The 72,089-nt window shown below is 35.5% G+C and overlaps 4 protein-coding genes and 1 pseudogene across 4 annotated transcripts; 2 read left to right on the top strand and 3 right to left on the bottom strand.

Annotated features, from left to right (window-relative positions):
- Positions 1-104: 104 nt before the first annotated feature.
- LOC143619745 (protein MIZU-KUSSEI 1 pseudogene) lies at positions 105-961 on the bottom strand (annotated as a pseudogene).
- A 19,655-nt stretch (positions 962-20,616) lies between these two features.
- On the bottom strand, positions 20,617-22,244 carry LOC143619746 (protein OCTOPUS-like). Its single transcript, XM_077091603.1, has one exon. The coding sequence runs from the start codon at positions 22,242-22,244 to the stop codon at positions 20,817-20,819; it is 1,428 nt and encodes a 475-aa protein (XP_076947718.1). The 3' UTR covers positions 20,617-20,816.
- A 12,732-nt stretch (positions 22,245-34,976) lies between these two features.
- On the top strand, positions 34,977-35,552 carry LOC143619799 (uncharacterized). The gene has a single exon (XM_077091645.1). The coding sequence runs from the start codon at positions 34,977-34,979 to the stop codon at positions 35,550-35,552; it is 576 nt and encodes a 191-aa protein (XP_076947760.1).
- A 3,285-nt stretch (positions 35,553-38,837) lies between these two features.
- LOC143619822 (tubulin beta-2 chain-like) lies at positions 38,838-41,128 on the top strand. Its single transcript, XM_077091662.1, has 3 exons — positions 38,838-39,263; positions 39,889-40,158; positions 40,241-41,128. Exons 1-3 carry the CDS (start codon positions 38,870-38,872, stop codon positions 40,915-40,917), a joined length of 1,341 nt encoding a protein of 446 aa, XP_076947777.1. The 5' UTR covers positions 38,838-38,869; the 3' UTR covers positions 40,918-41,128.
- A 1,894-nt stretch (positions 41,129-43,022) lies between these two features.
- On the bottom strand, positions 43,023-44,905 carry LOC143619770 (uncharacterized). Its single transcript, XM_077091622.1, has 2 exons — positions 43,439-44,905; positions 43,023-43,359 (listed from the first exon to the last, which is right to left on the bottom strand). The coding sequence occupies exons 1-2, from the start codon at positions 44,903-44,905 to the stop codon at positions 43,114-43,116; spliced, it is 1,713 nt and encodes a 570-aa protein (XP_076947737.1). The 3' UTR covers positions 43,023-43,113.
- Positions 44,906-72,089: the final 27,184 nt, after the last annotated feature.

Here is a 72,089-nt window from a genome sequence, read left to right on the forward strand (position 1 = left end):
AAAAACAAGAATGTTATCAAAGTGTAAAAACTTAACACAATTCCTATTCAAAACATAATACCTTAATTACATTAAAAAGTAACAAAACAAAAACCAAAACCAATTCAAACTCGGACAAAGAATATACTTAATTCCGGACCACTATTCCAATCCGGATTCATCATGTAATAAGTCTCGGAATCCTTCGATCCAATGACTCGCTCAAAATGCGCCCGCATGTATGTTAACTCTTCATCCATACCCATACCAGGACCCGCATTAACATCAACCACATCGTCACTATTACTAGTATTATTATTATTATTACTACTAGTATCACCACCGGCGTTTGGAAGCACTCCAGCCCCCATAGATATCGCATGCAACGTTTGCATAACATACAAATCATCATCCGTAGGCTCTCGTTTCACACCGTACCCCATTTTCTTACCGTTACAATACATCGTCCATATCGGCTCGTCGACGAGCTTCGTCTTCCCGCCTCGTTTCTCGCACTCCATCGCGATTCGAACGAGCCCCAACCCCATTTCTTGTAATAGTTTTCCCGTTGGAATGGATAGTTCTAGTAAAAGAACGGGTAAACACCTCGGGTTTTCTTGGATAGCGAGGTTGATTCGGGTTTTTCGGTAGCCGAAGAGGGTGCCGGTCATGCGGGTCCCACCGTGGATGTGGTGGTTGTCGTGTTGGGTGTGGAGGGACCCCGGGAACTTGCATGCCGCGGGGGTTATGATGGGGAACGAGCGGAAGACGGAGCGGACGCGGCGGAGGATTTTGGTGGATTTTGAGGGGTTTTTACGCGGGGAGGAGGGTTGGAGGGAGACTGCGGGTGATCGGGAGGGTGAAAGTGGTGGTGGCGACGACAACGGTGGCGGGGACTTTTTGGGGCCCGCCATGAAGTTAATTATAAGTGTTTGATAATATAATGTGAAATGGTGGTGTGGATGGAGTGTATATAGAGAGGGGATATTGAGGGTGTGGGATGCACGTTTTCTCAAGTTTGGTTTTTGTTTGGGCGTGTGGGAATTCGTTGTCTTGCTTGAAATAAATTTGATTTGCTTAGTTTACATTCTTTTTTTTTTTTAATTAAATTATAAGTCATAATCTTTTCTAATATATCCTTTTTAACTAACAGTCTAACAGACTTACACCACCAACCTACAGTGGTTTGCATGTCTCAGAAATTCATATAAAAAAAAATTGCCCTAGTTAATTTTGTTTAGGAAATTGGATTTAATAATCTAATTATTTATTGACCGATATTAATTTATACTCACAAGCCACAACGTAAACAATGAAATTTATAACTTTTATTTTTTGTTATTTTACTTATAGTTTCACTCTAATGGAAAAGCTACTATGGTTTCACTAACTTATTTATACAATATTCTAATTGGAATAAGAATAAATCAACAGTTCATTACGGGTAAACAAATGATATAATTATACGAGTAGAAGGTGTTAGTATTACGTAAATACCGTTTCGATAACAAAATAGTATATTGATAAATCATATAATTAGATTATTAGAGTTTCTTGATCGTAAGAAAAAAAATTCATTTGAACTACTCTTGTATACTTTGTCATGTTGAACATATGATTGTAAGATATAGTACAAGTTCGATTCTAATCAAATATTAGATTGTTGTTTATTATATATATTCAGATTCAGATTCTAGTTATACCTAAATTTTAATTTTTGAAATATTCTTCGATTTTTATTATAAAATTTTTAGCATGGATTTTATTACTTAATTTGCTAAAGTCAAAGCATATTTTTTTCTTAAGTAAAAAAGATTCCTTAAACTTTATGTTTAACCATTTTTAATATTCTCGTATATAATATAGAAAAACAACATATTTTACTGTAATTGTTTTAAGTGCTTATTATATTCCCAAAATGTCGGCAAAGAAGTTGAAATCATACTTTAATATTTTTTCAATATAAAAAACTAATCCGTTTGATATACGGATGATTAAAAAGAAAATAACAAAAAAATAATAATTAAGTTTACATTTGATATATGGATGGTTAAAAAGAAAATAGCAAAAAAAAAATGATTAAGTTTACATTCAAATCCTAGCATTAGCATCATAAACAAATTTGAGATTCAGAAGTTAAATCGTGGATCTAATCAAAATTTGAAACAATGAATTGAATCAAAAATTTAAACTTACATTGAATTGTGTAGAACACTCATCATTCTCAAACACTAGATATTCCAAAGGTCTAATTCCCTATAAGCAATAGTGATTGCAATAATTAACCAATTTCAGATTAACTTTTAATCTAAAATCATCGGATTAGGAAGTTACATTATCAATTGAAGGTTTCACTCATCGAATTAGAAGATGAATTTGTGACAATCGAAAATACCAGTTATGAAGAAGGAAATAACGACAATTGTTGATTTTTCGATGGAGGGAATAGAAATTAAAAAGGGCGGAGATAGTGTTTTTGTGAAAATTAAAGTTTGGCCTGAAATTTGTGTGAAATATATGTGGAATCAATCGAACTGATGAGTGTGATTATTTTAATTTAATTTTGATTTATTATATTAACGAGAATTCTAGAATTTGAATGTAATTTAATTTAATTTTGAATTATTTTATTAGCAAAAAATTATGATAATACATGAAAATAATTATTTAATTTAATTTTGAAATATTATATTGGTATAAAGTTATGAGAATAAATGTTAGTTATGGAGAGAAATGTTGTTTTAATATGTATATATGTAGAGTTTTTTTTCCAAAACTAGTGTTGATAAAAAAAATATTTACTAAATAGGTGTTTTTTAGAAAGTATTTCCCAATATAGTGTTTTGACAAACTTTTTGTTTCTCCCTCCTAAATCCTAATCCCATTAAAAAAAGTGTTACTTTGATTTTAACAAATGTTCTTTAGTTTAAACATTTTGTAGAGATCATTTTAAATGATTTTTAAAATTCTTTTACATTCCATAATTTTTATTTTCAAAACAAAGAGCAACAATTGAAAGGAATTGATTCAATAGTGTTTCTATCTAATAAAAGTTTTAAATATTTTTTTAATTAAAGAAAAAGATATTTTCTTTTAAAAGTACGTTTTAAAAGTTTTTCTATTAAGAAAACATTTTATGAATAAAATGTTTCTGTTAAATTTTGTTCTCAATTGGAACCGTTTTTACCATTAAAAATATTTAATAGTTTTCTTTTGTGTATTTAAAAAACCTTTAGCTGGTTAAAGAATAGTTCCAAAATGTTTAAATATAAGACAAATGTTTTTTTTTCTTAAAAGAGAAAATCATTTATTTTTTCGTTTTTGAAGAACACAATTTTTTGAAATAAAATGACTTTTTATTAGAAAAACTGTTTTAATAGCATATTTTCAATAAAAAAAAAACTTCAAATAAATTTTTTTTTAAACAAAAAATCGGTTTCAAATTGAATTTTTTGAGAAACGCTTTTCAGAAAAAAAAAAAAAAAACTCTTGTTTTTACTTAGGTTTCAGAATATAAAAGAATTAAAAACACTTAATACATTCTTAAGTTTTTCTTATATATCTGAACACAAATACATTGTTAAATTTTTAGATGACTTTTAAAAAACATGCAAATTCAAGCTTTTGTATGAACTTATAAATATGTCATTTGGAGTAGTCGTGTTCAAGGTTGAATACGAAAAAACAATTTTAATTAATAAGGCTCTAAATATTATATAACAGGTCATTATTTTTCATAATTATTTGTTGACAAAAACATTCAATTAGTGTATTCATCGCACCTTTTTAATAATATATTTTCATAAAAATACACAATTGTATAAAAAAATTAATTATTTTAGTGTTTAAGTAGCATTATTGTTTTAAAATAAAAAGATAAGAAAGAAATGTTATGGCCCATCTTGGCTTTATCCAATAAAATTATGAGTGAGAAACAAAAAAACTTGTCAAAACACTATATTGGTAAATACTTTATAGATAACACATATTTGGTAAATATTTTTTCCACTAACACTAGTTTGGGAAAAAAACTCTATATATAGATATAGATAATGTAACATTCGTCGAATTTCAAACCCGAAACCCTACTTATTTTATTTTTCTTTTGTTTCACTTTTTAAATGAACATTCGTTATTAAAAAATTCAATAAATTATTATTTTATGTGGTCATTTATTGTTTATTTCGTTGCGTGTCACTTTAATTTAGTTCTGTCCGTTTAACAAATTATTAGGACTATTGAGCATGCATAAAATCCACCCCTTATGTAAGTTCGTTCTTAACATGACAAACCGATCTAACACTAGGGGTTTAAAGTGTAAATTTATTTTGAAAAACAAATTTTTTTTCTTCCCTCCAACGATTGTCTTAACCAACCCCCCTGGCTTCATGATCCATGTATTAAGGCGTAAATAACAAAATTTGGTCATATCCGCACGTATGTCGTTCAATTACGTGTTCATCATGGTTTAATTATGTTCTATTACAACCTATTGACACTGATTTATCTTCATCAAGAACCGTGGCTTGTTTGATCATGAATCACTATAAAAATCCGTCCATAATGCAATTAAATCATCGCAAATCAAAGCCCTAACCAAAGTATCACTCAGAAGCTCGCGAAATTCTAAATTCGCGGTTTACAGAATCCGAAACCCTAAGCTCTTCTTACACATTCAATTCGAACTCAATTTAGGTAATTATTGCATGTTCCTTGTTTGGTTCCATTCACTAATCTAAAGCCCTTTGTTAATTTTGATTAACAGAAGGATTTACTGTTGAATTTGGGATTTAATCAAACCTGGGTTTATGAGGAGTTCGGCCGCAATACCATCTAGGGTTTATAAATAATTGAAACAAGAATTTTAACATGTTAGACACTGGACCAAGTGGCCAATGCACATTGCTTAAACCTTTCCAACTTCTCCAGGCACAGGTTCAAGTCCCTGCTACCGCTACCTTTTGTTCTCTTTGTAAACCCAGCTCAATTACTTACCATAATTATTAAACTGAATCAGCTTTGAACACAAGTGAGCCACTAGTCTAATGGCTAGTGTATGTTTTTGTTAAAACCATATCATGGACCCGGGTTCGAGACTCTTAAAACCCGGTTTTTTAATATATATATATATATATTTGTTTTGTTTTCATTATAACTAATATATCATTATTTAAACTATAATATGTATTGAAAACTAATGCTATTTTTAATTGGTTAACAAACCAAACAACATTAACTCTCAAAATAAATCATTTGTTTAAACTTTTGCGAATATATCTATATGTAAGTTAATATATATATATATATAAGTTTATTTATTGTCACACATCGATCTAGGGCCTAGAGGTGTGACCAATAGTTGGTACCTATTTTGTAAATATATCAGAGTAACGGGTTCATTTTAGCGAAAGTCTTTAAATATTGTAAATATTAATTTACATTATCAAAACTACTCGGGAATTAAACACCCGAGTTGCAGTTTTACAAGCAATGATATTATTAATAAACAACTAGTCTATTACAAGAGTAAAATCAGTTCAGACAGTAAAAGGTTAACGTATTCACCTTGTAATATCAGTCGGAATATCAAAATCCTTAGCTTCAGTATGCTATTAACCTATATTCATAATAGGTATGCATAAGTACCTAGTTGGTATTATTCAGCAGACTTTTTAAGTCTGTTTCAGTTCAACAGACTCGAGGTCTGATCAGCAGACTCTTAGGTCTGACCTAACCTTAGTATAGTTATAGTCGTTTTATGAAAATACTTTGGATTTACATATGACGTTTGGAATAGCACGCTTTGGCATAATAAAGGATATCACGTTGGCGAACTTCTCCAGGTAAGCAAACGGGTCCCGCGGTTGATTGGGATGTATACGAATTGCTTTCCTTAGGCAAGAAGAGTCTACTAATGATACCCCGTTCCAGTTACTACGTGTCCGTCAAAATAATAGTTTTGGTAACATTACTTCACGTGGAAGCAATCGTTTTTGCTTTATAAAACATTACTTGGAAAATATTAACAGTTTAACGACTATACCCTTAACTAAGTTATATCAATGTACTTAAAGTAACTAGTAAAGTAACTTAACCTTAATCCTACCTTAATAGGCTAGACGGAACTTAAGAACTTAAAAAATCAGCAGCACTTCGGCTTGTGCTTCGTGTACAAGATCAACAGCTCGTTTAACAGCGTAACGACTCCTCGTTTCTTTGCAAAAACAGCCCTTGGCACCTCGGAACGTCCTTGGCACGATCCCTAGGTTAAGTGTGTGAAAATGAGTGTGAAAATGGGATGAATGGGCTGAGTTCGTAGGTGCCCTATTTATAAGCGATTTTGTGCATCTTCACGATACGTGAAGATGCAGCCTATGGCGGTTCGCGATACGCGAAGATGTATGACGGCGCAGCAAAATCAACCCCGTGCTGACACGTGTCACCACGTCATTGGATAACGTTGAAATGTGTGCCAGCAACTTCGCGATACTCGAAGATGTTCTGCTTTGCATCTTCGTGATACGCGAAGATGCATAAGTTTCAGAATTTCTATGTTTAGTCCCTCTACTTCCAGATTTTGCATTTTTAGCCCTTTAACTTCTAAAATTTACATTTTTGGCTCAACACTAGATGGGGTATTTTCACGGTGTTACATCCTCCCCACCTTTAGAAAAATCTCGTCCTCGAGATTTATGTAAACATATGTGGATATTTTAGCTTCATCTCAGATTCAAGTTCCCAAGTGAATTCCGGACCTCTCCGCGAATTCCATCTAACTTTTACCAATTTCAATCTTTTACGTTTCAGGAACTTGGTTTAACTATCTTCAATCCGTATCGGCTCCTCTACAAACTTGAGTTTCTCATTCACTTGTACGTCTTTTAGAGGCATAACAGGTGTCTCATCAGCTAAACATTTCCGTAGATTCGATACGTGGAATACGTCATGGATTCCTTGCACTTCTTCGGGTAACTCAAGGCGATAAGTCACAGGACCTATTCTTTCAACAATCTTGAATGCTCCAACAAAACGAGGACTTAACTTCCCTTTCTTTCCAAAACGAACCACACCTTTCCAAGGTGATACTTTAAGCAACACTTTGTATCCTTCTTTGAATTCTAACGGTTTTCGTCTTACGTCAGCATAACTCTTCTGTCTGTCACGTGCTGCTTTCAATCTTTCTCGGATTTGTATCACTTGGTCAGTTGTTCTTTGAACAATCTCGGGACCTGATAACTGATTATCACCAATTTCAGACCAACATACAGGTGTTCTACATTTTCGTCCGTACAGTACTTCGTATGGAGCCATTTGTATGCTTGTGTGATATATGTTATTATACGAAAATTCCATCAGAGATAAGTGAGTATCCCAAATACCACCTAAATCTATAACACAAGCGCGAAGCATATCTTCTAATGTCTGAATTGTTCTTTCACTTTGTCCATCGGTCTGTGGATGATAAGCAGTACTTAAATTTAAACACGTACCTATTGCCTTTTGAAAACTTCTCCAGAAGTTGGAGGTAAAACGACTGTCTCTATCGGATATAATTGATAATGGCACGCTGTGTAATGCTACAATGTTTCCACATATAGTTATGTCAATTTATCCATGCTATATCTTTCTTGAATCGGAATGAAATGGGCTGATTTGGTCAGTCTACCAACAATGACCCAGATAGCATCATTTTGTCGTGACGTCTTAGGTAATTTCATAATAAAATCCATGGTAATCATGTCCCATTTCCAGATTGGGATTTCTGGTTGTGTCAATAAACCTAATGGCTTTTGATGCTTGGACTTGACCTTTGAACATGTTAAACACTTACCTACATACAAGGCAATTTCTTTCTTCATTCCAATCCACCAATAATCGTCCTTAAGATTATGATACATCTTATCACTACCCTGATGCATCATATACTTGGATTTGTGAGCTTCTTCTAAGATTTTCTTCCGCAAACTTCCAACCATCGGCACCCAGATTCTTTTCCCTAATCTGAGTATCTCATCATCGCCTTTTACCAACTGATCTATTGTACCATTCTCTTTTTCGGCCTTTATATTTTCTTGTTCTAGTGCCAACTTCTGAGCTTCCTTAATCTCAGTTAATAGATCAATTTTGAGTTCTAACCTCAAAGCTCGTACTCTTTTTGGCTTTTCATGTTCTTTTCTACTTAAAGTGTCAGCCACCACGTTAGCTTTGCCCTCATGATACACAATTTCACAATCATAGTCATTAAGTGTTTCCATCCATCTCCTCTGTCTCATGTTCAATTCTTTCAGATCAAATATATGCTTCAAACTTATGTGATCAGTTATAGACAGTGAACTTTACACCATATAAATAATGTTGCCATAATTTCAACGCAAAAATTATAGCTCCAAGTTCAAGATCATGTATGGTGTAATTCTTTTCATGAACTTTTAATTGTCGTGAAGCATAAGCAATTACCTTTTTTCCTTGCATTAAAACGCATCCCATTCCTGTATGCGAAGCATCACAATATACCATGAAATTATCTTGCCCCTCAGGCAAGGCTAAGACAAGTGCATTTGTTAATTTCTGTTTAAGAGTTTCGAATGCCTCTTCTTGTTTCGGTCCCCATTCAAATTTAACAGATTTTTGGGTCAATGATGTCAAAGGAACCACTATTCTTGAAAAATTCTGAATAAATCTCCGATAGTAGCCAGCCAACCCCAAAAAACTTCGAACTTGCGTCGGGGTCTTGGGTTTCTCCCATTTCAAAATAGCTTCTATCTTGGCTGGATCTACTTACATTCCTTTCTCGTTAACAATATGTCCGAGGAATTGCACTTCGGACAGCCAGAACTCACACTTAGAAAATTTCACGTAAAGCTTTTCTTTCCTTAACATTTCTAGTATAGTTTTCAAATAAGCTTGATAATCTTCTTTCATCTTGGAATATATTAGAATGTCATCAATGAACACAATAACAAATTTGTCCAAATATGGCTTACAAATTCGGTTCATCATATCCATAAAAGCTGCGGAGCATTAGTGAGTCCAAAAGACATAACGGTGAACTCATAATATCCGTATCGGGTTCTAAATGTGGTATTGGATATATCTTCTTTTTGAACCTTCAATTGATGATACCCGGATCTTAAATCAATCTTGGAAAAACAACTTGCCCCTTGTAACTGGTCGAAGAGATCATCTATTCTTGGGAGTGGGTATCGATTTTTGATCGTCACTTTATTCAATTCTCGGTAGTCGATACACATTCTCATTGATCCGTCTTTCTTCTTGACGAGCAGAATCGGAGCTCCCCAAGGTGAAGAACCTGGTCGAATAAATCCCTTCTCCAATAATTCATCCAATTGCTTCTTTAATTCTTTCATTTCAGTTGGTGCTAATCTATAAGGAGATTTAGCAATTGGAGCCGTTCCCGGAACTAAATCTATTTTGAACTCAACTTCTCGATCCGGTGGAATTTCAGGCAACTCATCAGGAAATACATTCTTGAATTCAGAGACAATTGGAACCTCTTCTACTTTCTTAGACTCAGGTTCCTTGGTCACATAAGCCATAAATGCTAAGCAACCTTTACCCAAACAGTGACTTGCTTTTATTTTTGAAATAATTCCAATTCTACCAGAATCCTTATCGCCAGCTATTCGAATAATTTTCCTATTTGGAGTTAAGATTTCAATAGCTTTTTCATCACATAATATTCGGGCTTGGTTGGCGGCTAACCAATCCATTCCTAGGATAACATCAAAGCCGGCTAACTCCATAGGTAACAATTGAACTGGCATATCATGTCCAGCTAAGGAAATATAACTACTTAATACTTCAGATATTTTAATCAAGGATCCATTAGCCGTTTCCACTTCATATTGATTATTTAACTTAGCTAGAGGTTCATTCAATAGATCACAGAATTTATAATCTATAAAACTTTGATTTGAGCCTGAATCAAACAATACTCTAGCATAAACGATATTGATAAGTAATGTACCAGTGATTACATCTGGTAATTCTCCCGCCTTTTGAGTGTTAAGCATGAAAGCGCGGGCATTTCCTTTTCTCCCCTCGTTCCTGGCACCACTACCACTTGCGCCTGCAGCTACCTGTTTCTTCTTTGTGCATTCCGCACTGAAATGACCCTTTTCACCACACTCAAAACAAACAATCAACTTTTTCCTACAATCCTTCTCCTTGTGTCCTGGCCTCTTACAAAAATTGCAAGTCGAGAACAGATCAAACTTGCGTACATCAGTCTTAGGTGTAGGTTTCAAACATCTGCCCTCATGCTTTTTACCACAATTTTTACACATTGGCCGATTAAACACATTCGACCTTTACTTCACTCTCTCAAACCTTCTCTTCTCATCATTCTCCCTTTTCTTCTCCAATACACCCATCTTCTCTTCGTCCTTATTCCTGATCATACTTTCCATTAAATACCCTGCTAATTCAATTGCAGACTCGATGGTAGCAGGCATGTGTGATCTTACATGATCACAAATTTCTTTTGGTAACCCATAAGTATACCGCGTCACCTAATTATGTTCTGGTGTAACAAAGTGCGGTACAAGTCGGCAATACTCAAGGAATTTAGTGTTGTATTCCTTGATATTTGTACCAATGACTTTATGATTCCAAAGCTTAGTTTGGATTTGATCCACCTCATGAATGTGACAGAACCTTTGCTTGATTAACTCTTTAAAAGTCTTCCATTCCAAGTTATACATGTTACTCGTTCCCTTGATTTCAATTAACGTATTCCACCACTCCAGCGCCTCTCCTTTGAACATCTGAGAATAGTACTGGATACTTTCCTCCTCGGTGCATTTACTTATAATCACTATAGATTCCATCTCCTCAATCCAACGGAGCGTTGTTATTGCCCCTTTATCCCCATAGAATTCCTTTGGTTTATACACTTGAAAATCTTTGAAGGTACATCCCGTGCTAACTTTTGCTCTTTTTGTTTTGCTCGGGACGTGTTCAGCAGTGGAACTTTCATAGCCTTCTTGTTTCTTTTCCTTTTCATTTTTTGTCTTTTCAGTCTCTTTTCTTTTTGAATGTACGGAGATGCTATGGCTTGGCTGCGTTTGTTTTACTGATTTTGATTTGGCTAAACTTTTAGAATTAACCGTGTGGTCTTGCACAATCTTTATCAATGGAGTTACAACTTCTTTGATTAACGGGGAAACCGTTTCTTTTTATCATATCACGTATGTCTCCAATATATTCTTCCGGAATTGAATTATTATTATTTTCTGGGGTCTTCGCTTTGTTAGGTTGACTCCCTCGACTTACTCGGGTTTCTTGTTGTTCAGACATTCTGTGAATCACATAAATACATGGATTTAAAACACAAAACACAGGCTTTTATTCATAACAGTACAGAAGGATAGAAAGATACAACATGTTTAAACAACAACATTTATATAATCCTAATCCTTGGCCCATTTTTTAACTAGGCTCTTCATTTTGTCACACTTCTTGATGATCTTGTTGCTTATCTTTTTTCTTTTTAACCCTCTCGTTTCTTAATTCGTCCATTACTGAGTTAGGAGGGTTGAGATATCCTACGGGTGCAGATGCAGAAGGGAAAAGATAAGCGGTTTCACTTGGATACAGGTGAGGATTTGCTACATACATCTGCATTTCCTTATCGGGAAGGTTGTTCGCATAAAATTCCTCGATGAGACGGCCCTCCTCCCGTATCTCGTGTTCTTGTTCAGCCTCAGTCGGTATAGGACCTTGGTATGGTGAAAAACCAGGAACCTCAGAATAGTGGATTGGTCCTTGGGTTGGTCTTGCTAAAAATAGGGCACCTGGTGGCGGTGATCCAAAATGCCACAGACTCTGGTTAGAGTGACAACATCCAGCTAGAAGATTCAGTACTTATTTCCTGTTTTACTCTACTCTGAACTTCCATATCATATGGATAGTAGTTCGGGGTACAAGTCAGCAAAACACTTTCTGAAGTGTCACTTGATATTTCAATTGGCATCTCGGGGCTTCCCAGGGCATATATTGGTTGGCTTCCGTAAGCCAAGTAGGGATCGATTTGGTCAACAGGATACCGGTTCATCTGATTCATCGGATTTGGATTCATCGGGTTATTACAGTTATTCAGATCAGCAGGGTTTGTGTACACCGGTTTAGTCGGGTTCACTGTTATAGTTGGCCACTTAGGACCAAAATTTGTACTGGATCTATCAAACGGCTCGGCATCGGGGACAGGTTTGACCTCCTTCCAACCCGACGTCTTTGTCCGTACTAATTTGTATACGACATCTGCATATATATAAACTTAGGGATAGGTAGACTACCAATCATAACTTATCCCTACTTATCGGATAAATGGTTAAAGCTTAGGTACTGATTTTTTTTATTAATACCTAATTCGCTAAAACCGATGGCTCTGATACCAATGTTTCACACCCCGATCTAGGGCCTAGAGGTGTAACCAACAGTTGGTACCTATTTTGTAAATATATCAGAGTAGCGGGTTCATTTTAGCGGAAGTGTTTAAATATTTAAAATATTAATTTACATTATCAAAATTACTCGGGAATTAAACACCCGAGTTGCAGTTTTACAAGCAGTGATATTATTAATACAAGGATTTATAATATTCAAAAACGAGCCATCTCGAGCGATCTTCTATGACTCCAATCCTTGTATACCATCTATTGTCATCTAATTACCTGCAAGGGTAGGAAAAACACGTCAGCTATGTGCTGGTGAAACGTTGACTCGATAAAACATTTATAACAGTCGTTAAATACAAACATAGTTTTCTGTTTCACAAACTCAGCAGGAATGCCTGTCCATTCCCGGGATTTGTACCACTGCCCTACACACACAATTCAAAGGTTCCCCGAGTACATAGCCCTTGTTCGGAGACAACTTTCCCCTAGACTATGTAACCCTTATGGAGAACTGGTTATGACTGACTTGATTTTGTATGCCAATTATCAGTTATGTTTAGATCCAGACACATGTGTAGTCGGTCTGAGTTGCTTTTTATTATCTATTTTGTATTATAACGATTTTAGAGATTTTATGTCATGCAAGCATTTATCAGACTCTTTGTAATAAACAACTAGTCTATTACAAGAGTAAAATCAGTTCAGACAGTAAAAGGTTAACGTATTCACCTTGTAAGATCAGTCGGAATATCCAAATCCATAGCTTTAGTATGCTATTAACCTATATTCATAATAGGTATGCATAAGTACCTAGTTGGTATTATTCAGCAGACTTTTAAGTCTATTTCAGTTCAGCAGACTCGAGGTCTGATCAGCAGACTTGAAGTCTGATTTAGTTCAGCAGACTCTTAGGTCTGACCTAACCTTAGTATAGTTATAGTCGTTTTATGAAAATACTTTGGATTTACATATGACGTTTGGAATAGCACGCTTTGGCCTAATAAAGGATATTACGTTGGCAAACTTCTCCAGGTAAACAAACGGGTCCCACGGTTGATTGGGATGTATACGAATTGCTTTCCTTAGGCAAGAAGAGTCTATTAATGATACCCTCATTCCAGTTACTTGTAACATCTCAAATTTCATGAGGTATTTAAAAGAATTGAGTTTAAATGAATTATGGAAGATAAATGAAATTATCTAAAGTACAAGGGGTTTAGTGTCATTAGATGAAAAGATAAACATGAAACCCTACCCCTTCCTATATATATAGCCAACATCCCATCTTATAACAATCTTCACCCTAGCCTCCCTCTTTACCAATTCCCATTTTTGAGAGAGCAACCCTCAAAGATTCGGCGATTCCCGGAGATCTAGCCATCGGATCGTTCTCAAATTTTAAATGAGTGTGCATAAGATTTAAAAAAAGATTTCCACTGGGCAGATCTTTGATCAGAGGTACGGAAGCACGGTTTTTATCTGTAAACCCGTAACAGTGGGTAATGAAGTTTTCTAGCAACTGTTTGGGTTTTCCGGCGACAGTGACGGCGGATTCCGGCGGCGGAAGTAAACGGCACTGAAAGAGCTCGGCGACCCGGTCGTGTGGCCGCTTGAATCACTCAATTCCGAGTTCGTTTGATATGGTTTTAGTCTATTCGAGTGATTTCGAACATACACCTCAAAGATGCGTTTTTATTAAAAATGTTTACTTTTCGTGAACGGATTTGCATGAAACTTGGTAGGATGATCGATTGGGCCACGAAAAGAGATAAAGTAATGAACTTTTAGTAAATGGTTTGGTTGGTTGGTTCGGTTCCGGTAAAACGAGTAGCTTTCGGTTCGTTAAAAGAATGGGTAAACGAAGTCGGTTTTGCACGAAAATTGAGGGGAAAGTAAACCGGGTTTTAAGGAAGGACCTCGGAAGGCTTTAAAAAGGTAAAAATGAAGAAAAATAGATTCTGATCGCACGATACAGAATCGCATCGCATAGTCATGAGATGCGAATTGTTTTCCGTTTATCGCATCGCATGGTCATGCGATGCGAAATGTTTTCATGCGATGCAAAATGGTTTCATGCGAAGCGAAATGGTTTCATGCGAAGCGAAAAAGTCATGCGAAACGAAATAACCATGCGAAGCGAAACGCTCCCATGCGAAGCAAAATTCCTTCCATGCGAAATTAATCATGCGAAATTTAGATGTGAGAAGTAGGATTTCTAGATAATTGATCCTCGTGCCTTGTTACACAGTTAACCGTGCACAGTTAAGGAAGGGCATTACCATTAACGGCGAGAGAAACCGACTTCAGGTGAGTTCTAGCCCCTATATCTGTTATGTTTTCGGGGCTGTGTGCATACTCCTATATAGTAGATAATACACTTACTTGATTGGTAAGTGTATGATACGTGTATGATTGTGTATTGAATGTATTGTTATATAATGATTGTATGAATGAGTACGTATATGTATTTATAACTAGAAGATATGTAAAGTATGCACGCATGATAAAGGTATAGTTATTCGAGACAGAAGGAACCAGACCCTCATAATATCTGAGATGATAGGGACCAGACCCTCATAATATCTGTGATGTTAGGGACCAGACCCTTATACTATCTGTGATGATAGGGACCAGACCCTCATAATATCTGTGATGATAGGGACCAAACCCTTATAATATCTGTGATGTTTAAGATAGAATAGCTTATGGTATACCATAGGGTTTCATGAAAGAAAGTATGTAAGTACGTATGCATGTATATAAAGTATGTATGAAAGAAGTATTAGCAAGTAAGGAATGAATACGTATCTTCGGACACGTATGAGTAAGAATATGAATGTAATGTATGTTAATTGATTAACTAGAACTCACTCAGCGTAGCTGACTTTTAGTATGCACGCAGGTAAATAGGTTAAAGGAGCTGGCTTGAGGATGGTACATGGTAGGAACCGGAAGACTGGTATCTCGGGGAAGAAATGTTATGAAATATGATGTTATGTTAAGACAAGATTTTGTTGTTTTGTAATATGATGGTTGATGTTTTAGTATTCCGCGAAAGTTTTTAATTAACTCTGATATTTAGAACTGTGTTTATGAGTAAATCCAACACCAAAGTAGGGCTTCCGGGAACGGGGCCTTACATTACTACGTGCCCGTCAAAATAATAGTTTTGGTAACATTACTTCACGTGAAAGCAATCGTTTTTGCTTTATAAAACATTACTTGGAAAATATTAACAGTTTAACGACTATACCCTTAACTAAGTTATATCTATGTATTTAAAGTAACTAGTAAAGTAACTTAACCTTAATCCCACCTTAATCGGCTAGGCGGAACTTAAGAACTTAAGAGATCAGCAGCACTTCGGCTTGTGCTTCGTTTACAAGATCAACAGCTCGTTTAACAGCGTAACGACTCCTCGTTTCTTTGCAAAAACAGCCCTTGGCACCTCGGAACGTCCTTGGCACGAATCCCTAGGTTAAATGTGTGAAAATGAGTGTGAAAATGGGATGAATGGGCTGAGTTCGTAGCTGCCCTATTTATAGGCGATTTTGTGCATCTTCGCGATACGCGAAGATGCAGCCTATGGCGGTTCGCGATACGCGAAGATGTATGACGGCGCCGCAAAATCAACCCCGTGCTGACACGTGTCACCACGTCACTGGATAACGTTGAAATGTGTGCCAGCAACTTCGCGATACGCGAAGATGTTCTGCTTTGCATCTTCGCGATACGCGAAGATGCATAAGTTTTAGAATTTCTATTTTCAGTCCCTCTACTTCCAGATTTTGCATTTTTAGCCCTTTAACTTCTAAAATTTACATTTTTAGCCCAACACTAGATGGGGTATTTTCACGATGTTACATTTATAAACTATATATTTATCCGATTTAACCTAATATAATTTTTTATAATAAATAAATGAACCAAAAACCATCACTTCAAAAGAAACAATCACTAAAACGGGTTTTTCGTTAATACAAAATGTCGAATTAGCGTTTTGTTGTGTAACAAATCGAAAAGTAATTTTTTATAATAATTAAAGTGTTTACGTTTCTAACTCAATTTTATTAGAGTTAATATTAAATATATTTAACGCCTTATCAATCCCAGATCCGGTATGAACCCATTTTATCGTGCTTAGTTGTTTATTTTGATTAGATATTTATTTCTTTTATACTTTAAAACTTAGGATAAATCATCGAGACTCCTAGTGGAGCTAACTTGTTAGCCTTAACCGTTATCGTCCTCCTTATTTAAGGTGAGTAATCACATCCGCTTTTTCTCTATTTTGTTTTGGGGGCATTATGCGTACTAAAGCATTGATATTCGTTATCATACTCAAATACAATTCCATTATTTGCGTGGTTGTAATATTGCTCGATTAATTATTGATTGCTATATGAATTATGTGTTTAGAGTTTTTATTGTTGGTTGGTATCTCATCATCATCCTCATCTTCATAGTATGATCATACGCCATCCGAGTAGACATGTGTGAATCTAGTGGCATGTTCAAAAAGACACACTTGTTGGTTGCGAACTTATCCGAATAAACATGTCTGAATCTAGTGGCATGCTGAAAGGGCACATCTATTTGTTTATGTTAATTGATGTTATTTATATAACGCAAGAAAATTGTTTTATTCATGCCAAGAAAATTATTATTATTATATCGAACTGTGAACTACTCGCACAACATGTGTTGTTGAAAAATTATTTTTACGCAAAATGCAGGTTGTAAGAATTGAAGTGGAGACTCTAGATTTGGACTTTAGATTAGTAAATAAAATAGAAAGAATGTTGTATTTTTCTCTTTGAATTCTTAGTGTATAATTGATTATGAATGAATAATTTAGATATTGACAGTTATTATTATTTTAATGTCTTTGAACTATGATATAAATATTGTCGCGCCCCAGAATGTTCCGTCGTTAGATTGGGGTGTGACATATAATCTCATTATGTTAAAGGGCTCCTTTTTAATTGATAGGAATATTGGCCTCATATAATCCCAACTATGACCCATTGGCAGATATAAGGACCAACTATCGAAATGAAAAAATATAATCCCAACTACGCATGTGGGTGGAAAATTAATGGGAAGTTAACCTTCCGTTAGTTTTTGTGACGTGGCGGCTTAGTTGTCTCATAACCCGCTGATACGACTGCTGACGGGGATGCTTCCATGTCTTGACGTATAGTCAAAGGCCAATTTAGTAATTTCGTTATCATTATAATATCATCCCCAAATCCTGAATCATCATAATCTTCATTGCGTCTAACCCTAATTAATCAGCCGATGAAGATTGCGGCAACATGAATCCTCTTCTATCATGTCTTTGCCGGGTAGTCGAACCAGGTATATTCTTTTTCCTATCTATTTCAATCGCCAACAAATCTTCCAAACGCATTGTTTTTATCGACTCCGCTCGTACGTCGTTTGAGCTCGGTTTTTTATTGTTGTCCTATAATTGATCAGGTTATTGTTGATTATCCAGTTGAATATGTGTTTCATATTATAAATGTAAACCCTAGGTTTCGAAGATTTGAAGGATTTGGACCTGTAATGGATCATGCTTGACTGGAATCTGGGCTCGGGTAATTAGTTTCTGCTCAACTTGTTAGGTTTTGCTTGAAATTGCAGATACTTGATGTATGCAAACCCTAACTGTGGATATGCTATTGTTGAAGAATTTGTATCTATGCATCTTGTAATCGATCATGCTTGAATTGAATCTGCTAGGTTAAATGAATATGCTGCTGACGAGGATGCTTCCATGTCATCATCCCCGTTGATTAAGAATTTTTTTTAATTAATAGTCCCGTCAGCATCCCTGTCAGTAGCCCCTTCAGCAGGTTACGAGACAGCTAAGCCGCCACATCACAAAAACTAATGGAAGGTTAACTTCCCGTTAATTTTCCACCCACATGCGTAGTTGGGATTATATTTTGCCATTTCGATAGTTGGTCCTTATATTTGCCAATGGACCATAGTTGGGATTATATGAGGCCAATATTCCTAATTAATATTATGAGACAATGAATATCGGCCAAGCACCCGGCTCGCACTAAGCCCGGCCCAGGGCAGATGCATCTCTTTTTAAGACCCGCTGGCGCTATTCAACAATCGGAGGAAGCCAAAAGCTTAATCATACATTGAACAAATCAGTCTCGGGGTGGCAATATACTAAATGAGCAGGTCCGATGGTTAGTGACGGGTTAAAATATGTAGTTTTCTTATCGGGTTGAATAAAACGTTTTTTAGCAAAGAAAATTTTTCTTATAAAACTAGTAGGGTTATAAACAAACACTAGGATAGAGCCAAAAGCTTAATCATACGTTATTAATATCATATGAATCTATAACGTATGTGATACACGGGTGGCTAAAAACAACAAAAAAGTTAAATTTTGTAGTATACATGATAACATACGTTATAGATTCATATGATATTAATAATGATAAACAAAATTTTACAACTTATAAATCTCTAAAAGCCTTTTTGAATACAACATTGGATGTTAACTTAATTGTTTAATGATTTTCTGGTATTAAGTATAAGTGAATTAACAATATATCATTTATAAGTCAAGAAAACCAACACAATAACTACTTAAGTGGAGTTGGTAAGCAACTTTAGTTTGAAACATGAGGTATTGGGTTTGATACTTGTATCACACAATAATTTATTTTTTAAAATTTTACAAAGTGTTATCTTCATATGAAGATGGTTGTATTTGAAGAGAAACCGGGTCATGGGTTATAACATAACTAAAACGGGTTCATGCTAATGTGTTTAGAAGAAGAGATATAAAATAGGAAACTGCTCACATGACATCCTATGTGGAATCCCTAAAATGATGTCATTTGTAAAAATCATGTTACTTTAATATATATTTAGATTAGATTAGATTAGATTAGATTTGGTGAACGAGAAATTAATTTATGACGTTTATATAATAAATGAATGAACATGAATTTTGTTTATTCATGTGAATAAATGAACCTGAACACATCTTGTTTTATTTGTTCATTAAAAAAATCTATTAAAGCATATTCATTTACATGTTCATTAAAATAACCTAGACAATAATACTAATTCAGAAATTAAAATAGGCTTGCAGATTTGCCTCTTTAAACTATTACTACGATCATATACTAATTTGTTTCCATTCGTTTATGTTGGTTTAGAATATTAACAAACGAACATGTTTGTTTTCTTAACAGACTCTCATAAGAAATAGATTTTTTGTTTTTGATTTATATTTTGCGTTATGATTTTTTTTTTTTTGGAAATTTTTAGGGCTTTTCTATTAAGATCAAAACCCCTAAAAAATATTCAATAATAATAATAAAAAATTAATAATTCAAAATATAAATCAAAAACAAAAAAAAAGTAAAAAAAAAAACTAAAATATTTTATTTGTTGTCCTCGTTCAAAAAAAAAACTTCAAAAAAAGAGTCCAATGAATTTAATTGAATTTCTCCACATTTTGGATTTTGAAAGAATTTGAAATCCCTCTATTTAAAGGAATTTGAAAGAATTGATTCCAATTCCAATTTTTTGACAATCGAACACACCATAATGGAATTAAGATTCCAATTCCAATGAAACAAACATGCCATGTCATGGGATATTAATTCCACTTCCTTTGAATTCCCATGACTTCTATGAAACGAACCCCTTAACTTCTAATTTCAACACATGATCTTGTCATGAAATTAAGAATCATGCTATAAGCTGACTAAATTTCGGCTTCTTTTGGCAGACATTCAGATCATGCGAAGGGATCAGTGAACCCATGGACACTTGGGATTTTTGTGGTTGTTGCAAAGTGGCACACGAGTCTAAGATGATTATGTGAAGATATCGATTACGTAAATTCATTAATGGTTAGTATGAGAATGTAGTGTACTAGTATACTGTACTTTGTTTATAAGATATTGTGAGGCTTAGTCTACGGTCATAGAAAAAAGGTAATTTACATTGACAGGCTATCTGAATGCAATGTTCCAAGCAAGATATCAGTATGGCTTTACTTAGTTGTTAATCAGTAATCGTACAAAAGACTGTAGCAGCGTTACCATTGATTAATGCTCAGACAAAGTGTTTAATTAGGGATAATTTCGGTGATAATCTACAATAGCACTTTGTTTTCTAGGTCTTACCAAAATAAAAAGGAATTCCAATAATAATGAATGTGATAGTGTTTATCTGTAACTTTTTGCAAATATTATAAGGTTCATTATGCAGTGGTGACATATGTACCAAAGCAGTGGTAAAAACTTGACCTAATAACCTAAACAACATCATGCTATGCTTTTATGCATAAAACACAAATATAAAACAAACTAACAAGCTCTACAAGGTTACACTACCACTTCTAAAAAGTTGAGCCAGTACCTGAACATTAGCTCAACCATCTGTAGCCATAGGCCGAGCCAGGCTCTTCCTTGACTTCCCAAATTGCAGCCTCATCAACCCACTTTCAATATCACTCACAGAACGCCTACCGCCCTCTTCACCATTTGGATATAATTCAGTCTTGTTTCTTGAATAACTGTCATTCTTTTTGTCACTATGTTTGGACTTATAGCTCCATAAATTAGACACCTTTTTCCACCCGTTCTTAACCGTTCCACGATTGGAAACACGCACATTTGAAGCGGATTCCAAATGCCAATCACTAAATTCTCTCTCAGTTATAACCAGCTTCGTTTCTTGACCGATAATATCATTCCTCCGCGATACAGATCGTAGCAAATTACCCTCGAATCCTGCAGTTTTCGTACAAGAACTCGAACTTTTCATGGAGCTTGAACTACTTCCCGTATTCGACGAACACGAGTCCGAATTCGACTTGGAACTAGTCCCCTCTTCCTTCACTGCAACCATCTTGCTCACAGGAGGCAAAATCAAATCATCAACAATGGGAAGCATCGGCGTAAGCCGAGGGATCGTTCTTGCAATCATGTATCCATCCCAAGAAGCCCTATGCTCATCATATGTAAATTGAGAATCCTCAATGGAAACCCTAGGCGCCGCATCACATGATCTTCTACCCAATGCATAACCTCCAACCTCAGATTGAATCTGCGAATCCTTAAACCGACTCAAATTCGACCTATCGTTTTTGTTATTATTGTTATTAATATTATCAGTTTGCTTCTTGCCCTTATGCTTAATCCTCCATTTTCGAAGCTTCCGACTGAAAACCGAAGCTGCTTCCCAAATATTCTTCTTTCTGTTCTGTAACTCCAACTCCATCTCAATATGCTCCTTCATTGTTCTCAAATCCTCTTCTTCTTCTTGTTCCTCAATCTCATTATTATCGATTCCGTTCCGCCTAATCTCATCATTCGATATCCTAATTTCACTACCCAAATCCTCATGATCCTCAACAATCTCTAGCACCGGCTCCGTAACATTTAAAAACCCTAGATTCTTCGATTCAACAACCACACCTCCATAACCTCCAATCTTCGTATCATCAATATCAAACAGATCCGTGAGACGATTACCAGCCCTAACATCACACGACTTCCGCCGCAGATCTAAACTGGATTCATTCAAAATCTCACATTTCTCAACGGCTACGGATTTGCTCCGTCGGAGCTCCGGTAGTGTAGAACCACCGGCGTGGTGTCTAGTCCGGCGGCTTAACGGGAACGAGACGATGGTTTCGTTTTTGGTTTGAATGTGATCTGCTGATGTGTCTAGACCGGCAAGGCGATCTCGGAGGCATAATGCGCATAGTCCGATGACTGGTTCGTTAGGGTGACGGTGGCAGAATGAACGGCGGCGGGTTCGGGTTGAGGTACGGGTGTGGGGATCCGGATCCATTAAGAGTTCGTCGAGGGGAATGGATGGAATAAGAGTACTGGTTCAGTGTGCAGGTGACAGAGTAAGGAGAGATGGTGACGAAAGGGGATCGTGGACTAACCCTAGATAGAGAGACATAAACCCCACTACATTGACAAGGTCAATCAATTATACTGGTCAAACACTAGAGAAACCTCACGGCATTGACTAGGCTCGACTTGAGCTTTGAGCTCTTTTCCTAAGGATTGAGTCCGACTCGTAAGTTGTTTTTCTAAGGTCGGGCTCAGCTTTTTTATTCTTTATTATTTAACTAGCTTTAAAATTCATGTGATACACTGGATACTCAAAACAAATATAATTAAGTTATAGAAATTAAATAATTAAATTTTAAAAATAACCTATATTTTATAAAATTAAATGGTTTTATACGTTCAAATTATATTTTTAAATGGAATATTCATACGATTACGTGGTGTATTCTCACGCAATTTCTTTATAATCATGAAAAAAATATATCTAATAATTTTATAAGTTGTAATTATATTTTTTTTAATATAATATTGAATTCCAACAAAAAGATAATAAGATATTTCATTACGAATAACATAAAAAAAGAACATCGTATATAAAATTAAAATAATAAAACACACTTTTATCTTATAATTTCGAAAGAGATTAATGAAAACTTCATGGTTCCATGAAGATTGAATTAATATATGAGAATACATTTGCTCTTCATTCATAATTTTTTCTTTTCTTTATATATCTTAGACTTATAAATATCTTTCATTGAATTTTATCGCAATCATCTCATACACTCAAAAGTGTATATAAATTGATTTAATAAAAAATGTAATTCTGATTTCATTAAAGATATAAATGTTTGTATTTTATTAACATAAATATCAGTATTTTTTAATCCCTATAATTTAGGTAATTAGTTATTTGATTAATGATAAATTGATATGGTTTGATTACATGACATAAATATGTTTTCACTAAAAATAGAAGAATAATTTAAGCAGAAAATTTAGGCTAGGAATCAATTTTCAAGTGACACGTGTCATCAGTTATTTTCTTTGATTAGAATAGGTAGATTTATATGCATCTATCTATAATATATATAAACGAAAGCCTTTAAAAGCTCTCTGGTTGCTCCCTAAATTTTCTCAAGCCATCAGATTGTTTTATTTGTAAATGGAGGTTTCTCATTAATTTGACCCGAATTCACAGGTATGGGTCTCACCAAACCCAGATAGCTTTTAAATGGGTTATAGCATCTCATTAAATTAAATTAATCTTACCAAATATTTGATGTGAAAATGCTATAAAATAGGGATATACAAAAAATTAATATCCGATTTAAAAAAAAATATTATTTGTAATTAAAACAATTTTATAGTAAAAAAATAAGCGGGTCATGGGTCACCAAATCAAGATAGCTCTTAAACGGGTTATAACTTATCATTTATTTGTGAAACCCTTTCATCATCAAACTATAATGGGGTGTTTGGGATTCCTTATTTTTTCCTTCTTGTAACCTATTAACTTTTATAAGTTAAAAAGGTGTTGGATAATGTGACTTTTTTAAGTTTTTAAAGAAGGAAAAAGTAGGTTTTGATAAATTTGGAGGGAGTAACTTATCAAAAACAACTTATATAAATCAAAAGGAGATGCAAATAAGGAATCCCAAACATAGCCTAAACATATTATTAACTTTCTTAAAATAAAGAAATTTAAAAATCCAAAAAATAAATATTAAAAAACGAAAAATGTAAAACAACCCCCGTAATACGGGGGATAAAACCTAGTTTATATATATTTTGAAAAAAACCTCAAATGAGCCTAAGCCCTACTCAAGCTCGTGTAGTACCTTAAACGCACCAAAGCTTGGCTCAAGCTCAGTTGTGTAGTGTGAAATTAATGCATAGAAGTCCAAAAGCATGAAACTTAGGGGTGCAAACGAGTCGAGCCTGAGCTTGACTAGGCACGAGCTCGACTCGTTTAACTTACACAGAGCTCGAGCTCGAGCTCGGCTCGTTTCGAGCTCTATTTTCAAAGCTCGAGCTCGTTAGTAGATTCTCAAGCTCGAGCTCGGCTCGGGCTCGGCTTATTTATTATTTATCAATTATTTTTAATATAATTATAATTATTTTTATATACTTTTTCTATTATAATTTTATGTATAGAAAAATATATATTATTTAGTTATTTTTATTTATTTTTTCATAACATTATATATATTAATTAATTATTATTGAATGTATATTTTAAAAAAATTATATAAATGACAGGTTCGTTTAGGCTCGCGAGCCGGCTCGAGCTCGATAAGTGAAGCTCGGGCTCGAGTTCGATTATTAAACGAGCTTACTTTTAGGCTCGAGCTCAGGCTAGGGCTCAATTAAGCTCGGCTTGATCGAGCTTTTTATCAAGCCGATCTCGAGTAGCTCGCGAGCAGCTTAACTCGTTTGCACCCCTAATGAAACTAAAAAATATTATAAGGCTCGGCGAGCCTAAACGAGCTTCCCACACAAGGCTCGGGCTCGATAACTAAACAAGCTTTACTTTAGACCAGGGCTTGGCTGGTTTTGAGCTTTTTATCAATTCGAGCTTAAGTAGCTCGCAAACGACTTGTCAAATGTTTTTAGCTTACATTCCCTCTTTTGTGATGAATTGTATTAGGTTTACTAGCTACTTGTGCGCTCTTATCTAGAAGATCCTCAACGATTAAGAAAAGTTATACAACGAAAGCACTTGCACTTATGGCATACCATTAGGTAAGAGTTATGGTTAAGTGAGCTACTGGTAGAATGAAACTAGTGACCCACTAATAAGGGAATATAATGTCTCGCCCTTGGGCAATCAAGAGAGTAACACAGGACCTTTGAGCACGAGTGTGACAGTTGGTATTAGAGCAAGATGATTAGTTGGGATATAAAAACCAAGACAATCAAGATTATTTCTACGAATGTTGAGAATGTCACACGTGTGGAGGAGAACCATGGTCGAGAAAAATCTTAATAATTAGCTAAGAAAGGTTGAGATACATCCAAGGACGAATCTTTTGAGAAGCAGGTTGGGAACATCGAAGCCACTATGATGGATTTCAAAACCTTGTACACGAGGGTCGGTATAGAGGTAGGGTAGTAAAGCTACCCGCTGATCCCTAATACAACCGTGGATTACCAATGAGCATCCGCGAGAAGAGCCCGCGGACCAGAACACTTGCAGTCAAGACCAACAAAGTCACCCGCGGTTCCGAAGATACGCTTCGCGATTCTTCATCACAACTCGCGAATCACCAATGATCATCCGCGGGAGGAACACGCAAGCGACACAAAGGACTCATCACGCGTATGATCCCCACGTGATATGGAAAAACAGTTGTAACAAACTATTTATAGAAGATTCCCCCAATACCACCTGATAGCAACATCGACCAATGGAAAGATGACACCTGGACACGTAATGGCCATCCCACGACGTGCACAGATAATGGCTGTCCCATAAATGGGTCCAGACTGTCACATCCAATAATGGCTCGACACATGTCCATGCAGGTGAAGGAGGAATATTACGATAGTGATAACTCCACCAATCACCTTTCCCCACCTTCGGTTATAAATACTAAGATCATCCACTTTAGGTATTCATTCACTCCCAGACGCCTTAAGCAATTACTTGTATTCGTATCGATTATTCCGATCAGTACTTGTACTTATTCTCACGCCGAATGGTGGTTACGGGAAGACCCCCCATCGTGTTCTTCCCGTGACGAGACTTACGGTGTTCTGTTTTGCAGGCAGTTCGCTTGGATCTGACTTCGTTATTATTCAGTAGACTCACATCTGGATTAAACGTAGGTTCGGACTATCCAGTCGGACTTGTGTTTCTTCAGTCGGAAATGCTGAAACGTCATTTATTGACTAGGAACTCATTCAAGGATTCACTCCTGCAATTTGATGAGCTTGAAAATTGTCTCATAGATCTAACCCATTCGCTCCGCAAGTTAAAGTCCAAACCAACTTTGTTCATAGGCAAATATGAGAGAAGAGTTGTTGACGAATTTCATATGAAATGTTGTACTCGGAGGCGATAAGCATCGTATACGACTTGATAAATATCAAATGGCTACAAAGTACTTAAAAGGCATCATAAATGTCATGATAGTGACATCGAAAAGCGTATGTGTACTATGAAAAGTTGGGCAGACTTGTCTAGGTAACTCAAGTCAAGACCATAAAAGAAAACAAACAGGCTTTACAATATTGCTAGCCCGGGTTCTATACATAAACCTAAAGTTAGGCTTGGCACAAATACATTTCCTAAAAACCAAAAGATCCAAATACAAGTAACTAATGCTATACAAAAAAAATCATCTTGGGCTTCAAATCATTTGGAGATAAGTCCACTAATCTAGCACAAGAGGAATCAACAACCCAACAGGAAATCCAAAAAAAACTGTCCAATATTATCGACGATATTGGAATCGATAATATAACATAGAATGGAGCTGAATATGAATCAACGATATAATAGCATTTGTTACGATCAATTGATCAACTAGGTCAAACAAGTTATTCGTGTTTTTCGAGTTTACCCCAAACCTATTAAAAGGTACTTGGTACTCGACTCGAATTAGAATTAGTAAAGATCAGGTTCGAGTTTGTTTGATTCTGGTTTCATGAGTTTGAGTGCTTTGGAATTCGGGTTAAGTTAATAGAAAGGGCCCTGCTAGGGACACCGCCCCACCACCACCCTATACGCCGCGTATAGGTCTATACGCGGCGTATTAGGGTACGATTTGACGTCCTAGCCTAGGGTTGTCGGATCGTACGGGCTATACGCCACGTATAGAGCTATACGCGGTGTATTGTCTTTTGTATATTTTTGGAGCCCGGCTCCCTCCCCTCCCTCTCCACCATTTCTTTTTTCCTTTATTTTTTTTCTTAACCCTCACCCTCTTCATTCAACCAACACCAACAACCATATATGTTTCTGGAGTCGGACGAGGAGATGCCGGACGGGTAACGGTCAGTCGGAGTTAAATCATGTATGTTTCCGGAGTCGGACGAGGAGATGCCGGACGGTGCTAACGGTCAGTCGAAGTTAAACCAGGTTTTGTTTTATCTTTATTTTTTACATGTTAGGACATACTTGTAAATGTTAGGATAGAGATTTGGTGAATGGTTTACTTTAGAAATTTGTTTAGGCACCGACCGCTTGACGGTAACCCTAGTTCGCCGGGCCTCCTAAACTTAAAATAGATTTCCCGTATTATTACCGTTAGCGCTAAAATTTTTATTATATTATTACTATTAAAATATTAATATTATTATTAAGATATTGTTGTTATGAAAATATTATTGTTAGTAAAATAAAATACTATTATTGTATTTATTAAAATAGTATTATTATTATTATTAAAATAATAATATTTAAATACTATTTAAATATAAATTATTATATTTTTATTATTATTATTAAAATAATTATAGTAAAATACTATTAAAATATTAATTATTATATTATTATTATTTTTATTCTAAACATATAATTATTAGTATTAAAGCATTAATTTTTCTATTATTATTAGTACTAAAATATTAATATTATTAGGTACCTGATGTACGCCAGAGAGTAAGATGCCGGGGTTAGGCGGCGACGCAAGACTTTCGGAGGTACATTTGTATAGCGTATTGTATAATATAATATAATATAATAATATTATTATATTATTATATTATATTATGTTATATTGTATTATGTTATATTTATGTTAGTGAGTTTTTCTAGAAAAGCCCACCAGTGTTGTCTTATTATGGTTTTTTTTTCCTTTTTTTTATTTCTTTTCTTTTCTTTTGTTATTATTAATGTTATTTATGATTATTATTAATATTAATAGTATTTAATTATCAATAACATATTATTATTGGAAATTCGATAAAGGGCGTTTAGTAGCAGGATTTATTTGGGAAAATTGACAGTGCGAAACGAACTTTTAAATTATTGGCTGCTTTCGTTATGGGCATATTCAATCAGTGACAGTGGCTTACTTGGGAAAACTGGAATTTTCAAACGAACTTTCAATTTCTTGGCTGCTTTCATTATTGACATCTCAAATCTGGCTCTTTGATTTCTTCGAACTCCAACGGTCTTGACCGCCGGTCACCACTGACACCGTAGTTGTGTTCACTCGAACACATATCAGTCGTCACTAAGCTTAAGCTTAGGCTTGTTATGAGTTTTATTTTTAGTTGGGGTTAAGTTGTTCATGTTGCGTATATTAAAGAATTATCGGCTTATATATATATATACGTATATATATAGTAGATGTGCGGTATAAGAATTCATTGCGTTGAGATAACCAGCACCAGATCGAGACGCTAGTTTGATGAGTTTGAATCTCTCGGATCCGCGGTATCCGCTAACGGCAGCGAGAACGGGAGCCCCTACTTTAGACAGACAGGTGGAAATTTGTTGGTACATAATGTCAGTAGTTCATAGTCTAGTGTCTGTAATCGAGTCTGTAATGTTAATTGTGTTTTGTTTATGTTTAAGCAAAGTTACTGACAAGTTCGCTTGTCAGGCGAACTTGTTAGTCAAGCGAAGTTAGCAACAACTTCGCCTGAACATATCAGGCGAAGTTGTCGTGTATATATACCTAGGTTACGGCTTAGGTTAGGAGTGGATCTAGTTCGTTCAGTTCGTGAATTGTAAGTCGTCAGACGTGTATTCAAGAGTTCTCTGTAATCAGTGATATTACATCACGTGTTTCGGTTATAATATAACGTGTGTTCGTTTATTCGTATCGTGTGTTTTATCGATTAGTTTTCTACGCTCGTAACGACCTACGCAGGGATTCCGCACCTACGTAGATCGAGATATCTCGTGCAGATCCATCCAGGGAACCTACAATTGGTATCAGAGCTGTAAAGGCGACGAGCTCATGACAAAGAAGAAGAATGACAGAGACGATGATCCCAATGCATCGAAAGGTGCAGGTGGTGAGTTGCCAAGAACTACTCAAGCTCTTGGGACAACCACAGCTCAGGGGGAGTCTGCAGGTGCAGCTGGCGGTTCTGGTGGTGATGAGGTGGTGATGGTAGATGACGAGGAGACTGGAGATGATGTGATCGATGCCTTGAAGGAGTTGGATGATGATATGTTAGATGTTGATGATGTGTGTGATGATGATGTGCTGCCATTAGAAGAAATTGAGAAGATTGGTGCACAGATAGTGATAGAAGATGATGTTGAAGAAGGTGAAATTGTAGAGGAGAATGTTGAACACGAGCTTCCAACCGTCGAGAAGTCGAATGTATGTGAAGATACAGTAGCTGATGATACAGAATGGGAGGAGCAGCCTAGATGGAAGGAAGGCTATGCTCATTGGTTTATCAAAACGAAGAAGCCAGTGGTACCTACAATGTTCAAGAAAAGTTATAATATTAAAGGGTACGCTGAGTCAAAGAAAGGCATTATCTGTTGGTTATATGATGAACAGCTAAAAGTGTTCGTGGTGAAAAGATATGATGGGATCCAATACTTTAAGAGGACGTTGAGATCTCTAAATACCTTACCTGAGTGTGAGGTAAAGGATTTGGCCAGACTGGGGTTGATTAATAGAAGTGATGATAATATGGCCAGAGTTATTGGGAAGATAGTATGGAAAGAAAGTATTAAAGAGAAAAAGTTTGAGTTGTTAAAACCACAGAAAGGGAAATTAGTTGAAGATACTGAAAGAGGAATGAGAGCAGATGGCAAACCTTGGATGGTGATGAAATATAAGCCGATTCGGTGTTTGAAAGATGTTCCAATGAAGACTATGCCTCAAGATGTGCTGAAAGATCTGAAATGGTGGTATGTGGATTGCCAGACTGCTGAAGCCGTGATGGAAGACGAAGACGAACAAGAAGTGCTAAGAGTGTATGATCCGATGCATCTTGTTAATTTATCTAAAGCTGATCTGCAGGTGTTAAACGAGAAGAAGATATTCTATATTCCTGCTTGGAAAGACGAAGCGAGGAAATATCAGCGAGTTGTCACGGTCTGTGTAAGAGAGGGAGTGCATGCATGAAGATTACAAGACAAGTGCTTAAAGATAAAGATATGAAGCTACTGCCAAAGGGGAGTCTGTTGGTACATAATGTCAGTAATTCATAGTCTAGTGTCTGTAATCGAGTCTGTAATGTTAATTGTGTTTTGTTTATGTTTAAGCGAAGTTACTGACAAGTTCGCTTTTCAGGCGAACTTGTTAGTCAAAGCGAAGTTAGCAACAACTTCGCCTGAGCATATCAGGCGAAGTTATCGTGTATATATACCTAGGTTACGGCTTAGGTTAGGAGTGGATCTAGTTCGTTCAGTTCGTGAATTGTAAGTCGTCAGACGTGTATTCAAGAGTTCTCTGTAATCAGTGATATTACATCACGTGTTTCGGTTATAATATAACGTGTGTTCGTTTATTTGTATCGTGTGTTTTATCGATTAGTTTTCTACGCTCGTAACGACCTACGCAGGGATTCCGCACCTACGTAGATCGAGATATCTCGTGCAGATCCATCCAGGGAACCTACAAAATTCGGTCATTGCTCCAACATAACGAGACCAGATTGAGATATTAGTTCGCACTTAGCTGAACCGGTTGACACGTATGCAGACGTGGATTTAGGTTCGGTGTTGACCCGGATATTAACACATTTGTTTACAGCATTCGTTGACATGTTTGCATAATACACAATGAAAGCACAATCTCAAACAACAATCCATACAATAGCAATTGTCTTCGTTATTTTTCTCTTCTTCTTGTTTGTTGATATTGTATGGATTGTTGTTTGAGTTTGTGCTTTTATTGTGTATTATGCAAACGTGTTAATATCAGCGCCAGCACGGAGCCTAAATCCATGTCAGCATACGTGTCAACCGGTTCAGGTAAGTCCCGAATAATATCTCAGTCTGGTGCTCATTGAGCTGGAGCAATGACCGAATTTCCACTTATCTGTCCAAAGTATGGGCTCACGTTCTCGCTGCGGTTAACGGATACCGCAGATCCGAGAGATTGAAACTCATCAAACCAGCGTTTCGATCTGGTGTTGGTTATGTAGGCGCAATGAATTCTTATAACGCATATATACATATATATACGCCGATAATTCTTTAATACATGCAACATGACCAACTTATAATACCCACAATTAAAAATAAAACTAATAACAAGCCTAAGCTTAAGCTTAGTGACGACTGATATGTGTTTGAGTGAACACAACTACGGTTGCCAGTGGTGGCCGAAGGTCAAGACCGTTGGAGTTTGAAGATATCGAAGAGGCGGATTTGAGATGCCAATACCGAGAGCATCCAAGAAAGGGTTCGTTTGGCACTGCCAGTTTTTCCCAAGGTAATCACCGTAACTGATTCAAGATATCAATAACGATATCAGCCAATAAATTGAAGGGTCGTTTTGCAATGTCAATTTTCCCATATAAGGCCTGCTACCGAACACGCTTTGCCGAATTGTGAATAATAATATATTATTCATAATTAAAATAATATTAATAATTATTATAAATAATAAAAAAAAAACAAAAAACATAACAAGACAAGCTAGTGGGTTTTTCTAGAAAAGCTCCCCTATCGGCCGCGTATAGACCTTTCCGCGGCGTCTTTTTATGATTTATACGCCGCGTATAGACCTATACGCGACGTATTAGTTTGATTACAACCTGCCCTGCAAAAGCTGGGCTAGGTTGTCAACTCCTACCTTAGACGCCGCGTATAGGTCTATAAGCGGCGTATTGCTTTTGCTGAATTATTGGAGGCCGGCTCCCCTCCTTTCCTTTCTTTATTATAAATGTCGTTGTATGTTTCAACGTTCAACAAAAAAACAACACAACATTTGTACTATATATACCCAGAATGTCTTGGTTTAACCATTTATTTCCAGAGGAGGACCCAGGTTACGCCGCTAACGATCAGCCTGGCACGTCATGGTTACCCGACTTGAACCAGGTTTCGTTATATATTTATTTAGTATGAATTTGGTAGTTTTTTTTACTAACACATGCTGCATTACGTTTTGTTAGGAGTATGTCGGGTATGATACCCAGCCCCAACAACCTTACTATCAACCCTTATGGTAACACTGGCTCGCCAGACTTGCCAAACTTGAACCAGGTTTCGTTATACAGTCTTTTTGTAAATATACGGTTATGTTATTATTATTTTAATATTCTTATTTATTATTAAAATATTATATTTTATATTATTATAGGTATTATTATTATTAATTATTACCACTGGCACTGTTGTTTAAATTTCTAATTTATGTATGGTAGGAGTACTTCGTGTCGGATTACGGTAGTCAGCTTTCGTACCCGTCATCTGTCGCCTGGTCGGATTATGGAGGTTAGGTTACGTCATCGTACCAGCCACCAGTAGCAAATGATCCGTTTTATGGAACCGAGTCTTCATCGCACCACGGGCGAAATGATTATGCTGGGCCAAACCCAAATAACGAAGATGGGTACGATGACGACTACATATGCGAGGTGAAGGTTTCGTATAAAACAGATGCTGTAAGACACCGTGTGTTTTGTTGAAGTTAATATTATTTGTTTGTATGTTATTTAATAAACGGCTTAAGAATTAGCATAAAATTGTTTCAGATTTTTTAGAGCCGCGAGGAGCTGGAGAAATGGGTAAAAATTAGAGGACGAGAGCATGGGTTTGTTTTTGTGGTCCAGCGGTCAAGGAAAAACACCGTGGACCTTGCATGCAATCGTGGAGGCGAACCCAAAATAAAGGTGACGGTGAGGCATACCGGCAGCATCAAAAAATGTTGTCCGTTTAAAATCTTGGGCAGGTACGACTCGAGGGGTGCATGTTGGAGGGTTCAAGTGGTAAACGAGACTCACAACCACGATCCCGTTGAATTCGAGGAGGGGTGTGCGTCTTTTAGAAAAATGAACACCGACCAGCTAGATATGGTTGAGAGTTTACACAGGGCCGGCATGAAGCTGCAATAAATCGAAGCAGCCCTCCACGAAAAGTTTCCCGGTGTGCAACTTGTATTAAAAGATATATACAACCACACCGCCAAGATTAGGAGGGATGGGCTACTAGGCGACACCCCCTATGAAGGTAGTTCAAAACACTTGTAGTTTTAATGTGTACTTGTCGTGCTTGTAATATTTAGCAAAATTTTATTTCATCCAATGCAGGCGCTGGAAAACTTTCTCGCAGGCAACGGTTTCACGTTTTATACCTGGGAGAGTGATACCGACGACAGGACGGAGGAAATTTTCTTCTGTCATAGTAAGTCGCATAAGATGTGGCGTGCGTTCCCCGAGGTGCTGATGGTTGACACGACGTACAACACCAACATGTACGACTGGCCGTTGGTTCAGTTTATCGGTGTGACCTCAACATCACAGTCGTTTTGTATCGCCGCCGCGTTTGTGATCAGGGAACGGCATAGGAACTTCGGCTGGGCTCTGGAGAAACTTAAAGAAATGCTCTACGAATGCATGGAGCCATGCGTGATCCTGACTGATGCGGACCAGGCCCTCATGAACGCATGCGACGCGGTCTTCCCTAATGCCACCAAAAATTTATGCAGGTGGCACATATCCAAGAATATAAGGAGAACATTTAAGGGCCTATATAGCACGGAAATGGGGACGGACTTTGCGTACTGGTGGAAGGTCCTGTATCAGTCGCCGACGATTCAAGAGTACGACCACCGTCGCCTCAACATGAAGCGTCATTTGATACGGGACGATAGAGCCGGTGAGTCCTTCGTATCACATGACAGTTTTTAATAGCTTAAACATACGTGTTAATAACGTTTCCTTTTATTTTTCAGAGGTCTGGCAATACATTCGCAAGAGCTGGCTGGATCCATACAAACACAAGTTTGTAGCCTGTTGGATCGATGAACGCCGAAACTACGGCGAAACTACGACAAACCGAGTTGAGAGCCAGCACGCAAATCTGAAAAGGTACCTCAATGGAAGCAACAACTCGCTCGACACAATTGCCAGACAAATCCTTAAAATGGTCAACTCGTAGATGAAAGAAATCGGTAAATCTTTTGAAGCCTCCCGTTCGAAGGACATCGACAGCATGTCTGGTTGAAGAAGCTAATAAACAGGGTGTCGATACACGCTCTGGGTCTACTTGTGAACGAGTATAGGTTGATACACAAGATGCGTGACGGCAGCGCTTCATGCGACCACCATTTGTATTTGTCTTCGGGGCTGCCATGTGCTTGTCGGATTGAGGGATACATAGTTAACGACACGTGTATCCCAATAGAGGATGTTGACCCGTTCTGGAGGAGGCTTAATTTTGATCCAGCCTGTCCGCCGAACGAAGAGCCAGACTACGCAGCAGGTCTACGGGACATCACAGATACGCTATCGTCCATAGATGACCCTAATCAATAGAAAAGTTTTTTTTGCCAAGCTCTTGTCTGCTATTCCAGGGAGATCTAAAAAGAAGGAGCCAAAAAAAAGAGAGGATCCTCGGGGGCGTCCCAAAAAACCAAATCCCGCGAGGCACAGCGCATACACCCCCGCTCCAGATCTCCCCAGACACAACTCCTACAACCCATCCTCGTCACAGGGGCCCAGCCAAGAAACCCCCACCCCATCCTCGCAGACTCGTTTGTTGTCCCAGTCAGCGTCGCGGTTTAAAACTCCTCGTGGACGACCTAAGACATCGAAACCTACGGGAGCTCACCTCGGGTTTCCTTTGATGGTTTCGCCAGTGCAAGTACCAGCGATAGAAACGTTTAGGAGTGTCATTCCTAGCTGGGCCCAGCCGTTCGTCGCAGACATCAAAAACGTACGCCCAGACGGTAACTGCGGTTTTCGATCAATCACAGTGGGTTTGGGGATACATGAGAAAGTTTGGCCGGATATTAGGCGGGCGATGCAGAACGAGCTGGAAACGAACGAAGGGTGGTGGAGGGCGATGTTCAACAAAGAGGATGGCAGATTGTACGGCTGGGTTCATTCCAGCATTCCAAACTACAACACGGTCAAACCGGCGCCACCGAGTCGTTGGTTCAGCTTACCCGGTCACGGGCATGTGGCTGCTCAGACATACGCGTGTGTGTTAGTCAACCTAATTGGCAATCAGACCGAATCTTACTTCCCATTGAGAATCGATCATGACTTGGTTCCGGATCCACAGGTTATAGGCATCGCTAACTGGGGAGGTGATCACTGGATATACATCAACCTGGTAGGGGATTTCCCAATGCCTACGCCAAACCCTAATTGGGAAAAAAGCGCCGCCGAATGGAAACACGGTTCGGACAGCGTTTGAAGGAGTACGAAGACATACGCCAGGGTTGGCGAAGGGAATCCTCTAACGTAGATCTAGACAACTTATAGAAGACATTGTATCAATAGACAAAAAGTCTATAATAATAATAATAAATATTAAATAATAAATAGTAAATAATAATAATTTTAATAATTATAAATAACAATAATTAAGTAACAAATTAATATTAATATTAATAACTAAATAATATAAAATAATAATAATAATAAATAATAAATAATAATAACTAAATAACAAATTAATATTAATAACTAATAAATAATAAATACTAATAAATAATGATAATTAAATAAAAAAATAGGCCTAAATAGGCCTATACGTGACGTCTAAGACCCCTTATATCAGCAGACGCCTGCTCAGCTGTCACACTTTCAAATTTCAAAACTCCCGCCCGAACAACCGAGCATCCACACACGAACCTATATCGGACGGACACCGACCGGAATACCTAACGAGCCGATGAGATTTCACCCGACACCGACACCGACACGACATGGAGGTAATTTTTTAATATTATATTAGTGATGATGATTAGGTTAACATGATGATGAAGATGTGTTGTTGATGACGTGATGATGATGATTATGTTGTTTGGATGGATAAAACTGTCGGCCGGAGTCCGGCCGTCGGTTTACAGGGACTATCAGACGCGGCGTATAGCCCCATACGCGGCGTCTGATATAATTTTTTTCTGTTTATTTGTATTATTAATAATAATATTATTATTAATATTAATATTATTATAAATATTATTATTAATATTTATTATTAGTATTTATTATTATTGTTATTATTATTAATATTTTTATTATAATAATAATTATTATTTGTTATAAATATTATTATTAATATTTATTATTAGTATTTAATTTTATTATTATTATTGTTATTAATATTATTATTATAATTATTATTATTACTTGTTATAAATATTATTATTAATATTTATTATTAGTATTTATTGTTATTATTGTAATTGATATTGTTTTAATTATTATTATTTGTTATTATAGTTTGTGGATGACGAGATTGAGGACGAGCTCGAGCAGCTCGGGCGAGGCCAGGGCTATGTTCGTGGCCGGGGCCGGGGCCAGGGCTAGGGGCGGGGCCGTGGACCCCCCGAGGGCAACGACGTGTTGCTAACCTACCATCATCTGCAGTTTGATGAGGGTATTCCCGCTCACACATGATACATTCACCTACGCCAGATGCACCCGTTTCCCAGCACGATTATATCCTGGTCGTTTTCGGAGTCCTGTGACCTGCACCAGCGGGCGTCTGAGTACATTGGACAGGATACGCCCTGGAGCCGATGCTTCAGTATGCCACTACTAGCTCACCGGGAGCTGACACTGGAGGTTTACTCCACGATACGCGTTACGTAAGTTTACCCCACATTGTTACATTTTTAATATATTTATTATATTATATTATATTTATTATATTATATTATTGCAGGCCCCGCGCGCCTGGTACGCCAGAGATTGAGATGAGGGTGCCAGGCGCCGATACGACACAGTCAGAGGTTTACTTCCGCATGTTCGGGCATGACGTCCATCTCTCGATGGAGGAGTTCGCGGTTGCTCTGGGCTTATACACCGCCCAGGAGGTACGCAGCCCGATATACACGGAGAGCATCCACCAGATGCCGGAGGACGAGCTGCGGGTATGGTGGCGGGCTATCAGCGATCACGACTTCGGGGATAGGACCTTGGACACCAGTTCCAAGGTCTCGTCTATTAGGGACCCGCTGCACAGGTACGTTCTTAAAATGTATTCTATTGTTTAGTATAATGTAATATATATTAATAATATAATATAATATAATATAATATTATTGTTAATATAGTATAATGTTATATTCTATTACATTATATTATTATTATTATTGCTAATAAATTATATTATCTTATATTACCAGGTACCTTCACAGGCTGATTGCGATGTCCATCGCGGGTCGCAATCAAGGCGCGGAGCACTGCAGCCTGCGCGACCTATTTTTTTTCAGGTGTCTGCTGACTCACAGGCACCACAACCTCGCTAGGGGGTTTGCAGACTATTTTGTTGCGTACCAGTTCAGGCAGGGATGAGGGTCCTTGATGGGTGGCGGGTATGTCACTCAGCTTGCGATATCTCTGGGCCATGGAGCCCTGGTGGACGGCCTGTGTATCACTCCGACCCCTCCCAGCCCACTGGACCGCCAGCGTTGCGGTGGCATGCACATTGTGCGTTCGTTCCCCGGGCCCCACGGCTCGCAGGACCGACTGGTGGCCGGGGCGGGGGCACGTGCGCCTTACGTCTCGGTGCCTTTAGTCGAGCCTCCCCTGATCGTGGCACCGAAGGTGGAGCTTGTCCATGAGCCTGTCGACGCGGGGGATGGGGCCGGCGGGGATTCGGACAACGGTGGTGCCGGACGTGAGGATCCGGGCGCATCTCAGTTACGTTTTAATATATTATCGTTTTATCGTTTCTTTTAATTCGACTTCGTATTAAACGTATTTATGTGGTTTTGTTGTTAGGGACCGACGCAGCACGTTCCACGCACATATCGCGCGGTGCGTCTGGGTCCCGCCACCGACGCTAGGTTGGAGGCCCTAGAGTTGGAGATGAGGCGGATGTCGCGCCAGATTGACTGGCGGATGAGCCAGATGTCGTGCCAGATCGACTGGCTTGTTGCCAGTCGGGTAGAGGAGCTGTCTGAACAGCAGTACTCCGTGCCACCGCCACCACCCCTAGTTTTGACCACGAGGCGAGCACATCTGGCGTGAGACGCAGACGGGGACGTGGATGCCCTGGACGGTTCGGGGCCGAGGCGCAGGGGAGAGGACGACGCCGACGTTGGCGACGCATTCGGAGGGCTCGTAGGCCACGACGACGACATGGGTATGGATATGGGGGACTTCACGTAGATTTTATGTTTTAGTTGTCGTATTTTCTTTTATTTGTACAGATTTAACAATGAATTTTGGTATATACATGGGTTAACTGTTTTTCACCGAAAGAATATTAAATAATAAATAAATAAATAATATATAATAACAAAATAATAAAGAAAAAAAACAAAAGTGGTTGGAATTTCTAGAAACACCTAGCAATTGGACGGTGCCCCTAGAAAATCCGAATAGAAATTCATCCAATTTTGAAATTGAAATCACATTCTTGGTGTAGCCGCCGGCCATAAAAAATTAAAAATATCAAGGGATTCTACACACACATACGGCACTCCCAATATAAGCTAGTACACACGCATACCTCACTAGATCCACATCCAAACCCTAATTCTCTCCATATCCAAAATGCGTGAAATCCTCCACATCCAGGGCGGCCAATGCGGCAACCAGATCGGAGCCAAGTTCTGGGAGGTCATCTGCGCCGAGCACGGCATCGACGTCACCGGCAAGTACACCGGCGACTCCGTGCTTCAGCTCGAGCGGATCAACGTCTACTACAACGAGGCCAGCGGCGGCAGGTTTGTTCCACGCGCCGTCCTCATGGATCTGGAGCCAGGAACCATGGACAGCCTCAGATCTGGCTCCTACGGTCAGATATTCAGGCCCGATAACTTCGTCTTTGGTCAGAGTGGTGCTGGTAATAATTGGGCCAAGGGACACTATACTGAAGGCGCCGAGTTGATTGACTCGGTTTTGGATGTTGTTAGAAAAGAGGCGGAGAATTGCGATTGCTTGCAAGGTATAATTATATTATATTATACATACATACATACATACATACATATCTGATTGAGTATACTGTTGGATATACGAATATATACATGTTTTTGTTTGAATAATTATGCTATAAGTTATCAGCTGGTGATATTTGGCAAGTGTATTTACTGTTTTTAGGTTACGGTTTTTGATATCGATTGCTGATTGTTAATAATGTTGGATGCTGTGCTAGAAATGATAGATCTACCAATGTAGTGTGTTTTTGTTTGAATAATTATGCTAAAAGTTATTAGTTGGTGATATTTTGCTAGTGAATTCATCGTTTGTTCGTGTTCGAATTGATAGATCTACCAAGTGTTTGTTCTTTGTTAGTCAGATAGGAGGATTTTTGTGTGCCTTGATTCTGATGCGTGATCTTTTTGGTGCAGAGATTAATAAACATATTTTTGTGATGCGTTGTTTGTTCTTTGCTCAGAATCAGCTCTGATGTATTCGGCTATTCTCTGCTGTGTTCATAACTATTAGTAATTTGTGTACTGTATGCTACTTATAAATGCATGTTCATAATTACTTAGTATAAGCTCTTTCTATTGTTTTAAAGGAAACTTGCAGTCGTTTCGTAATTGATAACAATCTATGATTTGCAGGTTTTCAGGTGTGCCATTCTCTAGGAGGCGGTACAGGATCCGGTATGGGGACTCTTTTAATCTCAAAGATCAGGGAAGAATATCCAGATCGAATGATGATGACCTTCTCTGTATTCCCTTCCCCTAAGGTTTCAGACACTGTTGTTGAACCCTACAATGCCACATTATCAGTCCACCAGCTTGTTGAAAATGCTGATGAATGCATGGTTCTTGATAACGAAGCCTTATATGATATCTGCTTTAGAACCCTCAAGCTCACAACTCCAAGCTGTAAGCATTTAATACTGTTCAGTGTATATGATATTATTGCATTTGTTGATTCTATACTCACTAACGATTTTTTTTGTAACAGTTGGTGATCTGAACCATCTCATATCTGCAACCATGTCGGGCGTTACATGCTGCTTACGTTTTCCCGGTCAACTCAACTCTGACCTAAGAAAACTTGCAGTTAACCTTGTCCCATTCCCGCGTCTCCACTTCTTCATGGTCGGTTTTGCTCCACTCACCTCACGTGGATCCCAGCAATACCGTGCTCTAACTGTACCCGAGCTCACACAACAAATGTGGGATGCCAAGAACATGATGTGTGCCGCTGACCCGAGACACGGTCGTTACTTAACAGCATCCGCCATCTACCGTGGTAAAATGAGCACCAAGGAAGTTGATGAACAAATGCTCAATGTTCAAAACAAGAATTCATCTTACTTTGTTGAATGGATTCCTAATAATGTGAAGTCAACTGTTTGTGACATCCCACCAACTGGTTTAAAGATGGCGTCTACCTTTATTGGCAACTCGACTTCAATTCAAGAAATGTTTAGGCGTGTTAGTGAGCAGTTTACTGCTATGTTTAGGAGGAAGGCTTTCTTGCATTGGTATACTGGTGAGGGTATGGATGAGATGGAGTTCACGGAGGCTGAGAGCAACATGAATGATTTGGTGTCGGAGTATCAGCAGTATCAGGATGCTACTGCTGACGAGGAAGGAGATTACGAGGAGGAAGAGGAAGAGGGGAACAGTGAATGAATGGAAACTAGTGAAGTTGGTTTGTGTTGAGTGTGTTTGTAATCTAAATTGCTATTGTTTGTTTGAATTTGGAGGGTGGTTGGTTTAGTTTGTGAAAACCTTAGTTGTCTGTGAATGTGTTTTGATAAACATTTATGTTGGGATTATTATCATTACTTGTTTTTGTACTTTTTTGGGTGAATATCTTTGTTGAGATTGATTTTTGTTATAATTGGGTTGGAATTGCACGAATGCTTAAAAGTGTTTAGATTGGAAAGTGGCCTTGGTTTTAAACTTTTAGAAAGTGGCTAAAGAAAATGTGTGTTGGTATTATAATTGCAAAAGGAAAACATTTTACTACCGTTTTGTTGTTTATATATGGCATACCAAACTTAATTCTAAATTTCTAATTGAACATTCCTTGTAAGCAGTACTATCAAATATGTCTCTTTTCTTAACTTTTCTAAATTTCTTTGAGTTGTTTTCAGCATAGAATTTATGTTAAAACTCAATTAAGATGTGAAATTAAATCTTTCTAACGTGATCATGGTGGATAATTTGAATAAACACCACCCCCAATCTCTTTGCAACACGATATTAAATTTCGCATCCACTCTCATATGTCTCGACAAAATAACAGGCCAAATCATATGATTCACACAATTAACATTTAGCACTACTCTTTTGCAAGCTCAAATTCATCCTGGATATCAGATTGAGAGTATTCATATGGCCGGACTTAGCATTCTCAAGGCAAGGCACATGGTAGCGTGTGTAGTCATTGATGGGGACAATATCTGACCAACTTGATCTTGTTATTAATGAATTGTACCATTGTAAGTTACAAAACTGGTAAGTGTAATTACACTTAAAATTACTAATGATTTTTAATGCTAACAATTCATTAATAACAAGATCAAGTTGGTCAGATATTGTCCCCATCAATGACTGGTAAGTGTAATAACACTTAAAATTACTAATGATTTTTAATGCTAACAATTTACATGGCGTGGATATTGTTCATCTCGATCATCTAATGTCATGTGTTGTATCTGCTATAAGAATATAAGAGATTCCATGATACAAGATCAAACCTCGCGCACCCTCTTAGATTTGAGGTGATGGGGTTCTTTGAGTCTGGTTCACATCACTTGTGTTTGTTTTCAACCTTCATAGACATCTGGGATTTTCATTTATCGTCACTGTTTTTTTTTTCTTTTTTTTTTCCTTTTTGTCAAATAGAAAGGTATTAGTTATGTAGGTCTTTTTATTAACTTTTATAATTAATTCCTTGTATATTTTACGAATTGACAAAATATCTTTTTTAATAATTAAATCATCCAACGTACTTGCATATGCTAAAAATTTTAATGTATGATCTCTATTTAAAATGTTTCATTAAGAATAAACCTAAATACTTATATATAAACTAGTAACTTGTTTATAAAAATCCAAGTCTAAAATAGCATTCTTTACAAATAAGCCAATAATATTTGGGAATTAGTTTTTTTCATTTGGACTTTTTTTCTTTTTCTCTTCTCCGTTGCTTGATGTGCATTGTGGCTCATGTATTTGCGCGGTGTTAGGGGAAGGGGCGTATCCCTTTACATTCTGATGTACACAGCGTTACCTTACACTTTGCGTACATTCTGATGTACACAGCGTTACCTTACACTTTGCGTATGAGACCATTTCCCATAGCTTGAACCCATGACATCAACAAGGTCACAACAACAGCAACCTAGCTAACCAGTCGCTTCAAGACACGCCCTCTGCTTTGGACTTTCATTTCCAAAATAAAGGACCCCGTTTGCTAAGTTATTCTATGTATCAGGGCTGCTTGATATTAGATTGCAAACATAATAAACTAAACCGAAACGCAACTGTTTAAAACCAATCTGAATTGCATATTCGGTATCTGGTTCCATAAATCTGAATCCGGGTCAAATGAAATAACAAATAATGGTTATTTAAGTTTTGTAATTTAGTCCAATCCAATTACAAATTTACAACCTCAGCCTAATCTTACTTAGCACAACACAATCCGTTTATGTACGCATTATACCCAAATGGAAAATCAACCTTACTCAGGTATTATTCATATGATCTATATAACCAAACAAAATCATTCAAACATGCAACTAAACATGCCAAACAAACCTTCAGTTTCCACCTAACACTAGATTCATCCATAATTACATATTCAAGATTTCATAGCTATAACGAAGTAACCTTACCCGTTACACCTCTCTTAATACGAGGAATCGGGGTATACATTCTAGGAACCTGCTGCGGACTGTGTGTTTTCAGCTGTGTATGCTGAGTCAGCTTCCGGGATTCCACATACGATATACATATTGAAAACGCCTGTAGAGGCGACAATGATGAATTGTAGTCGATTGAAAATATACCTTCCTTCAAAGGAGAAAGACTAAAAACAGGCCTCTTGTTTTGAAACTCACCCTGTTAATAAATTATATTAAAAATTAACTGATTATATAGATTTGAACATATTATATAAATTTGAATAATAAGATCATACCTGAGAGTAAAGCTCAAATCTTGAAGCATTAAACTGCACCCGGTTAGAAAGGGTTCTTATTCTGCACCCCACATCCCAACCACCACAATCACACACCCCACCGGACCGCCATCGGTCAACCAACGGTGAAGGTTGACCTTTAACTGGCACACCATGACTGCCGCCAGGAAGGATAACCGTGTGATTATCTTCACCATTCGACTTTCTTGATAACTTAATAACAATGGCTTCAAGTTCTTCTTTTGGATGGACATTCGGGTTCACAGAAAACAAAACATATTCCTGAGTGTCACAATCAGAACCCGAAACCGAAACCTTCATTTGAGCTGTTATGTTAGGTACATAACTGTTATCTTTACTTTTGTTACCATAAGTTAACCAACTTATGTTCTTGTTCTTCACTTCATGGACGGTGAAAAATGTATATAATGAGTTTTTGTCATTATTTGTCACTGTGGCTGCAAGTATTTCCGCGTCGTTTTCAACTGCAAATGTAAACAACAGACGCTCGTTCTTGACTGTCATCTGAAAAAGGGCTTGCTTTGATGAAGATGACGGGCCATCTTCAACCCTAATTTCTTTTTCAAAATCAAGTTTCACTTTTGCCTTTGTTCTTGAATCTTCACGGCCTGTTGAAGAAAATATCGGGTCTAATAACCTCCTTAATGGGCTTGAATGAAATCGGTTACTATCCTTATTTGAACTGTGAGAAACCGGAGAATCTGGTCTTTCCGTAGCAGATTTAAAACCAAAGCTAAAACGACGAAGCGGGGATACACTTCTAGATATTAAACCTGGTCTCTTGGGAGAATTGGTTAAACTTCTTCTTTCCGGGGTCTTGTTTCTTGAAAAACCAAGTTCACTTTGTGAGTTTTTAACGTCTATAGCTTCATATTGAAATTTGGGCACATTTTGATTGTTATTATTACTATTAACCGACTCGTCTTGAATCTTCAACTTGCCTTTTAAATATGATTGATTTACATCATCTTTAGAAGATTGATACTTTTGAACACCTGTAAAATCTTTATTAGGGGAATCGTTGAAATGAGATCGAAGAGTTACGCGATGACCTTTTTGGCGAGCAGGTGAACGGCTTTGATCTCTACTAGATCTAGGAGACGAACCATCAGCTGAAAACAACGAAGAATAACTGCTAGATGGTGAACATTTGATGTTTTTAGCAAACCCTTGTTTATAATGTTGATTTTGCCATTTCTCTAAGCGGGCCCAGTCCATGACTCCAAAGCTCAAAGCTTGATCTTGAAACGGTTTTCCCCTTTCGAGATAACTAGGTAGATGTTTCATGTGTTTGATGATTTCTTCCGTCTCCGTTGACTTTTGCTTTTGGTCGAATTTTGAAGGTGATGGCTTCATTGCAGATACATTCTTTAACGCTTTGGAACGAAACTTTTCCAATTCGAATTTGTCACGTAATGTGGCAGGAGTTGATCTTCGATCGGACATTTTATGCATTTAAGTTGTTTTTTCAACAAAATTTCACATGCGAAATGGTTGAAACCGAGCTATGTTCTTGACCAGATTCTGTTTCTGAAAACAACAATAAAGATTTAAAATCAGTCAAACAGTTTATACTGAAATCAACAATCACAGTATCACACACATATAAGAGTATAGGATATTCCTGATTTTGAAGATGCTGAATTACAAGAAATAAAACTGAAAATGAATCTGGTGGTCCTGAAAAATGATTACTAAGAGTTTGCAGATAAAATCACATGAATAAGATTCCCTGGTGATGAAAGGGAATAATTCAAAAGAAGATTTTGACAGGGGAAAGGAAACAACAACAATAACAAAAAGAAAAGCAAGCAGCAAAAGTAATTAAGTGGAAAATAAATTAAGGGCTTGTGCACATGCTTCCTTATGCTCCACTTACATTACATCATGATAAATAAAATTATCTAAAACGAATCAACCAACACAAAAGTAGACCCTGAATCTACAAGCATATACACATATTCAAGCTGTGATTCATCTTCAAAAGCTAAAAAGTACCCATGATTAAAAGTGTTTTTTTTTTACCATAAAATTATCAAAAACATAAGAAAACAGACAATCACTCTCAGATTTCTACACCAAAGATAAACTTATAAAAGCATAAGCAAACAAACAGAATATGAATAAACCAGCAATTTGTATAATGATTGAAGAAATACTCACTGAGGCATTTCGTCGAACAGTTTGCAGACGCAAATTCACAAACTTTAAAAGAGAAGAACAATCTGTCAGTGGCAATGGGAAATCAAACGTAAACCTCAACACACCGACACCAACGAAACCCAAGAAAACCCAGAAATTTTGGACCTTTCTACTTGTACTTATTCACCGAAATCAAAAGAAAAGGTGCAGCTTTTGAGGGTTAGAAAGTATGGTGTAAAAGTGTGTGGGGTGGAAGACAGTAAGAGGTGTCAGAGAGAGGTCGTTTTCGATCGGACGGCTGATATATTCGCGGGCTATTAGATGTGGGACCCACTCAGATTGTCTTTATTATTGGATGCTCAAAAGCCTTTGCTTTATATCTTCATAAATAAAGTTATAAAAGTTTTGTAATGTCAAGAAAAGTTGCTCCTTAAAATGTGATGAAGAGATTTAAGTTTTTCTTTATCAAGTTTGTAATAAGTTATTGCGTATATATACTTACTTTCAATGCCAAATTTTGAAAATATATGTACAAATAACTTTGTTACATAGCTTGTTTGATGTGGACCGACCAGATCACGATACGTGATCTTTTTAGTATAATTTATGCCGGATGAGCTTTGTTTGAACATAACTCACGCCAGATGACTTTTGAGACCAAAAAAGCGAGGTACACGACATCTTTAGATATGATCCACATGGGACGAATTTGTATGTCGTTGGTGTAAGTTTTTTCCTTATTTTATCTTTTAATAACTTTTTTTAGTGTTGAATTTCTTTATCCTTGTCTTATGGGGGACTTCAAACTAGGGGTGAGTAATAACCGAATCGAAAACCGACAAAACTGAACCGAAATTAACCGAAAACTGTATTAATCGAAAACCGAATGTACCAAAAACCGATTAACCGAATATCGGCTATCGGTTATTTTTATAACCTCAATTAACTGAATCAAACCGAATCATTCATATTTTGTATATGTTCAATCTATATTCCTATATTTCTTGTTTACGAGAACCGTGCTTATTGATTAATTTCATATTTCCCTTCCATTCTTAATAGTATGTATCTGATGTGAGTGTGTAGTGGTATGAAAATTTGTTAGTTTTTCAAAAGAGTTTTGCTTCATAAAGTCGAGTTTTAAATTTATAAAATGGCTTTTATCTTAACTAGACCCTATACAAATAGGCAAGTGTACCTATCGTATATGTAGTATAGTATTGATAAGAACCAAGTATCGATCAACAGACACACTTGTTTGATTTTTACTACTAAATCGTTGTATTTATTTCAACCGAAAGCAAACATCATAATAGTTTTGGTTTGACAAGTAAATTTTGAAAGAAATTTAAAAGCATAAATAAAAAACAATATTTTTGGATTTTTATATTTTTATAAAGATGATCAAGGATAAAAATGTACCATCTTGATTAAAACTCTTCTTAACTTAGTCTAACAATTAGTTGGTAAACATGTGATATAAACTTGTTTTAGTAATTAAATGTTGGAATAACACCTTATTCCTAAATAATGTTATTCCATGAAAATTAAAGAAAGAGATATACATAACTTCATGATCTTCACAAAAACATCATTTTATGTAAGGAAGTTGGTTTATAATAAGTATTTATGAGATAATTGACCTTAAAGATGAGACTGTCACTTCAATTACTAAGTGAATTGTCCTTGATATTTTAGCAAAAATAACCTTTGTATTATACTTAAAATACCAATTAAATTAGTTAAGTTGTAAAGGATCAACCTTGAATTAACAAGTATTAACCCACACAACTCTTGGATAATTATAAAACTTTGTAATAACCACCCAAGAGTTGTTTAAAATAGATTATGTTGCACACTCACTTAACAAGTAATCAACCAATTTTAGTGGATTAACGTTAACAATTCATTTACACATCATTGTCAACATTCTCATATTTAAGATGATTAATTAATACTAATACTCCATTTGATCCATGTTTATATTAGAATTTATGTTTTATCAATCAAGCCCTTACAAGAATGGAAGTTCCCCGGCTTATCATCAAGCTTGTTACTTTGTATCTCTTTTAAAGTATGTTATTTAAGGCCTTACAAGAATTTGCAGTTCCCCGACTTATCATCAAGCTCGGCACTTGGTGTATATTTTAAAGAGTTTTTTAACATTCCTTATCAAGTGATAATTACAACATAACATTTACTTTTTATAAACATATCATATGTTTAACCAATATTATTAAAATTAGTTAAGATTCATCATAAGCCAAGATGATACTATGAAAGTTTAGCCAATACTAAGCATAATGTTATACACCAAAGTAATAGATACAAATATGATCAAATTAGAACAATCTAACCAAATTGGATGACTAATTTTTTATGCTAATGACTTCTTCCAAAAGCTTAGTCTCCTTGATCTTCAAAAGGTGGATGGATGAGATAATGATCTTATTAATGGTGGTGAAAGGATGTGGATGAAGTGTATTAAGTGTTCTTGATGGTGTATTGAATGTGGTGGATGAGCATTTAATTTATAGGCTGAGCAGGGCTCTCAAAACAGCCCGTGTTGACATGGGCATGGCCGTGTTGACTCTTTTGTCTGATTATACTAAATGCTCGTTGTCAGAAGGTACAACAGGAGAGAACACGCACGACACGTATTTAGCCAGGGCACGGCCGTGGTGACTCAGGAAGCTTTTATTTTTTCTTTTCTCTTGTATTATCACTAAGGTGCGTGTTGATGTCAACATGACCCGTGCTTTCATTAGTTTTGTCTTTTCCTCTTGTATTTTCACCAAGAGGGTGTGTTAGTTTCAACATGGGTCATGTTGACTTCTGATTTATATCTTTTCCTCATATGCTTGTAACATGACCATGCCTTTCTTCAACACGGAGTGTGTTGAGTTGGTTTTCACAGTTTTCTCCGTTTTTCTTTGTATATAGCTCGTTTTATTCTTTAAGGCAATATTTACTTAGAAAGAGAAATTATAAGTATTAGTGGTATCTTATTCTAATATTACTGCTGATATTATACCTATTTGGATATATTTTAGTGCTGAAAAGATGCATATATTTATATACATCAGTATCCCTTGGTATTTATATGGATAATTATCAAAAGCTGTTGTATTTTTTAAAATAAAGTTTCTATCACACATCGCTTGGGAGAGGAAAACCTAGGGCTGTAAACGAACCGGACGTCTGGGCGTACGCGCAGCAAGTAGTTCGTTTATGTTCGTCCGTTTAGTAACGTCCGTCAACATCCACCTTATAACGCCTACCAAGTAATGTACAATATTTTGTAATTAATATGCTTTATTTATTTGGTTTTCTACCATATTACCCAGCCCTCATGGCCTCATATATAAACCAAGTGAAATAAAACAAACCCTAATTGTTTATGCTCTTTTGTTAATTAGAGTCATTTATATATGTTTGTCCATTAATGTTCAGTAGTGTCCTTATTGTTCATTTATTCATTAGTGTCTACACGTTCGTTTGTCCATTAGTGTTCATAAGGGTCTGTTAGTGTTCGTTTTTTCATTAGCATCCGTTTATAATATTAACGAATGAACATAAATGAACACGGACAAACTAAATTCCTTAATGGACGGAAACGAACACGAATTTTCTTTCGGTAGAGTGTTCGTAAATCGTTCTCTTGTCCGACAAAAGCTTAACGAACGAACACGAACAAGATCTCGTCTAGTTTAGTTTGGTCCGTTTACAGCCCTAAAAAAACCAAACAAAAACGTAGCCTATATAAGACAGCCTACACCCATACACAACAATGTAATATAATGTGTTCATTTAGCCTGTTAACTGAAGTAGATGAACGTTGATTATTAAGCCCATTGGCCTTAATATGACGAGTGAAAATTTTAGGGTCTTCGGTTATTAACCGAATCGAAACCGATGAATTACCAAAATAATCGAACCGACTTCTGGTTATCAGTTTTGGTTATGTGTAACAGCTGAATGATGTTTATTCACGCCTACAGTTGAACCTAAGACTTCCCCCTTCTAAAACTAGGTGATTTTTCCTTTAGATAAAATTATTTATTTATTTGGTTATCAAAAGATTATACAAAGGTTACTTAATAGTTAATACACCACGTTTGTATTTTCCAAATGTCATTAAAGTTTAATGGCATTGAAGTATTTGTCAGAGTCAATTGGGTGGTGGTCCGTTGGTAAAGGTAAAACATTTAAACACCTGAGTTTGAGATGAAATGTTTTGGATTCAAGTCTCACATGCGAGAGAGAGGTTAAAAAAAATTCACCGTTAAGAATAAAAATGTAATTTTTAGCACAGGGATCGCATCCATAACTGATTAAGCACGAGCAAAGACAAATAATGGTGGATATTCCTAGTTTTGACTAAGATAACCAATTAACCAATTTTATATATATATATATATATATATATATATATATATATATATATATATATATATATATATATATTTGATTTCATTTAAAAACCACTTTGAGTTTTAAGAACTCGAAAGAACTCAATGTAACAATTTTTTTAAAATTTTTTATATATATATGTAATATATTTAGGTTACATGTACGCTTACAACATTTTTTACGCACCGAATTACATAGGTGTAACAGACGTTTTAATTAGTGTAATCATTGTACATCTTTATTTTCTCTCTTACTTAATTTTTTAATCAGATTTAATCTCAACCACATAATATGTAACACCCCGGCTTAGGCGGAAATGCCTGAGTGTGACGTACAGATTGCTCAAAACACATGTGACACTATTAAGTGAAAATATTATTATTAATCAATTTAAAACATCACATACACAAGTTTGAAAGTAAGAAAATACAAGGAAATAAAACAACTAGCAACTTTATCTATTTATTTCCCTTGAGAATGATGTTTTATGTTTTTATGTATTTGACCATTATATGAAATAAATATTTTAGATATTGACATGTGTAATTTATTTAGTGTCTTTTGAGCTATGATACAAATTATGCCGCACCCTGACATGTTCCACCGTAGGTTAGGGTGTGACAGATTCTCACTTCATCAATTGATTCTTCTTCACGCCATGGACATCGATCAAGAGGATGAAAACACTACCTAGTTTTTTTATTATGGCTTGATCGCCAATTATAGCTAGCGGTGGTCGAAACTATGGTGGCGGGTAGTGGGAGGTTATGGGTGGTGGTGGTGAGAGGTGGGTGGTGGCTGGGGAAGAGGAGCGGTGGTGGGATATATATTAAACAAAATTTCAATTTTATCCCTTCAAATTTTAAAAATGACATCTTTTGCCCCGAACACTAACGACTCGTTTCTCCGGGGTGCCAGAAAAAAAGTATGTAAAGTTGAAAATATTATAGGCTAATGACTAAAGTTAAGAGTATTAAAAACCAATAGCCCTATGATAAATGAAGGACTGGAAAAAATATATTTAAATGAAGGGGCATTTACATATATTTCCTTTCTAAGTTAATTTATTACATATTTATCCGACCCTTAACTTCAATTACATATTTCTCTTTTTAAACAACATATATTACATATTTATCAATTTCATTAAATTAACTAATTAAATTACTATTTTACCGTTAATAAACTAACTAAATAACTATTTAGATATAACTCTTCACTATAAACATTAAATAAGGATCGAATTCATGGAATAAAACCAAGATTTTCTTTAGTTCCAAAGTTATGAATTGGGTTATTGGATTTTAATAATCCCTACTGAGTGGTAGTGGCCAATAATGATCCCCATTGATTTTATCGTCATTGGTGGTCCCAAATTTAAAAAAGTTGGCCCCCAATGGTCCCCCATTAAAAAGGACTTATCAACATTATACTTTTTTTCGAATTTCAACCTAATGTTTTAGGACTTTGATCAGAAGGAGGATACGAATCGATTAATGTAAACTTAGTTCGAAACGGTTCTCTAAAACGACGAAACAATGCTTCAACTCGGGCATTTGAACTTACAGTTAACAAAAATCAAGTTTTTTGTATTACCAAATCGAGGTGAATCTGTATCCGAGTTGGATCTTTGCTTGTGGGTTTTGACAATACCACCGGAAAACAGTTGATAGGGTTTTGGGGCTGGATTTTCCGGCTCGTTTTCAGATCTAATCAGGCGGCCTGGACCGACGCTCACAGAATCATCGGCACCAACACTGTAAAATCCAGACAATTGAATTTGTAATTCCCCTCTTGTAAAACCAATTTAGTTTTGGACCATTGGTTGATGAAACCCTTTAGCGCCGGCCATTGATGCCGGTATATATATCATGAGGTTTTTAGGACCGTGTACATTTTCATCAGTACCCCTCACTGGAAATAGTCGGTTGTGTTAATGATAGATTGGATTGTGATGAGGACATGATGTGGAGGGAATGGTGACAGTGGATGGCAAAGGTGGGTGGTAGAGGTGTGCGAGAGAGATAGAGTTATGTTATTTTAGTTTCAATTATTAAATAATAATAAAATTACAAAACTACCTTCGCACATGAACATATTTAACGAGAAAAATTAACAGGGTTAGTGTCAAAGGACGTAACATGATGGGGATTTGAAACATAAAGTATGTTTTATGTCATTTACTTTGTTAAAGGACAACCACTGAAAAAACATGCAAACATAAAGGACTAGTTTTTGCTATTTTGTCTACTTTTCAAAAGAAAAAGGTTTAAAAAAGGGTTGCATATTTTTATATGAAAATATTGCTAACATCGTAAAATCGTTTCCAGCTGTGAAGTTGAGACTATCTATTTAGATTGAAGTAGTGATTGTAACACTGCAGTCGATTGAGGATGCCTAGTGCGGCTCTCCATGACTTTCGATTGTTGAACACATAACAAACTCAAGGAATTTAATTTAAGTTGTAGTGGGTCGTAACAACGACGATGATATGAGAGGTGAGTGAAAGGTACAATGTTAGAAAATGGTTGGTAGTTTTGAATATGTGGAAGGCGATTAGATTATATGGGGGAGGTACTTTCGTACTAAGGTCGTAAAACAAATAAGAAGGAATTATTGGTAGAAAAGAAAACACATTCCCTTCATTAGAGAGCCGTTAAAAGAACTGCATATTTTTAAAGAAAATGACAATTTTAGTGTGAGTTGTTGACCATGTTACAAGAACTAACCATTTTTAATAAACTAATGCTATGCCCCTCTTTTTTTTTAAACTGCAGTTTTGATCACTGACGGATTACTAGCCTACCTGATGTATCTTTTTTCTTATTAAATTACAAAAAAATAAATCATAATTTCTGAAGCTAGCTTTCTAGAAAACCAATATACAAATTTAAAAAAATATAATTAAAGGGGTGTTTGGGATTGCTTATTTTCACTAACTTATAACTTATTAACTTTTTAAAAAAGAATAAAGTGTTTGGGATTGCTTTTAATGTAAGAGGAAAAAGTTAATAAATTACACTTTTATAACTTATTAAATTATAGAAAAGTTATAAGGAGCCAAACACCCCCTAAGTAAATAAAATGCTCAAAAGTCAGAACTAGTTAGTTTGGGTTCACCAGCTCCAGGCCTCCAACGGGCCTCCAGGTAGCTTTTTGCCTCACGCCTAGTATTGCAAACGCTGAATTGAGTCCCTCCGGCCCATTATGTGCAATAAATTTTGGCCCAATAAATACCAGTATGTAGTTAGAAGTGCACATTCCGGTTAACCGATAACCGGTTAATTATTTGGCGGAAAATTACATCAGATCAGATACTAAACCGTTTCTTAGACAAGAAACCCCTCCCCGGTATAACCGGTTTCGGGTATAACCGAGCCGGTTAACCGGTGAATAACCGGAAAAACCCCGGTTTTTTATAAAATAATAAAAAAAAATCGGTTAACTGGTTTCAGAAATCAAAATTATAAACCGGTTTCTAACCGGCGGTTAGTACAAAAAATAAACCGGTTAGTGGTGGACCGGTTACTAACCGGCTAGGTTTCCGGTTAGAAATCGGTTAACCGGGTAGCTCGTGCACATCTAAAAGTTTATCTGGTTTTATCTATTTTAGTTGTTTATTAGTATTGGTATTATGATAGGTTTATGCTTTGTTTTATTTAAAAAGGTAATGCAAACCCGGTTATGAATGTGTAAAATTATTGTTAATAGAGAAAACATGATTATAAATATGTTTAATCGTATAGCTTGTGATAAAAAATCAATTTTAGTGCTTTGATCGTATAGCTTATGATATAAAATCAATTTATACTACAAGCTATACGATTAAAAACATGATATCTATCTCCATTTTGATCGTAAAAATAAATTTGAAGTAAATAAAAATGTTTATTTTTGTGAGGTCATCTTTATTATTTCAGTATCGCAAGAACCTAGTGGAGGATCGTCTAGAGGAGTACAATGGTTGCCTATTATTGTCAGATTAATATATCTAACATTCTAATTAAAGATAGACTAATATACGGAAAATTCCCAAAATAACCGTATTTAGAAATATATTTCAGTTTTGTTCTTGGAATTTAATAATTCTAAAAGTGGTCATCTCTAACTCATCTTTGACCATGTGTTAGGAAATCTAACACGTCTTTGACGACGGGCTAGCTAGCCCGTCGTCAAAGACGTGTTAGATTTCCTAACACATGGTCAAAGATGAGTTAGGCCTTCAAACCCGTATAGGGGTCCCCTATACGTCCCGTATAGGACTATATGGGACCTAATACGCCTCGTATAGCCTTATACGGGACATATTGGTAGGTGTTTTAGAAAAAGGGGGTGTCCCTAAAATTCTCCTTTTTTTAATGGTTAATTTTGATCGCTAATGTTTTGTTTGCTCTTTCAATCATCTTCATTTATCAAGTACCAGATAAAATTATTAATATATATAAAATGAAAGTTTGGTGGCGCTAGGAATTCTATTGGACCAAGTGGTGGTCCGACATTGGGTCACGGTGGTTTTCTTTGTTTTGTTTTTGCTATTTATTTTTTGTTATTTAGTTTCGTTATTGTAATCAACGTAATTGAAACTGATTGAATTTGTGTCGAGTCATCGTCACAACACCCAAGGCTGACAACACTCAAGTTTTACCGACTCACCGTCGTAACGGCCGGATTTTACCGACTTTTTTATTTAGTTCCATTACCGTAAGGAAAGTAACCTCCAACCAAATTCGTGTCGACTCGCCACCGTAACATCGGAACCAACAATGCTCGGGTTTATTAACCCTTTTGTTTTAGTTCCGATACCGTTAAGAACATAACCGAGACCGACCAAATTTGCGTCGACTCATCGCCGCAACGCCCAGGACCGACAACATTCGGATTTACCAACTTTTTTGTTTTAGATTTAGCACCATAACAAACATGACTGAACCAACCGAATTTGAGTTGACTCACCGCCACGACGCACGGGACCGACAACACTCGGGTTTTACGAACGCCCGGGATTTACCAACTCACTGTCGCCATGCCTCGGAATGACAACGCTCGGTTTTACCAAAATCTGGGTTTTACCGACCAAAGAGCGTCGTTTTAAAATTATTTTTATATGCTAATTGGACGTATTTATTTTCTGAGTTTTAATGCTTGAATTTTACCAATGTTGCCAATATCATATCGCAAAGAACTCAACCGAGACTGTCCAAATTCACATCAACTCATTGTCGTAACACCCGAGACCTAAAACGCTTGGTTTTTACCAACGGTCTGAGTTTAACAGATCGAATTAATGTCGTTTTGATATTTTATTTGTTCATATGCTTTTTATATGTGAATTTGACAAATTTACTTAGTTTTTAACGCCTGGTTTTGCCAACGTTATTTATACCGTAACGAATTACTGACCGAATTCGCGTCAACTCACTATCATAACTCTCGGTTTTTACCCTCCAAGTTTTTACCAACGTTCAGGTTTCAACGCTAGAGTTTTAACAACCGAATTAATGTTGTTTAAATATTTTAATGTTTTACATGCTAGTTTTTGGATTTAATTATGATACCAACCGAACCCACATTAATGTACCGCTACAACACGACAGGTATATGAACATATCCGACATGCCTGGCACAACACGTCCGGTAGAACAGTAGTTAAATCTAAAATAAACAATACTGTGACACCACAAATGAGATCAACCAGCCTTTCTTTTGTTTTGTTCGAGGGTAGAGATGGTCAAAAAAACCGGTTCGGGAACCGGTTTGCCGGTTTAAACCGGAAACCGGTTTTTACGAAACCGCCGGTTCGTATTTCGGTTACAAGTTTTTGATCCAAAACCGGTTAACAAACCGGTTAATGAAAAAACCGGTTTTTTTTTATAACCGGTTATGGAAAAACCGGTTAACCGGTTTATAAAAAAACCGGTTTTTGACCGTTGTGAAAAAACCGGTTAACCGGTTTCTCCATAACCGGTTAACCGGTTAAAAACCGGTTTTTGGCTGTTGTATAACAGCTATATGGCCGTTTTTTTTTTTGACCGTTTTTTTTTTTTACCATTTTACCTCCACAAACATCTATATATAGTTTAGGTTGGGTATTGGTTAGATCACACTCGATTATACAACTCCAAACGCTCTAAACGTTTATTTCATACGTGATTATTTTGTTTCTCACGCTCAATTATACCACATTACCACTCCATACGCTCTTATTTCGTAGTCGATTATCATGGCCTCCCAAAGTGCTGCTTCATCCGTCAACATGGGTGCCTCGAACACGGGAGAAACGGTCGTTCGGGTCATCCCCACGAAACGAAACCATGATGTTTGGCAACATTTCGACCTATGTGAAATGTCTAACGGTAGCCAAAAAGCTCGATGCAAACATTGTTTGAAGTTTTATGGCAAAGATGCAAACTCCACTTTAAAAGCGCATGTACAAAGGCCCTTTTGCAAGGCCTTGAAGGACGAATCGGGAAGTAATTCGCAGCCGGAGATGACGAATCAAGGAGCGGTGTTTACGTACGACCTTGAAGCGGTACGTCAAAAGTTTTCAAACTTTGTGATTCAACAAACACTTCCTTTCAACCACTTCGACAACCCTCAATTCACGGAGATGATGCAAAAGTATGTTCAACCACGCTACCAACACGTAAGTCGTTCGACCCTTAGAAGAGATTGTCTTAAAGCATGGAAAAACGCTAAATCCGAACTAATTTCATACTTTTCAAACTTACAAACTGGTGTAAACTTAACAACGGATGTGTGGTCGGTACCTCATGGTTTGCCCGACTCATACATTTGTGTGACGGCTCATTGGGTTGACCCCGAGTCGTGGCAAATGATGAAACGAACCGTTGCGTTTCAATTGTTTGATTACCCGCACACGGGTAGAAATATTTTTAAACTCTTGGATAAAGTCATTCGACAATACAAGATTGAACATAAAATCTTTTCAATTTCGTTTGATAACGCGTCCAACAATACGGCTGCGGTTGGCCATTTAAAATTAAAGTATAAACCTATTTGTGATGGAGCGTTTTTTCATAGCCGATGCATTGCACATATTATCAACTTGGCCGTGCAAGATGGGTTAAACGTGATCGAAACGCAAAGAAACAATTTTAAAAGAATGTTACGAGATGTTTTTAGCAACAATAAAACATTTTCAAGATACAAAAAATTTTGTGTAGAAGCTAATTGTCAATGGTTGGGGCCAAATTGGGATTGTCCAACAAGATGGAACTCGACTTGTGATATGTTTGAGAAAGCCATCCAACAAAAAGAATCATTAATTGCGTTTCATCAAATTTTGTCAAGTAGGGGTAAATGTGCACCGTACGATCCTAGAAACTGGTTATTGATTGAGATCGTTACGGAGGTCCTTCAAATTTTTAAATCTTGCACAACTAGTTTATCCGGGGTTTACTATCCAACAAGCCCCATTGCTTTACCAAAAATTGCTGTCATGTGCATAAAGTTGAGTGAACTTCATTGTAGGGGTGCACCTTATTTTGATATGGGTGTAAAAATGAAAGAAAAATTTAGAAAATATTTTCAAGAACTACCCGCTGTTTTGACATGTGCTGCTGCGTTAAACCCTTGCATCAATGTTGGTGGTGTTGAAGCTTTAATAGAAAAAATTTGTGATGAGCTAGAGTTAAACGACGATCAAAACCCTTATTATAGCCAAACTTTAAAGAATGCTTTCAACACCACCTTGTCAAACATGTATGATGTTTACCTTACAAAATACGGGTCGTCTTCCCAAATTCATGACTCGTTAAGAGCTGTTGCCCAATCCCAATCCCAAACCGACCTTGAAATAGGGATGTACTACATGATTTGGGAAGACGCCGGTAAACGTCAAAAGGTAAACACCCCAAGCAGTGAACTTGGAAGGTATGGTGGTATCAACTTTGTGAAACACATGACTCTGGATGAATTTAGAAGTCTTGATTTGCTGGCTTGGTGGAGATGTAAGGAGGATGAGTTTCCGATCCTCGCCGCCATGGCCAAAGATTTACTAACGGTCCAAGCTTCCACGGTAGCTTCGGAGTCTGCTTTTTCTGTTTCTGGCAGGGTTATATCGATTAGGAGGACTCGACTCACTCCACCAGCTATAGAGATGTCGATTTGCTACAAGGATTACTTGGACTCTTTAGATAGGGCACAACATCAACGCTCACTCGAGGGGGAAATGGAGTATGAGGCGGGCTTGTATGAAGACGAGGTCAATGAAGGACACACTCAACCAATGACCGATGAAGAAGCCGCGTACGACGATTACCTAAGGAATAGCTCGGGATCGGGTAGCGAAGAAAATTAGTTAAAGAAACAGTAAACATGGAGGCAAATAATGAGTAAGAAACAGCAAGTTGTTTATGTAATCGTGTCTAAGCATTCTTTAATGTTTGTATTTTTGAGTTACGAATATGCGATAACGATTTAATGTTTGTATTTTTAATGTAAAAACTATAAATGAAAGTTATGTGTTTTTAATCTTCCAAGCAAAGAACCCTAACAACGAAAGCAAAGAATGGCTTCGGTCAGTCCGTTTTGCCTTGTAGTTACCGGTTTGCCTTGTAGTTACCGGTTTGTTTATACTGTGAAAAAATAATGGTTATTAAAAAAAAAAAAAAAAAAAACCGGTTAACCTAAAAACCGGTTATTAAAAAACCGGTTAATAAAAAACCGGTTTATTAACCGGTTCTAACCGGTTTATAAACCGGTCCTAACCGGTTACACCGGTTAGAGTTTTGAAAGACAAAAACCGGTTATTAACCGGTCCGGTTATTAACCGAACCGGTTTTTTTCCGGGCCAAAAAAAACCGGTCCGGTTAATAACCGAACCGGTTTTTTTAAAAAAACCGATTTGTGCACCTCTATTCGAGGGTACAACCAACAAGTGGAGGCTGATTCCTGGCAATTTGCATGCATCTTCATTATTTGTTTCATAAAATTATTAATATATTATTCGACGGTCACCGTCATTTCCAAATACAAAAGAGAAAAAATACTTATAAATTACAAGGAAATTCTATTGTGTTTTCTAGAGCTGTAAATGAACCGAACGAATATGAACAATGTCTTGTTCATGTTCTTTTATTAAGAAAATAATGTGTTCATGAACGGTTCACGAACACTTACCCAATGAGATTTTATGTTCGTGTTCGCTCATTAAGGAAATGAATGTGTTCATGAACGGTTCACGAACACAAAATAAAATCGGCAAAGCCTAGAGATTCAGGCTGATGCTTTCATCAATGTAAATAATGAAAGTCTATAAACGAATTGAACACGAACAAGGACATGCTCGTGTTCATTCATTTAACTTTAAATAAACACGAACGCTTAATCGAACAAATATTTATGTTCATGTTCGTTTATTTAAAAAATGAACATTTGTGTTCGCTTATGTTTGTTTGTTTAAAATCTAAACGAACAAAACTAAACGTAGATAAAGGAACATAAATGAACACAATCAAACATAATGAACATAACTGAAAACACTTAAATGAACACCAATTAAAAAAATATAATACCTTTAGGTAGATAACTCATCTAGATAATTTTTAATTCTTTTTCTATTAATATATTCACAAACATAAATAAACAGGCATAATTATATAAAAGAATGTTCATGAACATAACTGAACAAATGAAACATGTATTCATGCTAGTTCGTTTAATTAAACGAACACAAATTTTTTGTTCTGTACGTTCGTTTTATAAATAAACGAACTTCCCACCGAACGGTTCACGAATGATTCACCGAACGTTCGATTCATTTAGAGGCATAGTATTTTCTTTGTGGAAAAACATGGTGAATACATTTAATTAGTTATGCACCTTATTATAACTAACGCAAGCTTTTAGACTACTTTCATTGGCAAATCAGTTGTGGTTTATTTTACTAGTTTGTAACTCATATTAGTGTCATATGTCACCATATGAGTGGGTATATTTTTAATTTCTTTTCTTTATTCTTTCACAATAATTAGTTTTATGTCTAATTTTGATTTTTTGCTAATAACATTTAATAATTAAGTTTTTATAAAAATCTAAAAACAAAGCCTTAATCAGTTTTCTTTTGTGAACGTGCAAGTATAAATTTTATTAAAAAATAAGTTAGTTAAAAAAATTATTTTTTTAATATAAAATTAGTATTACTTATTTAAATATGTATGAGGAATATGTTTTTTTTTAAATATTATTAAAATAAATATTTCTCTTATTTTTTAAATAAAACTATTATTTATATATTCTAGCCGCTTAAAAATATAATTATAAATTATATTTATTGAATAAAAAATAATGAAGGCTAGGTTACCATAGAGTGTGGAAAGTTTGAGTTTGATTGGATTCGGTTGGTGAAAAAAAGAGAGAAATTAGTTTTATAATAAAGATTAGGTTGGGTTAGATTGTGATTGTGAATGAGAATGGTCTTAGGGCATTCTTATCCCATCCCGTATCCCTAAACCAAAAATTACACTAAAGCTCACTACATTTTTTCTCTCACTTTCAATTAAATATACTTCCTCCGTCCCTTATTATATGTCATGGGACCCAAAACACACAAATTAAGAAATATCTTATCATTTTATTTTATAAGCTTTAAAATGACAATAATGTCCTCCAAGTTAATGACAATAATGAGCTTTAAAATGACAATAACTTAGTGAGTATGTAACAGTAAGGACAAAACTGGAAATTGAATTTATATGTATAGAAATGACATTTAAATTGGGACAGCAAAAAATGGAAAGATGGACATTTAAAATGGGACGGAGGGAGTACTTTTTATACCTTTTATCATTACATTTTCTCTTTCCTTCACTCACAACCACTTTCAAAATATATTAAAAAATTATAGGAGGTGAACAATAACGTTTTAAATATACAGAAAAAGTTGAGTTGGGTTCAAATATGCTGCTGATTTGATGTGTTGGTATTGGTAATAGATATGTTAAACTTTTGTTTTGTTGATGACCTTCAAAATTATTTATTGGTCTCCTGTTAGAAATTTATTTGCATGTGTTGTTTTGTTGATGTTGTTAATAAGTATTTCGTTTGTTTTTTTGGTGATGTTGTTAGAAATTCGTCTTTATGCTGCTAGGATTTGGTGATAATATATGTGTTGTTAAAAATTATTGTGGTGTTATTAGAAATTATTGTGCTGATATTTAGTGTGTTGTATGTGTGGTTGTTAGTAATTTGTGTGTGTATTTTGTTGACACATTATGTTTTATGTTTGTGTTGACATGTTACGTAATGCGCTTCTATAGATAAATTTGTTGAGCAAGAGGCTAACAAGAACTATGGTGTCAATTGTGGTATGTCTGCTATGCATCACATAGATGGACGATGTTGTTAAAGAAAAGCTAGAGGGAGGTGTATTTGATAGGATAAGTGACAGAGTTGAAAGGGCGCTCTGATTGGATTGGTTGCTTCTTCTTCAACTTTGCAAAAGTTTATTTTGGATTACATGTTTTAGTGTCGTTTGACTATTTGAGATTTTATGTTTTAGTGACCATTATTAATAGTAGTTGTTTTAAACAACACATAATTTACTTAAATTGGATTATTGGTTGTTGAATCATTTATGTTCAACTAGTTTTGTTGAATATGGACGTGTGTTCAACAAAAGAGCATTGTGGTAGTCGCAGTTAATAAACAACACATAATTTAGTCGTAGTTAATAAACCTCACAGAATTACTTATATTGGTTGTTAATGTTCAATCGTTTTTTTAAATGTGGATTTGTGTTTAACAAAAGAGCAGTTTGTTGTTTATAATAGGATATGTAACCGCACTGAAAAAGTTAAATCTTCAAACTGTTCAGAGGAAAGAGTTTAACAAACTGATGAACAAAATATACTATGTTTCATACAACAAACTAATAATATAAACAATTGAAGGCATAAATTCTGCAATACATTTCAAAAGTAACTACACGTCTAAACTACAACAAATAGAATGCTAAATAACAAGTCCACTTAGTAATGGAAATAAGCGATGAGATGGAGTAAACTATGATATCTTCAACTGCCTTGCACCCCATCCTTTTGTCTCTTGATTAGATTTTAGAAGTCATCATTCGAATCATTAGTATCAACTACAACATGTTTATGAGATGCTAATACTCCCTATTAATAACACAACAAACATGACATTAACAAACCAAGCTATAGCTCTTTTATTTTATTTTTTTTTTCAAAAGACTAACCTTTTTTTGCTGATGATCTCACAATTTCACACACACCAACATTTCGCTTCTTTGATGTTGAAGACCCAACGTCGATAACACATCTGCTACATATTTGTGAATCATGTTACTGTTGTATATATTTTTTGAATAACCAGTGGAATTGCCATGCTTGTTTCAAAATATTTACCTTTTCTTTCTGATTGAACATTATCTCACACCCTATTATTTCGCTTCTTTCACGTTGAAGGCCAACGTGAATCACACATCGAGCTACTCCTACGCATTAAAATACACAAAAAAATAGAATAATGTGTTGATATCATTGATACCACTGAAAGCAAAATAAACACGCACACGTTTTTGGTTTGGCAACGTTGTTTGATCTTCTTGTCCGTGGCTTCGAGTCATCGTTTTATGTCCAACATTAATCACCTTCGTTTTTATTTTTGTTGTGCATTTATTTGTTGACACTTTGCCACCTTCAAAACCAAAAAATAAATAAAAATATATGTTCTAAAAGAAAACATGTTTGTTCTAATTAAACACTATTATATCAAAGAACACAAATAAGTAATAACCTCTAAGTTTGCTAACTAAGACAATTGGATTTGGAGTTGTGTTTGAGTATTTGCTTTAAATCATAATTATATATTTTAAAAATCCCAACAAACACATTGCTAAAAACCAACTTTTAAAACACATTAGTATAATCACATGACCACTTTTAACTTACCAACACCAACTTTTAAAAGTCTGAACTAACAACAAAAAATTAAAAACACATACTTTATCAACAACCCATTGCCAACACAAACTACATAAACCTTAACAACTGAGTAGTAATCATCACAACATAATAATACCCCCTTCCTTTAAATTACTTACCAACACCATCTTCACTAATATGACATAACACCATCAACCTAACAACACACACTTTAACATCCATAATCACATGACCAGTTTAAACTTACTAACACCAACTTTTGATAGAATAAACTAACAAAATCAAATAAACACATGCTTTATCAACAATTTCACCGCCAACACAAACTGCATAAACCTTAACAACTTAGAACTAACCAACACGGCCTAATTATATCATGTGCCCCCTTTAAATTAGTTACCAGCACCATCTTCATTAGTATGAAAATAACACCATTAACCTAACAAAACATACTTTAACATCCATATATCTATTAACAACACAAGAGGAACCAACACAGAGCCTTACTACAATCACAACACATATGAAAAACATGTCAACCTAACACATATATGTTACTGACAACAATACATACAACATCACCATGTATAATATTAGCACTGACCCGAAAAACCCGCATCAACCATGGTCGTCCAAACACTCTAAAAATTAAACACGCCAACTGCATGTTAATCAACAAAATCTTTCAATTGACTTCAATTTCAGTAGAAAACCCACAAACCTAAGGTGCATTGTACCTGTACGGGTCCGTTTGGATTTCGTCATTAACCCTAGAAAAGAAACAATCGACAAAATCGGAGCCAAAAAGGGTTAAGGTTTTTACCTTAATAGATCCAATCAACACTCAAACGAGACACTTGGTAGTTGAAATCCCCTCGATGATCTTTAATTGCTTATTTTATCTTCAACCTTGTTAGTCGAACTTGGAGAGTTACTCGGGACGGATTCACGTAACTGTTTGTTGAAAACTAACGACCAAGCTATTATTAAGCAAATTCCTTTTCAAAAGAACATGTACTTTACATTTTTGCCTATTATTATTTAATTATTATTTTTCATTTGCTCTCTTCTAATTGGTTCTTATAATTCTCACCAAAAAAGCACTTTTTATTTGATCCTCCCTCTTAAAGACAAAAGCATCAATGAATATAATAAAAAAATACATTAAGCGGTTCTATTTCTATTGGTCAAGAATATAGGTAAACCTGAAGGTTTGGATTGGGATACATGGTGCACGTTCTTGTTTTATGTGTATGTAACTTGGTGTGTATTTATGTTGGCATGCTATAATTGACTTGGCGTTTGTAATTTGGAAGGATAGCTACTTGCTATTTTCTTTTTGTTAATGAAATTTGGTTGTTAAAAAAATTTGATAGTTCATGGGATAATGCAATAATATTAAAGAATGACATTCGTTTTTGTCATTTGACGATTGCATTGTTGGGTTAGTGAAGTCTTTCGGTTGGGTTTGGGTTTGGGTTTAAATTGGTGACAATAATTTTATATCTATATACACCCTTAGGGTGGAGCGTATGAAGCTTGGGTAGTGGTGACGGGTATGGTGGGTTCACGAGGGACACTGCCGCCAGCCCTATGAAACCCCCCGGAGGGTAGTTGAGCCGGTAGTAGTTATCGATTCTCTCTCTTCTATTTTGTTATGATTACCATTCATTTTGTTTCTTTTTTTTTCTATTAATGAAGAAGAAGAGAAGAATGAGTTGAGATGAAGAGTGGGTCAAGAAGAAGAAGAAGGCGGGTAGATAGAGAAGGTGGATTTTGTTTGTTTGTTTGTTTGTTTTTATTTTTTTCTAAAGTACTTTTTCCCTTAAATATGTAATTTATTTTTAACTACATGAATATTTTATAATTTAGTATTACTTTAAATAATAACTAACTAAATGTATAATTTAATTTTAGTTAAGAAAAATAATATTTATTTTTTATTTATGTTTTTTTAATTTTATTTTTTTAGTTTGTAATTTGTAATTTTTTTTATTTATATTAAAAGTTATTTTTATTTATGTATAATCATGTCTGCAATATTATAAAAAAAAATTAAAATTTTATAGAGTAGTTCGGGAATGTGCATGTTTGAACACATGGTTCATTGTTTTTAAACCATTTACTTTTACGCTTCCACAAAGCTTAAAATTGTATGGATTGGATTTTGTGTTCTCATGTTTGAATGAGACTTAATAAAGGTTTTGAATATTTTAATTTGGTTGTTTGGTATAACGAATGAGCTAATCCTGGTATGTCACTCGCCTCACGGTAAAACTCCGTTGGTCGAAATTTGGGGGTGTGGCAAAAACTTCTAAAAAATATTTAAAAAATTATAAAACAAAAAAAAAATTTTAAGTAAAAAAAACCAAAATTCTTATATTTCATTCCGGTTTCATAAAAAAAACGTATTATAGCTATACATATGTGTATAATTTAATTTAATCTCTAGTTACGTAATGCACACATATGCACATTATCATTTACCTTAAATTATACATATATGTATAAAAAAACATTTGTGAAAATATATGTACATATTGTACATGTATGTATAATTTAGCTAAACCGAGAATATTTTTTATGAAACCGGGATGATAAATAAGAAATTTGATTTTTTTTACTTTTTTGATTTTTATGGTTTTTTTTGTTTTATGATTTTTTTTTTGGGATTTTTATGTTAAAAAATGGTTCTCATGGTTCTCAATTCCCAAAAAGTTCTCACATAATCTTGATCATATATATATGAGGGATAATTTGAGAACGATATCGAGTTATAAGAATTTAAGAACTTCATTCTTAACCACACATTTAATTAAACAGATTAGATTATTTGGTTGAGATTAAATGTGATTAAAAAATTTAGTAGGAAAGAGAATAAAGATGTATAGTGATTACTCTAATTTAAACGTCCGTTGCACCTATGTAAAAAGACGACTCGTTGCGTAAAAAATTATGTAATTTTTCTACATACATGTAACCTACATATATGTAAAAAAATCAAATAAAAAAAAATTGTTACGTTGATTTCTTTCGAGTTCTTAAAACTCAAAGTGGTTCTCAAAATAAATCAATCATATATATATATATATGATTAGGTTCATTTCAGAAGTGATTCTTATAGCGAGAAATGCAAGAAGTGATCTCAACCATTAGATTATTAATCAATGGATGAAAATGTACTACATTTATTGTAATTAATGAAATTTGAGAAAAAATAAAATAAATAAATAAAAGGGTAGTATAGATAGATTAAAATAATTCATCATTTAATTTTTTTAATCTATCCCTAAATAAAAGTCTAAAACATTAATATTCAGACTTTATGATTTATAAGTTACAATTTATTTATACCACTAGATCTCCTTTTGGTAGTATGGATTTAATTTTGTTTCTTTTTTCACTAGTTTCATTTACCATGAATGATTCTACACACGATAAATTTTTTGTTTCAACTTTATACCAAATTCGTAAAACCACCTACATATTACTTAGTATGATTCTACACACGATAAATTTTTTGTTTCAACTTTATACCAAATTCGTAAAACCACCTACATATTACTTAAAATGATTCTACACACGATAAAATTTATACATATATAATTCGAGATACCACATACCCGGTACATATATGAACCTACACACGATAAAATTTACACATACACAATTTAAAATACCACTTACACAGTATATATATGAACCTACAGAAGATAAAAATTACGAATACACAATTGGAAATGCTATCTACACAACCCAAATATGAACCTACATAACACATAAATGATCCTACATGTTATAAAATTTACACGTACAAAGTTCGAAATATCACCTACACAGTACACATACGAACTTACACACGACAAAATTTAAACGTACACAATTCGAAATACCACCTCCACAGTACATATATGAAGCGACACTCAATAAAGTTTACACATACATAATTCAAAATACCACTTACAGAGTACAAATTAAACTCTTTTTATATATTAAACTACATATGATAATAGAGGATCATGCTAATAACTTATAATTATAAAATTTTCACATACATTAATGTCTAACTTAATGAAAAAAATAAAATGGTAAAAATTATACATGACACCATGAGCATTGATTAAGCATAAAAAAATGAAACTGTTAAATACCACTTACACAGTACAAAACAAACTCTTTATATATATATATTAAACTACATATAATAAATAGCGGATCATGCTAATAATATACAATTATAAAATTTTCACATACATTAATGTCTAGCTTAATGAAATAAATAAAATAGTAAAAATTATATATGACACTATAACCAATGATTAAGCATAAAAAATGAAACCACTAAATGCATTAATGTCTAGCTTAAAAAGGGCTACATCACAAAAGACATATGCACCCTTTTTAATTATAAATATGTCATAAACATGTGTTTGTATTTACGAATTTGCCATTTCTTTTGTTGACCATTGATTAAACAAATCAATGGTTCAGAATCTCTTCTCACACTTCTCGCTCTAATATCACTTCTTGTAAGATCCATCCCCTATATATATATATATATATATGCTAAGTATAAAATGAAAACCCACTTGAGTTGTGAAAACTCTAGAAACTCATTCTCAACCACATGTTTTTAATTAATGTTTAAATCCTGTGATCAACAATTAAAGTGAATAAAAAATTTAAATATAAATATAACTTTTTCTCTCTCCTGAAAACACATATAAAAAGTAGCAAAAAATGTTAAAAAATAGCAAAACATTTTTTTTTATGTTTCGATGTTTTGTATTAAATGTTACAACATATATTACATGTAACAAAAAAAAACGATGTTACATAGGGTTTTCGCGGGTTTTTACAACTCAAATGGGTTTTCATTTTAACCTTACCCTATATATGTAGGGTTGAGTTCAATGGAGAAATAAAATTAGAGTGAGAAGTTAGAGAAATCCATTGAACCAATCAGATTTTTTCCTTTTATTTTTATAATATAATTAATTATAGGGGCATATTAGTAATCTTAACATTATTCTTAAATATGGTAAATATTAATGTTATTAAAGAAATATGATATCAATGTAATGAGTCAAACAACAATCAAAACATTCTCGCCGGTTTTTAACAAACCTAATCACCATTCCTAAACCTAACCATCAGGAGACTATCTGATATCATAGTTCATAAACTCCTTCTTCAACCTTCATCCCTCTTCTTCTACAGGTCAACAAACCCTTCAATACCTACACAATCATCGAGCCTATCAATCTCGTATCAATTTAAAAAGGAGATGAAGATTTATGATGTCGATTCATAGCGCCTATCAATCTCGTATTACCTTTTCTTTCTTCATTTCTTTCAATCCTAGCACCTCCCATCAGTAAACCAGTTAACTTATGAATCCTCTCCTTCGTTATCTCAATATTACCACTGTCGACCTTTATGCTCATTACAACACTATCAAACCTGTCAACAACATAGTAACCTAAAATTGAGGGGATCCCTGCTACATTCAACATTAGTATTTTATCAAATCCCCATTCCTTCACAGCTACCTTTTGTTGTTTAGATATATGTTGCAACCCACTCCATAGAGAATGTGGTGACGAATGCGTCCGTAGGCTTGGAAACCGAGCATTTTCCTTCCTTTGAATCCTTTTTTTCTTAACATCCTTTCCTACATTTCCAGCATGTGTCACCTTCACAACAAAATCATCATCTCCCCCGTCATTGGTTTTTGATGTCCCTTCACCTCCTCTCTTGTCACCACCTATTTTTTTCCCAACAACACAATGTCAGCCACACTAACTAACATTATTCAATCAAGAATTACAAACTTACCTTTATTGGCCACATCACTTCCACGTCGTGTTCAGATAGGTTATCACCTGCATTATAAAATAAATACCCTATCATACCATGAATCAACAACTACCAACAAGTTTTATACACTAAATGATTTACATCCATTACCTCTACTTCTCTTTTTTCCACGGGTATCACTTCCATCCTTAGTCTTATTTGTAACGATTTCTCGTTCTACACCTGCATTATGTTAAACCACATTGTTAGTTACTAAATGACACACATATTGACATTCTCAACGTACACACTGGTTTTTATACACCGATGTGCTTACTAACGTCACCTAAATCCAAACTCCTATTCTACATTACCTAAATAATAAATTACATTGCCTACACATACAAATCAGATACTTAGAAAACTTGTTGGATGACAAGCATGCTAACCTTCACATCCTACATTTCCTACACTCACACACAAGAAAAAGTTAACTAGCAAAATAACAAACACAATCTACTTTACATATACATACAAACAACCAATTTGTAATACTCTTACATTCATCGTGTAACAACAAAAAATTTCACTACGTCTGTAATATTGTTTCCTACACAGACATAACTACAAAACCGACACGCAACAACTGAGCATTTTGTTTTGTTAACTAACAAAGTAAACAACAATTAACCAACCCTTTAACAATGGTATTGTGGTTTAACTAAATATTATAAAAAACAAAACGTGATTGGCTGAAATGAGGTGACCCCCACCTCTTTTAGCCCTGTTGAGCGCTAGTGGTATGGCGAGCAGGGAAAACAAATTGGACTAAGGAGAGGTATGTGGTTTGGTGTGGGTTAACAGGTGAAGTGGCATGATTGACGCCCTCAATCTAGAGGTGGGCAAAAGAACCAGTTAACCAAACCGACCCGAAAATCAAAGTAAAACCGATAATGTAGAAATCAATTTAGAACCGATTGAAACCATAGGTTCATAACCGGTTTGAATTTTCTCCACAGAACCCGGTTCCAAACCGGTTAATCGAACCGAAACCGATCAAACCCGAATCAAAACCGATCATTACCTGGTCAAGAAACCAGTTTCAATCCGAATTGAAACCGATTATAAACCGATTTGACTTTTATTGACCAAACCTAACCGGTTTTAACCCAAACCATTAAACCCGTGTATGCATCTCTACCCCAATCCACCACACAAAACTTGGTATAACTACTAACGAATCTTTTAAGTTACAAACTACTAACTTACCAAGGAATATTCTTGTCATTTTGTTATATTGTGTATATATACTCAAGTTGAGCAATGAGCATCTCTATTGGAATCTTCATTCACTCCCATTAAATCAATCTTTAGTAAACTTTATCTTTAAATTTTGTATAATCTCTCACCTCTATTTCTCACTCTTTAAGTCTATATTTTCATCATCTTATAAATTTTATATACTTGAGGTACAATCCAAAATCTTTATAATCCTTAAATTTTGGATCGATGAATAATGAATCTCTAAGAGCATTCCCGGTTGATTGAAGAAACCACTGGGAATGCTCTAATAGTCAAATCCTTTAAAATTTGGTGATGGAGCTTTAAATTTTGAATACGTGAATAGTGAATTTCTTATAAGAAAATGGAGAGTGGCATCCACATATAAAACATGAGAAGTCTCTTAAATTTAGGGAGAGAGAATGAATACAAGATTTAAGTGAGTGATTAGAGTATTATTTATCTAAAGTCAAACTTTTCAAAATGCATCTCTCATTTTAAAAGAAAAAAATTCCTCACACGTTATTCTCTGTTTTTATCTTATCTTGCTCATAAACACTTACTTTAGTATTAGTATTTTTTTTCTCGTATTCATACACTCACATAAATTCGATATAATATAGTGAAAACATATAAAACACCACCACATTGTTTTTTTATGTAACACACAATAATTTAGAGAAAACGAAAGTATATCTTTATGTTTAGAGGTTCATAAAGTAAACCTCTATATTTTGTTGTGAGTATTTAAGAAAAAGAAGATAATAACATAACATTTTTTTAGTAAGATTGAGATATAGATGAAGAGTTAGATGTAGATGATTTTTAAAACCAGACAAAATTTTAAAAAAAGTGTTTTTCTCTTGTTAAATTATAAAGTATGAAAATGAGGCTCCAATACAAATTTTACTCAAAATGAAATCTCTATAACCATTTCCTTCTCTAAAGTTGAGACTCTTTATCTATTTGTCTTCTCCATCTGAATCCCTAATATCATTTCCATCTAAAAGGTTTTAAGATTCATAAATACTAATGCCATTTTCAATGGGTTTTCTATTTCTTTCTTTAAAAATTTAACTAAAAAACATAACTTCTTTAATTTATATATCATTTTCTAAAAGCCTCTCCTAACATTTTTTTAGAACGGCGACTTTCTTATATTTAGGCTACAGCGCTCTCCAAATTTGGAGAGCCCCGATGCCCCACTTTGGACAGACTATGTTGTCTTAACCGGGCCCACGCTGGCTTCAGAGTTTGGCTTGGGTGTTCCCCCGGAAAACCATACCGGCGACTGCCACTTGACAGCCGTTGTGCCACCACAAGAGCAGAAATCTCCGGCGTAACACACGGTGGGACGAAAACCCAGGTGGGCTTAGGATTCAAACTGACAACCTTTGAACAAGGTCTAGCTCAAATCCTTCATTACCAATATCCACCCAAATATGACACAAGTGAGATTCGAACTTGTGTCTCCACTGGAGAACCCAAGCCTCTTACTAATATGCCTCAAGTGGGGGATTAAAAACCTCTCCTAACTCATTCTCAATATAGAGATGGGAATGGAGAATGAGTTAAAAAACCTCTCCTAACTCATTCTCCATTCCCATCTCTATATTATTTTTTTTATTATTTTTTCTATTTCTTTCATTTATAATCTTAACTCTAAGTATTTTTGTCTTATTATCATTTTCAATATAAATTGAGAAACATGATCAAATACATTTTATTCTTAACATGAAAACAGTGAAAACCAATTTGTTGTTATTATTAGGTTTAGTTTTATAAGTGTTTTCTGTTATTTTTTGTTCATATTTGCTAATTTTCGATTATGAGACGTTATAAGTATTTGCTTATTTATATTTTGTTGTTATTATTAGATTTTTTCTTTTGTTGATATAAGTATATGTTGGTATTTGCTGTTATTATTTTGTTCTTGATTTTGATTCTTTTGTTATAATTTTTAAGTTTTTTTCTTTGTTATTACAAATAATTGTTTATGTAGATTGGTATTGTAGTTGATATTATGCCTTACGTTCTCATTTTTTTATAAATTGTTATTATTTCCT

Source organism: Bidens hawaiensis, unplaced genomic scaffold, assembly GCF_021521415.1.
Source record: "Bidens hawaiensis isolate Kalapana, Puna unplaced genomic scaffold, B.hawaiensis_p1.1 tig00002507_1, whole genome shotgun sequence".
NCBI classification, from domain to species: Eukaryota; Viridiplantae; Streptophyta; class Magnoliopsida; order Asterales; family Asteraceae; genus Bidens; species Bidens hawaiensis.

What these genes read in the sequence shown, in the direction of transcription:
- LOC143619770 (XM_077091622.1), bottom strand. Translation starts at nt 44,905, where the DNA reads ATGTCCGATCGAAGATCAACTCCTGCCACATTACGTGACAAATTCGAA. An exon ending in GATTTGAGCTTTACTCTCAG is followed by an intron (nt 43,360 to 43,438) that starts GTATGATCTTAT and finishes ATTTATTAACAG; the next exon opens with GGTGAGTTTCAAAACAAGAG.
- LOC143619799 (XM_077091645.1), top strand. Translation starts at nt 34,977, where the DNA reads ATGGTTTCGCCAGTGCAAGTACCAGCGATAGAAACGTTTAGGAGTGTC.
- LOC143619746 (XM_077091603.1), bottom strand. Translation starts at nt 22,244, where the DNA reads ATGGATCCGGATCCCCACACCCGTACCTCAACCCGAACCCGCCGCCGT.
- LOC143619822 (XM_077091662.1), top strand. Translation starts at nt 38,870, where the DNA reads ATGCGTGAAATCCTCCACATCCAGGGCGGCCAATGCGGCAACCAGATC. An exon ending in GAATTGCGATTGCTTGCAAG is followed by an intron (nt 39,264 to 39,888) that starts GTATAATTATAT and finishes TATGATTTGCAG; the next exon opens with GTTTTCAGGTGTGCCATTCT. An exon ending in CAAGCTCACAACTCCAAGCT is followed by an intron (nt 40,159 to 40,240) that starts GTAAGCATTTAA and finishes TTTTTGTAACAG; the next exon opens with TTGGTGATCTGAACCATCTC.